The sequence below is a fragment of the Triticum aestivum genome, chromosome 2A (genome assembly GCF_018294505.1).
Source record: "Triticum aestivum cultivar Chinese Spring chromosome 2A, IWGSC CS RefSeq v2.1, whole genome shotgun sequence".
In the NCBI taxonomy this organism is placed as follows: Eukaryota; Viridiplantae; Streptophyta; class Magnoliopsida; order Poales; family Poaceae; genus Triticum; species Triticum aestivum.
The window spans coordinates 544,612,743-544,684,831 of NC_057797.1; the positions used below are offsets into that span (position 1 = coordinate 544,612,743).

Sequence of the window (72,089 nt, forward strand, 5' to 3'; positions counted from 1 at the left end):
GCATATCAATCAAAGTATCCCAAATTTCCTTTGCATTCTCAAGACGGCTGATTTTGTTGAATTCTTCGGGGCACAATCCGTTGAAGAGGATATCACAAGCTTGAGCGTTGTATTGCAGCATCTTCAACTCTTCCGCGGTAGCTTCACGGTTCGGTTCTTTCCCATCAAAGAATTCACCTTGCAAGCCAATACACACAATAGCCCAAACGGCGGGGTTATGTCCAAGAATATGCATTTTCATCTTATGCTTCCAACTAGCAAAATTAGTGCCATCAAAGTAAGGACCTCTACGGTGATAATTTCCCTCGCTAGACGCCATACTCTCCTAGGTTGTGAAACCAAGGCTATGACCACCAAAAGCTATGGAAATCAAAGCAAATGGAGACCAAAGCTCTGATACCACTTGTAGGATCGAAAGTATGTCTAGAGGGGGGGTGATTAGACTACTTGACCAAATAAAAATCTAGCCTTTTCCCAATTTTAGTTCTTGGCAGATTTTAGCTATCTTAGCACAAGTCAAGCAATCTCCACACAATTCAAGCAAGCATGCAAAAGAGTATATGAGCAGCGGAAAGTAAAGCATGCAACTTGCAAGAATGTAAAGGGAAGGGTTTGGAGGATTCAAACGCAATTGGAGACACGGATGTTTTTGTCGTGGTTCCGATAGGTGGTGCTATCGTACATCCACGTTGATGGAGACTTCAACCCACGGAGGGTAACGGTTGCGCGAGTCCACGGAGGGCTCCACCCACGAAGGGTCCACGAAGAAGCAACCTTGTCTATTCCATCACGGCCGTCGCCCACGAAGGACTTGCCTCACTAGCGGTAGATCTTCACGAAGTAGGCGATCTCCTTGCCCTTACAAACTCCTTGGTTCAACTCCACAATCTTGTCGGAGGCTCCCAAGTGACACCTAGCCAATCTAGGAGACACCACTCTCCAAGAAGTAACAAATGGTGTGTTGATGATGAACTCCTTGCTCTTGTGCTTCAAATGATAGTCTCCCCAACACTCAACTCTCTCTCACAGGATTTGGATTTGGTGGAAAGAAGATTTGAGTGGAAAGCAACTTGGGGAAGGCTAGAGATCAAGATTCATATGGTTGGAATGGAATATCTTGACCTCAACACAAGTGTAGGTGGTTCTCTCTCAGAAAATGTGTATTGGAAGTGTAGGTATGTTCTGATGGCTCTCTCCATGAATGAAGAGTGGGTGGAGGGGTATATATAGCCTCCACACAAAATCTAACCGTTACACACAATTTGCCAAACTCGGTGGGACCGAATGGTTAAACTCGGTCGGACCGATTCAGCAAACCTAGTGACCGTTAGGATTTTCGGTGGGACTGAGATGCAACTCGGTAGGACCGATATGGTTAGGGTTAGGGCATAACGTAATCTCGGTGTGACCGATTACACAAACTCGGTGGGACCGATTTTGGTAATAAGCTAACCAGAGAGTTGGTCAGGTAAACTCGGTGGGACCGATTCGCTCATCTCGGTGAGACCGAAATGTTACAAAAGGGAAACAGAGAGTTTACATTGCAATCTCGGTGGGACCGATCGCTCATCTCGGTAAGACTGAAACATTACGAAGGGAAACAGAGAGATTACAATCCCATCTCGTGAGACGATCCTATCGGTGAGACCGATTTGCTAGGGTTTGTGGCAGTGGCTATGACATTTGAAAATTGGTGGTGCCGGATAGAAAGAATCGGTGGGGCCGAGTTTGACTTTTGGTTGAGGTCATATGTGGATGTGGGAAGGTAGTTGAGGATTTTGGAGCATATCACTAAGCATTTTGAGCAAGCAAGCAATTAAGCAACACCTCATCCCTCCTTGATAGTATTGGCTTTTTCTATAGACTCAATGTGATCTTGGATCACTAAAATATAAAATGTAGAGTCTTGAGCTTCAAGCTTGAGCCAAACTTTTTGTCCTTAGAATTTTAAGGGATCCACTTTCCTCATCCATGCCATGTCATTTATTGAGATTTTCCTGAAATATTAATCTTGGAATAATGTTAGCTCAGTGAGCTACATGTTGTTAGGAATTACCAAAACCACCCAGGGATAGTTGTACTTTCAATTTTCTACATGATGATAGAAGGTTTGCTATGTTGCTTCGGTGGCTCTGAATGGAATGTTGGAGGCTTTGATTAAACTAGGGTTTGAAACAACAGCTATATTTGGTTATATCAGTGGCTCCGAGTGAAAATGGTTCGATGGCACCGAATGAAGTTGATTAAGTTGGTATAGTAGAAATTCTTCAAGGAGTTTTGGAGTTGATCTTTATGCACATGGATCAAAGAGCTTATTGTCATATCCTCATTCCCTTTTGATAGTATCGACATGCCTATGGACTCAATGTGATCTTGCACTAAAATAAAATGAAGAATTATTTTCACTCCTATGTTATTCATAGAAAGAACTTCTCCTATAATGTACTTGAAGTACAATTAGTACTTCGAGATATATTGGCACAAATTATCCTTAGGGACTAAAGATGCACTTTCATTAGGGCCGATAGCGGGCATGGGAGCATAGGCAGGATTAGGACATCGGGCTAGGGACCGCCAACCTAGGTTAATACATTGTGTCAATTATGTTGCGTTTCACCCAAAAAACATGTATGTTGTGCTCTGTTGTCAAATTTTATCTTGTTGAACAGGCTAAAATGTTACACAATCAATCAAAATATTCTCATAATCATATCATTTATCATTTTTATTTATAACACATCAAATATGGATAATAGATATATTCTCTAGAAATAAAGTTGTCTTAAAGAATCTCAAGATAATGTAAAATAGTAATCGTACCCAAAAAATATATCATTTGGGAACCTCCAGGCCAAAAAAACGTTCACAAATGCCCTATATATGGTACCCCAAAAGAAGTATATTTCGCCCAAAATTTTGCTAAAAGTGCTGCGTATAAAAAGGGAAACGTTTAAAAACGGCGCACCGTATGAATCTTCCGTCGGACGCGCGCCACGCTGGCGTCGTGCGCCCATGCGAAGCCACCCCCGCGCGAGACGCGTGTATTCTGGTGGACCCACGCGAACCGCCCCTTCCTTATCTTATCCTTTTGCACTCCATCCCCTACCTTCAGCCATTCCCCTCGTCGTGTCGTGTTTCTTCTCTTCCTTCCATCTCCTCCACTTCCCATCCCCTTTCTTCTTCCCTGCGGCAAAATACGACCAGGAGGGGCACCAAAAAGCTCGCCGTCGACGCGCCCTGGCCGCTCCAAGCAACCTTGCGGCAACTGCGAAGTGAACGCCATGGCTGGCTTCGAGCGCTCTTCTCCACGGCCGTCGCAGCCGGACGCGCTAGTAGCCATGGCTGGCTTTCGTTTTCCTGTCGTGAGAGCTGCATCCTAGGTGACGATGGCGATGCTGGAACCGTTCCAGTGATGAGCGAAAACCGGCAAGGCAAAGATACAAGAGGTGCTGGAACCCACTGATTGGAAAGCTGCAACTGGCACATGATATGCTAGAAGCAGTGTTCCCTGGAGCTGGAACCATCATCCATTTTTGCTGGAATCAGCAGCCACCGGTGGTGAAGACAACGAGGTACGGTGCTACTACCAGGGAGTTTTTTTGCTGGAACCAGATCCTGGAGATGCTGGAACCATCTTCTTTTTTTGCTGCAACCAGGCAGCTGCCGGGGTAAAGACGATGAGGTACGGTGCTACTACCATAAAAAATTGCTGGAACCGGGCGGAGAAAAAGTTGCATCCGCTATCGATTGGTGATGTAATGGGACGGTGTCGAGATGTTTTGCTGGAACCGGCAAAAAAAATTGCTGGAACACGTAAGAATTTTTGCTGAAAGGATACAGGAGAAATTTGCAGCGGGCGGTGCAACTTTGGGTGTTTTTGTTGGATTTGATTTTTTTGCTGCAACCAGCATGTGATTTTGCTACTACTGACAAACTAATGGAGTTTTGTGTGTTTGCTTTTTTTTGTTAAGGACACGGAGCGGAGGCGGTGGCTCAGGGATGTTGCAACCACGGTGGCATGCGCTGGAACCGGTCGGCAGGCGAGCTGCATTTATCAATGAAACATGGGCGTCTGTCGGCGGCGAGCAGCGGCAGAGAGCACAGTAGCGGCTGTCGACGGCGACAAACGGGGGAGGGCAACCGGGCGCTACGTTGCGCGACGCGGCGATGACGGGGCGGCCGCCATGGCCTGCGATGTTTCTTCAGATTTGAAACGCGAACACGGATGAGAAGGAAGAAGACGACCTTGATGAACGAGCATCCAACGGCTCAGGGTGGGCCAATCGGGTGGCTGGGGCGTGACCGGCCGAAACTTTCGGCCAGCGCGTATTAGTCGCCGTATAAAAAACGCCTTAACGGGAAGCCAACCACCCGCAAAATCTCCCCCCCATGACCGTCGCAACCCCACGCCGATTCTAATAGATTGTTGTCACCGCATGCTGCAACCGCGACTTCATTGGCCATCCCTTAGCCCTGTTGCCACCTGAGAGCTTTTTTTTAGGGAAGGCCATCATGGCTAGCTTTATTGCAAATTAAAGAGGTAAAACATCATCCACAAGTCTGGAGACAAGACAGCCGGGAGGCTCGTCCGTCCAGCTACTAGAAATCTTATTACAAAAACTATGTTTAGCTAGCACATGCGTCGCATCATTACATGAACGAAAGCAATGATTAAAATTGACCTTCCCAATAGACGTAGCCGCATCCACACACTCCGCAAAAATTGCCGCTGCAGTGTCCCACCATCTTGTTTGTCCAGTGCAAGAATCAATCACCATGAGGGAATCAGACTCTGCTTCAACTCGAGAAAAACCCAAGGTATTGGCAAATACCAGTCCATCACGCATAGCCAACGCTTCAGTGGTCACCACATCCGCTGCAAACTGAATATAGTGACATTGGGCAGCCAGAAAGTTTCCTTTGTGATCCCTAATAACCGCCGCCGTAGCTCCAGTTCCATCGTCCAAATGGAAAGACTCATCCACATTGACTTTCACAAAGTTCGGCTCTGGTTTTCTCCATGTTCGCTCCTGTATAGACCGATTCCTACTATTTATCTGATGGTAGTTATTTGCTATAGCTAGGACAGAGAATGGCCATGCGTTAACTCATGCCTAACCCACCATAGATACCAAACTCCAACAACCAGCACCTGTTTCACATCAAGACTAGGTTTAAGAGGTAGTGTCGTGTCCTCCGCCAACAGTAGATGTTCAAAAATGATAGATCCCGAGCGGTCAACTGTTATAGCTTCTTCGATTATATCCAGAATACCTAGTTTCTGCCGTAGATCATGAGCATGTGTGCATTCGAAGAATAGATGGCATACATCTTCCGCAGCCTGGTGATAGATCGGGCACGACCCATTAGAGCCTACATGTCTATTTGTGAGTATTGCTTTCAAATGGATTATTCCGTGGAGAGCATGCCAACAGAAAATCTGTACCTTACGAGGGACTTGCAGTTTCCAAACTCTACTCCAGATTTCCAGTGAAGTTGAGCCAGACGGACCTGCCAAAACTTCTGCATGTTGTCGGTAAGTCTGACACCATTGTATGTGATAAGTTGATCGGACTGAAAAGACCCCTCTCCGATCAGGATTCCAGGCAATGAAGTCCTCAAAAGCTGCAGTATTCAAGGGAATTTGCAAAATCCTTCGGACATCCAGCGATTCATCCCATGCACCGGTGTAAGGGTCAATGACCAAGTTGAAGGAATAAAGATCCCTGAAGCCCATTCCCCCTTCATTCTTCGGATAACAGAGTTTCCACCAAGTGTACCAATGCATTCTTTTATGATCTTCGTCATCACCCCACCAGAATTGAGCTATCAAATCAGTTATCTCCTTACAAATCCCCTTCAGTAGGCTGAATACTAACATGGCAAAGACAGGGATTGCTTGAGCTACAGATTTAATAAGTATTTCCTTACCACCTATGGATAGTTGCTTCTCCATCCATCCATTCAATCTTTCTTTTATTCTTTCATAGAAGTATCTGAAGCAGTCACTCCTATCTGCTCCTACCATTGCCGGCAACCCAAGATATTTGTCAAACAAAGCTTCAGTATCAATATGTAGTAGTTGACAAACCTCAGTTTTTGTTACCACAGGGGTGTTAGGGCTGAAGTACACACTAGATTTTGATAGGCTCACCAATTGTCCCGAACTCTGACAGTAGGTATCCAGAACATGTTGTAAGGAAGCTGCATTTAGGACATCTGTGTTCATGAGAATGAGAGAATCATCAGCAAATAAAAGATGTGATACTGATGGTGCATTTCTGCACACTCTTATTCCCTCTATGCCACTAGCTTCTTCTTCAAACTCCAATAGACTGGAAAGACCTTCTGCACACAATAGGAACAAATATGGGGATAGGGGGTCACCCTGACGAATGCCTCTCGTAGGTGTGAAAGACCCTGTTTCATGAGAACTAAATCTTACTCTGTAGCTGACCGAGCTTACACATGACATCATCATCTCAATAAATTGGCCGTGGAAGCCCAAGGCAGACATCATATCACGAAGAAAGGACCACTCCACCCTGTCATATGCTTTATGCATATCTAACTTGACTGCACATAACCCTGTTCGGCCAGCTCTTTTATTCTTGATCTTGTGTATACATTCATATGCAATTAGAATATTGTCAGTGATCATCCTCCCAGGAACAAAGGCACTTTGCGTTGGCGAAATAATATCAGGTAGAATAATTTTCAGACGGAAAGCTAGCATTTTGGACACAATTTTATATAGGACATTGCAAAGACTAATTGGGCGAAATTGAGTTACCAGCTCTGGAGTATCCATCTTCGGGATCATAACAATCATTGTCTCATTCCATTCAGGTGGGATCTTCCTAGAATTAATAGCTAGCAGGACTTCTTGTGTAATATCATCTCCCAGAATATGCCAATATTTTTTGAAAAAAAATGGCATGAAGCCCATCGGGGCCTGGGCCTTAAGATCACCAATGCTAAACACAGCCTTCCTCACATCATCAACCGTGTACTGGCGTAGTAGAAAGTCGTTCATCGGAAAGGTTACTTTGCGCTGAACTTTCTGAAGTATGCTAGAGTCTATGTGCTGCACTTCGGAAGTGAACAGGTGAGAGAAATAATTCTGAATATGTGAGCTCAAGTCCGGAATACCTTCCATCCAGTCCCCCCCTTCATCTTTGAGCCTTTTTATAAAGTTATTCTTCCTATGTGCCGACGCGAAAGCTTGGAAGAAGCCCGTATTCCAGTCTCCACTAGTCAACCAAGTGGCCCTTGAACGTTGCATAACTTGTATTTCTTCTAGCTCGAGGAGGTATTCAATTAGTTCAGCAATTTCTTTTATTCTTTCTTCACTTTCATCATTCAGCGGACCAGCCATAACCTTCTCTAATTCTCTTTGAGCTTTGCGCAACCTTTTCTTAGGTTTCTTCAGTACTCTTTGGTCCCAGTCATGGAAGGTATCATGCATCTTATTTAGTTTCTATGATATGGAGTTCAAGCCTCCGTCTACTCCAGCTGCATTCCATGCCTCCATGACGATATTATTAAAATTTTCCTCTCTTAACCACCTTGCTTCAAATCTCTTCGGATGCGCTGCAGTAAAATTATAATATTCAGTATTTACCAATAGAGGTCGTCCAATAGGGAGTTTCTCATATTGCACTTGATAGTAATCAGTGACCTCATTCCGCGTGATACCCACGAATCTGATCAGTTTCTTCATCACATTCAACTCCACTCTAACTCTAACAAATTCTCTTGCAAAACCAACCGACAGTGTAGTTTGTATCTCAGTCACCTTGCCCATCTTCCTACACATCCCTTTGATGACCGCTGGAATTAGATAGTTATCTGGTAGTTTCAGAATTCTTGCCCAAACTATTATCTTATTTAGAACAACATATCTTAGGTTCTGAAACCCATCATATTCTTCGATCAGTAGGCCTTGATCTCGAAATAACCAAGGACCCATATTCATAGCAGTGTTCCAATCTCCTAAGCACCCGAATTGGACCGTGAACAGGTTGTCCTCAATATTGTGCCACCGTGGCTCTTTCGTCGGGTTCCATGCCGATCTCATGTCAGCATACAGGGCAAACGGACTAAATCCCTTCGCTATATGTACCTTAGGAATCGCCAACCCCTTAGCTGCAACCTGTTCTTCCTGGAATTCTTCTTCCCAAACAAACTGATCCTCCTCATCCTCCTGGAGTTCAAGCCGCCCCAGCAAATCCTCGATAGGTTCAGAGCACTGCCTCGATCCCCCTGCTTCCGCCTGAGAACCCATCATGTGAACCACTCCAAAACCCTAACTTTTCTTGCGGATGAGAACGAGACACTCGCCCCCTCGCCTCCCCGTTGGATAAAGTTCCAGGCGGGGAGATGGGTTGGGAGGGGATTGATAACTCTCGGCGGTACCGCCGCAGGGATAGATAGACTTCTTGGCGGGTGCGCCGCCGGAGGAACTCAAAACCCTAGTTTAGGGGAGATAGACTCCTTGCTCTATCTCCCTTGGATCCGTCACCGCCACCGCCCTTGCAGTGGTTTTGCTGCAAAACCGCCACCGCCCACCGCCATCGATTAGTCGCCGCCACGACCGCCGAGTCAATGGGCATGGCGCCATCGTATTTGACTCCCCCCTCCAGCCCCTCGAGGATCCCAATGCTGTCCCGGCGACAATCTCAGCCTCAACGACCTCCACCGGCTAAAAATGTGTTTCCTTTCTTCACATCCCATGTTTCAATTGTTTTTCCAATTTTTGGGTACTAACTCCTCCAGAAAAGAAGAAACATTTCTGGAGCAAACAATTTTTTTTGCCTTTTGTTGGAGATGCTCTAAAATCACCTTTGGGAAATTGAGATGCCCAGCGGAACTGGAATCAGAATGCAAGAAGCATGTCTGGCTTCTGATGTTGTTTTTTACAACAGTCTGGCTACTGATGTCACTTTAGATCTGTGTATAGTTTCTCTATTCTTCCATTGCATTCATTGCGCAAAAGGTAGACAGCGTTTTGGTTTCATTTTCCTTTCATTGCCGAACGTTCTGGTGGATTCAGTAACTGCAAATTTTACTTCATTAATCAAAAATTATGGCCATGTCATGTTTTTGGCATGAATCAGCTCTTGCTTAGTCCAGATCTCACATCAAACATTGTCTGCAGGAAATCTCCTGTACAAGGTGAAACAAAGAGAGAGCCATTGTAAGATGAGTTTCTTCAGAAATTAAAATTTGCTGCAACTCAACATTCAGAATGAGTAAGAGGAACCCAAGCAAAGGATTTAACTAAGCTAATGTTCCCTCAGACAAATGCCTCAACATTTGTAGAAATGAGAGTTATTTTGCTTGGGTTCTACAAAATAACTCTCATTCTGAATGAGTAAGAGGAACCCAAGCAAAGTAAGAGGAACATTCTGAAGGATTTGCTGCAACAATTGTATTCCTCATCATGCCAGCAACACAATCTCTACAAAATAACTTGAAAAGAGAAACCCAAGCAAAGGATATAACTAAGCTAATGTTCCCTCAGACAAATGCCTCAATTGTCCACACGGTTTAATAGAATGGATTACATCAGACTCGTCATCTGTTTTCATCATCACAGAGACAGCACACAGGCGAATAAAAAAAGCGGCTACATGACAAAAAAGGGGATAAAGAAGGGTGTTCTCTCAGACAAATGCCTCGTATTGTCCCCATGGTTTAAGGAATGGATTGTATCGGACATCTAATCAGTTTTGATCATCACCAAGAACAAACAACAAACAATATTAGAAAATGAGTAAATGTAAACGGGGGTATAGTAACAGGAAGCTCCGGGTATGGGAGCAGCCCGTGTCGCAAAAACCCGTTTCCTTCTCGCTCTCTGCCAATCTAACGAGAAACAAGGCCATTGAAAGAGACCAAGCATCAGATACCTCATGGCATTCGTCCTACCATACAAATCAAATCACAGATCCTATATAAGCAAATCAAAGAAAGATGGGGATTTTCCAACACTAAATCAGAGAAGAAAGTGCAATCTCAGTCGAAAGATGGTGATTGTTGTTGAGATAATCACAGAGGAACTCAGCATAATTAAACAATTACATCACCGATTGCAACCAATCGAACAAGATTAAGTATGCCAAGCAAGAAGTGTAATCACAAAAAACGGCTCTGTGTACCGACTGAATCACAGCCACAAGTTCCTACCAAATGTGAAATGTCCAAAAACTCACTGTTGGCACAATGTAGCATCTCCGGTCAAGGCTTGTGGCTACAGGAGACGTGGCATCGGGCCCAAGAAAATAAATTCGAAAGCACACAGCCGAATCAAGCAGGTGCAAATGGGCATTTTCATCCCAGAGCAAACCACATCGGTTATGATACAGGGAAAGACACTTGCAGCGGTAGAGAAGAAGCTAATGTTTACAGTGTGATGCAGCACTTTCTGGTCCGAGCTCTTCAATGTAGTTCTACGTGGGATTCTTGAAATCGTCCCAAGGGTGTCTGTATATCAACGCTCACTGAGAAAAAAAAAACTCCTCAAGATCACATCCACAATCTCACAAACATAGAAAAACTTTGGGACAGAGTGACTTGGTTTTCTTCCACAACAAGAATAAAAAATCTCTTCGCGTGATATGCCGACGGAAAGGGCCCAGAAAATCATCGAGTAATCAGATCCAGGTGAGTTGAAAGCCGACTGGGTTTTCAATCTAGCAAGATGGCAGGATGATTTGCCCATTGGCTGGAATGGTGAGTTACAACATCCAGACAAGAAGCTGATCTTGCAAAAAACATCACACAAAACATAAAAATAGATCGCTCCAACAGATTTTTCTGCAATAGGGAAACCTTGCCCAAGAGAAATCTAGCACACCGTCCTGTTTTGTGCGATGGATCCACCATATGGAAGTGGAAGTCATTAATAAGGTACATCGACAGGGATGGGGTCGAACTGTGAAAACACTGGCACCGAAGGAAATTTTGGGCTATCGCTCCTTGTAATTAATAGTCACTGCACTGGAATTATTTGACTAACATTAGATTTTAATTGGCATCTGTTATGCAAGTAATTTGTCCTGTTAATGTTTTTTGATTTATGTAATGAAAGCTAAAGGTAACAGATAAAACGCATCCATAGCCAATGAACAAGATGCCTCAAAGTTAGAACAGGAAGACACATGAGCGACCAAATCACCAAAAAAAGATATTAACATTTATCGACAACATCAAAGTTATGTATGGACAAGTTGAATGCACAAACCATCTCGAACAATGGTCTGTGCCAGAATCTTAGCCCAAAGATTCATCTGGGCAACGTACAGCGCTGAATTACGCTATTAAGAAGCGCACCAGAGACTCTAATTTATTGCCTTCAAAGAATGCAGATCGAATTCAATCTAAAAACAAAACTAAAAAAAGACAACAAACCGAAGAGGGAGATCGCATTAGACTCACGAAAACTTGGGTGTAATCGACACAGTATCGATTCAGAGTTTGATGGTAAGTTGAAAAGATCATCATCGTCTAATGCCGCGATCTAGATGCTCCGTAGTGAAGAGAAATCGCGAAGAAATAGGCAATCAACTAATCGGCAAAGAGAAGAAACGGAAGGCAAAAGAAGGGGAAGGGGAACCCAACTGGCGGCGGAGGATAGATGAGGGTTTGGACTTTGGACGATGCCAGGTGCTGTTATATATAGGGGTGGCAACGAGGGAGGGCTGCCCTAGCCATCCTGAATTGGCATAATTGCCCCTGTGCTTTTTTTTTGAAGGGTGCCCCTGTGCTTTTTTCTTTCTGCGTTCAATTGCCCCTGTGCTTCGCTCGCTGCAGAAAACGATACGCTGCCCTGTGGGCTGAGGGCTTTTGGGCTTGAATACCTGCAGTTTATCCGGCCCACAGAAGCCTGCGTATCTTTTTTGATAAGAGGCCTACGTCCCCGCGTTAAATTAATGACGCCTAGCCGAGGACATCGAATCCAAAATCATTACTTAAGGAGTACTCGTCGCAAAGAACGTTCCACTTTCCAGGTCGCGACAAGCGGCGTACATGCAACGCGCCACTTGTCGCAACCCGGGAGTTTTTCCTTTTTTCTAGATCCGTTTATTCAAAACGTTTTATCTTTTAAACCGTGCGTCCAAATCTTGAACCAGTTTCGCCATTGAATTCCTTGCGTTGAGATCTTCAAAACTAGATCTCATGTTGATAAGTTTTGATGGACTTTTTTTCACGAAAAAAACCGAACGGGAGCGTGGTTTTTTCCCTTTCCGAAAAAGGCATGTTCGTGCCTCTCGCGAAATCACACCCGTGCCTCTCGTGAAAGTAAAACCGTGACTCTCGTGGAAGAAAAAAACAGAAAATGCGTTTTTTTCGTTTCCTAGAGGCACGGCCGTGACTCTCGCGAAAGCATAACCGTGCCTCTCGCAGAAACAAAACTGTGACTCTCGCGAAAGAAAAAAAAACAGAAACACGTTTTTTTTTTCTTTTCTGAGAGGCACGGCCGTGACTCTCGCGAAAGCACAACCGTGCCTCTCGCGGAAGCAAAACCATGACTCCCGCGAAAGAAAGAAAAACAGAAAACACGTTTTGTTTTTCCCTTTCCGAGGGCCACGGCTGTGACTCTCGCGAAAGCACAACCGTGCCTCTCGCGGAAGCAAAACCATGAATCTCGCGAAGGAAAAAAACAGAAAACACGTTTTATTTTTCCTTTTCGAGAGGCACGGCCGTGACTCTCGCGAAAGCACAATCGTGCCTCTCGCGGAAGCAAAACCGTGACTCTCGCGAAAGAAAAAAAACAGAAAACGCGTTATTTTCCTGTTTCCGAAAGGCGCGGCCGTGACTCTCGCTAAAGCACAACCGTGCCTCTCGCGGAAAAAAAACCATGACTTTCGCGAAAGAAAAAACACGTTTTTTCGTGAAAAAGAAAAAAATCAAAAAAATTGATCGAAAAGTTAAGAAAGACCGGAAGGAAACCAAAACGTCGAAAAAACACCAGGAAAAAACATTTTAAAAAGGCGAAAACGCGTGCAGAAAAAAAATTCGGAGAGAGTGTCCAGAACGCGACACGTGGCGAATGGCTGAGAGCGCGCCAAGTGGCGCTGATCGTTGCGAGGCTCCCGAAGGAGCGCTCGATAACTAGTTGCTCCCCACCGAGTCCAAACAACGATACAACATAACGCTACAAAGAGAAGCGAAAATAAAAACTCCGACAGGATACAAGGATGTGTAGGAGTAGTAACACGACTCAAATAGGTAAGTAAACGAGACACTGAAGGCCTCAGATATGCTCGAAGCGCCAATGCTGCGAATGGAGCTGGCTCAAAAGGAGATCAGCCGACAGAGGGGCTATAGCACTGCCATCGCCTGGGCGCACGGCGGCCAGTGCTAAACCCGGGCATGGGCAGCCCGGCCCGACGACCCGGCCCGAGCCCGGCCCGAAAAACCCGGGCCGGGCCGGGCCGGGCTTGACGTTCGGGCCGGGCTCGGGCCTAGTTTTGCAGCCCGGAAGATAGTTCGGGCCGGGCTCGGGCTTCATTTTTTATGTATTTCGGGCCGGGCTTTCGGGCTTCGGGCCGGGCTTACACGTGCGTACACTAAAAAACAACATTCGGGCCGGGCTTTCGGGCTTCGGGCTTGACTTCGGGCCGGGCTTGGGCTTGAAAACAGGGAGTATTTCGGGCTTCGGGCCGGGCTCGGGCTTGGGAAATGACGGTCGGGCTTTTATAAGCCCGGCCCGAAACCCGGCCCGGCCCGACGTTTGCCCGGGTTTAGCCAGTGCCATCCTGTTCCATCATAAGAAGGAGCCCCCAGCTCCTCGCCCTGGCTTGAAGGGCGCCGCACCGTCGGACGATGGAATGCTCACCACCCTAGAGCGCGAACGAAGACTGGCGCCAGAGCACCAAAGGGAGGTCTTCGAGCACAACCACCTCACCGAACCACACTCCTCATGAGAGCACCACCGTCGATGCATGGATTCGACACACGCAGAAAAGAAGACGTCGTCTACAAAGCTCACACTGATAACCAGTAGCAGAGGACCTTGCTCACTTGACGAAGCCTTCAAGAAGGACACGACGACACATTGCTGCCACCGCCTGGTCTGGAACCTGCCATACCAAGGGTTTTCACCCAGAGCCGATGGTAAATGGGGCCACCCATGATCATTCTATCCATTTTTAAGGACAAGTATTTCCGGACGAAGGGAGTAATAGATAAGTTTAAAAAATCTGAAACTTTTTTGTGGATGTTCATATTAGTGTAGTAAGTGTGCTTGACAATTTTCATGCCATATGGGATAGCAGTGCTTCGTCGGTGAAAAAAAATTAAGTGTAATATTTGGAAGTAAATTTGGCGTTTGACTTGTTGTTTTTGCACAGGTCAAAATGCTTAGGTTTTCCCCCTAAAACAAATATGTATGTACCATTTGGGTACGGCAATGAACACATCTTTTTTTAAAAGAAATAGCGTTTTAAAAATACATTTTTGGCATGCAGGAGCATGTGCTCCCTAGAGCCAAAATGGATTTCTGACTCTCATTCCTCCTTCGTTAAAGTGGTGCATTGGTTGTGCAACACATGTCGTAAGAGCAACTCCAATGGGGCGACCCATTTTGTCTGCGGCCGTCTGTTTAGATCAGCGCGGACACAAAAGGCGGCCCAAGGCGTCGACTCAAACGGACGCGTGTCTGTTTTTCGTTCGTGGGCGACCCATTCCCGGCCCATTTTTGAGCTGGATTTGAGCCGGCCCACCAAGGCCCAATTAAACCCGTCGATCTTCAACCTAACCCGAAATTTGACAGCAAAATCTCCCATGACCACACTCCGGACTTCCAGCGTCTCACATCTAACCCCAAGTAAGATGTCGCCTGATCTTCCTCTCGGTGGTAGACAATGCCAATCAAAATCGGCCCCTCCCAATAACGTATTAAGGAATTGAGGTGCGAAATTGCCTCTTCCTGTTTCAGAAAGAGCAATAAAATCTAGCCTCTGTTAGATCGAAGCCTCTGCTAGAAATCGTCTTTTATCCAAGTCCCTCAGACCTCTGCTATTCCAAAAAAATCCTATCATAACTCATCATGAAATTTTTTGGTCATCCGGTTCCTAGCACTTCTACGCACTGCCGATGTGGGGTAGATATTGCGTTGCCACTTGCGTTTAGGTTTGGGTATATCCTCCACCCGGTCCTCACAACCGGTGTCAGGGAGACCCTCGGGAAGATCTGATGACCCACAAGTATAGGGGGTCTATCGTAGTCCTTTCTGTTGGGGAACGTAGCAGAAATTCAAAATTTTCCTACGTGTCACCAAGATCTATCTATGGAGAGACTAGCAACGAGGGGAAGGAGAGTGCATCTACATACCCTTGTAGATCGCTAAGCGGAAGCGTTCAAGTGAACGGGGTTGATGGAGTCGTACTCGTCGTGATTCAAATCACCGATGATCCTAGTGCCGAACGGACGGCACCTCCGCGTTCAACACACGTACAGCTCGACGATGTCTCCCACGCCTTGATACAGCAAGGAGAGAGGGAGAGGTTGAGGAAGACTCCATCCAGCAGCAGCACAACGGCGTGGTGGTGATGGAGGAGCGTGGCAATCCTGCAGGGCTTCGCCAAGCACCTACGGGAGAGGAGGAGGTGTCACGGGTGGGAGGGAGGCGCCAAGGGCTCAGGTATGGATGCCCTCCCTCCCCTCCACTATATATAGGGGTAGGGGAGAAGGGGGAGGCGCAGCCTTGCCCCTTCCTCCAAGGAAGGGGTGCGGCTAAGAGGGGGGGAGGAGTCCATCCTCCCCAAGGCACCTTGGAGGTGCCTTCCCCCTTTAGGACTCTCCCCTTTTTCCTATATCTTGGCGCATGGGCCTCTAGGGGCTGGTGCCCTTGGCCCATGTAGGCCAAGGCGCACCCCCTACAGCCCATGTGGCCCCCCGGGGCAGGTGGCCCCACCCGGTGGGCCCCGGGGACCCTTCCGATGGTCCCGGTACAATACCGATGACCCCGAAACTTGTCCCGATGGCCGAAACAGGACTTCCTATATATAAATCTTTACCTCCGGACCATTCCGGAACTCCTCGTGACGTCCGGAATCTCATCCGGGACTCCGAACAACATTCGGTAACCACATATAAGCTTCCTTTATAACCCTAGCGTCATCGAACCTTAAGTGTGTAGACCCTACGGGTTCGGGAGACATGTAGTCATGACCGAGATGTTATCCGGTCAATAACCAACAGCGGGATCTGGATACCCATGTTGGCTCCCACATGTTCCACGATGATCTCATCGGATGAACCACGATGTCAAGGACTCAATCGATCCCGTATACAATTCCCTTTGTCTAGCGGTATGGTACTTGCCCGAGATTCGATCGTCGGTATATACCGATACCTTGTTCAATCTCGTTACCGGCAAGTCTCTTTACTCGTTCCGTAACACATCATCCCGTGATCAACCCCTTGGTCACATTGTGCACATTATGATGATGTCCTACCGAGTGGGCCCAGAGATACCTCTCCGTTTACACGGAGTGACAAAATCCCAATCTCGATTCGTGCCAACCCAACAGACACTTTCAGAGATACCCGTAGTGTACCTTTATAGCCACCCAGTTACGTTGTGACGTTTGGCACACCCAAAGCACTCCTACGGTATCCGGGAGTTGCACAATCTCATGGTCTAAGGAAATGATACTTGACATTAGAAAAGCTTTAGCATACGAACTACATGATCTTGTGCTAGGCTTAGGATTGGGTCTTGTCCATCACATCATTCTCCTAATGATGTGATCCCGTTATCAACGACATCCAATGTCCATGGTCAGGAAACCGTAACCATCTATTGATTAACGAGCTAGTTAACTAGAGGCTTACTAGAGACATGGTGTTGTCTATGTATCCACACATGTATCTGAGTTTCCTATCAATACAATTCTAGCATGGATAATAAACGATTATCATGAACAAGGAAATATAATAATAATCAATTTATTATTGCCTCTAGGGCATATTTCCAACAGTCTCCCACTTGCACTAGAGTCAATAATCTAGTTCACATTGATATGTGATTAACACTCAAGGTCACATCCCCATGTGACTAACACCCAAAGAGTTTACTAGAGTCAATAATCTAGTTCACATTTACCATGTGATTAACACTCGATGAGTTCTAGGTTTGATCATGTTATGCTTGTGAGAGAGGTTATAGTCAACGGGTCTGAACCTTTCAGATCCGTGTGTGCTTTACAAATCTCTATGTCATCTCCTAGATGCAGCTACCACGTTCTATTTGGAGCTATTCCAAATAACTGTTCTACTTGGAGCTATTCTAAATTGTTGCTCCATTATACGTATCCGGTATCTCTACTCAGAGCTATCCGGATAGGTGTTAAGCTTGCATCGACGTAACCCTTTACGACGAACTCTTTTACCACCTCCATAATTGAGAAAATTCCTTAGTCCACTAGTTACTAAGGATAACTTTGACCGCTGTCCTGTGATCCATTCTTGGATCACTCTTGTACCCCTTGACTGACTCATGGCAAGGCACACTTCAGGTGCGGTACACAGCATAGCATACTGTAGAGCCTATGTCTTAAGCATAGGAGACGACCTTCGTTCCTTTCTCTCTATTCTGCCATGGTCGAGCTTTAAGTCTTAACTTCATACCTTACAACTCAGACAAGAACTCCTTCTTTGACTGATCCATCTTGAACACCTTCAAGATCACGTCAAGGTATGTGCTCATTTGAAAGTATTATTAAGCATTTTGATCTATCCTTATAGATCTTGATGCTCAATGTTCAAGTAGCTTAATCCAGGTTTTCTATTGAAAAACACTTTCCAAATAACCCTATATGCTTTCCAGAAATTCTATGTCATTTCCGATCATTAATATGTCAACAACATATACTCATCAGAAATTCTATAGTGCTCCCACTCACTTCTTTGGAAATACAAGTTTCTCATAAACTTTGTATACACCAAAATCTTTGATCATCTCATCAAAGCGCACATTCCAACTCCGAGATGCTCACTCCAGTCCTCAGAAGGATTGCTGGAGCTTTGCATACTTATTAGCATATTTCAGGATAGACAAAACCTTCCGGTTGTATCACATACAACCTTTCCTCAAGAATCGTCGAGGAAACAATGTTTTGACATCCTATCTGCAAGATTTCATAAATAATGCAGTAATTGCTAATATAATTCCAACAAACTCTTAGCATCGCTACGAGTGAGAAAGTCTCATCGTAGTAAACTCCTTGAACTTGTCGAAAAACATCTTAACGACAAGTCGAGCTTTCTCAATGGTGACACTTACCATCATTGTCTGTCTTCCTTTCAAAATCCTTATGTACCTAACAGCCTTACGACCATCAAGTAGTTCTTCCAAAGTCTACACTTTGTTTTCATACATGGATCCTCTCTCGGGTTTTATGGTTTCTAACCATTTGTCGGAATTTGGGCCCACCATCGCTTCTCCATAGCTCGTAGGTTCATTGTTGTCTAGCAACATGACCTTCAAGACAGGATTATTGTACCACTCTGAAGTAGTACGTATCCTTGTCACCCTACGAGGTTCGGTAGTGACTTGATCCGAAACTTCATGATCACTATCATAAGCTTCCACTTCAATTGGTGTAGGTGCCACAGGAACAACTTCCTGTGCCCTGCTACACACTTGTTGAAGTGACGGTTCAATAACCTCATCAAGTCTCCACCATCCTCCCACTCAATTCTTTCGAGAGAAACTTTTCCTCGAGAAAGGACCCGATTCTAGAAACAATCCCTTATTGCTTTCGAATCTGAGACAGGAGGTATACCCAACTGTTTTGGGTGTCCTATGAAGATGCATTTATCCGCTTTGGGTTCGAGCTTATCAACCTGAAACCTTTTCACATAAGCGTCGCAGCCCCAAACTTTCAAGAAACGGCAACTTAGGTTTCTCCAAACCATAGTTCATACGGTGTCGTCTCAACGAAATTATGTGGTGCCCTATTTAAAGTGAATGTGGTTGTCTCTAATGCCTAACCCATGAACGATAGTGGTAACTCGATAAGAGACATCATGGTATGCACCATATCCAATAGGGTGCAACTATGACGTTTGGACACACCATCACACTATGGTGTTCCAGGCTGTATCAGTTGTGAAACAATTTCCACAATGTCTTAATTCTGTGCCAAACTCGTAATTCAGATATTCATCTCTATGATCATATCATAGATATTTTATCCTCTTGTCACAATGATCTTTCAACTTCACCCTGAAATTACTTGAACCTTTCAATAATTCAGACTCATGATTCATCAAGTAAATGTACTCAACATCCACTCAAATTATCTGTGAAGTAAGAACATAACAATATCCACTACATGCCTCAGCACTCATTGGACTGTACACATCAAAATGTATTACTTCCAACAAGTTGCTATCTTGTTCCATCTTACTGAAAACGAGGCTTTTCAGTCATCTTGCCCATGTGGTATGATTTGCATGTCCCAAGTGATTCAAAATCAAGTGAGTCAAAACGGTCCATTTGCATGGAGTTTCTTCATGCATATACACAAATAGACATGGTTTGCATGTCTCAAACTTTTCAAAAACGAGTGAGCCCAAAGATCCATCAATATGGAGCTTCTTCATGCGTTTTATACCGATATGACTTACGTGGCAGTGCCACAAGTAGGTGGTACTATCATTATTATCTTTTGGCATGAACATGTGTATCACTACGATCGAGATTTAATAAACCATTCATTTTAGGTGTAAGACCATTGAAGGTATTATTCAAATAAACAGAGTAACCATTATTCTCCTTAAATGAATAACCGTATTGCGATAGACATAATCCAATCATGTCTATGCTCAACGCAAACACCAAATAACAATTATTTAGGTTTAACACCAATCTGTTTGGTAGAGGGAGCGTGCGATGCTTGATCATATCAAGCTTGGAAAAACTTCCAACACATATCGTCAGCTCACCTTTAGCAAGTCTCCGTTTATTCCGTAGCCTTTTGTTTCGAGTTACTAACACTTAGCAACCGAACCGGTATCTAATACCCTGGTGCTACTAGGAGTACTAGCAAAGTACACATTAACACAATGTATATCCAATATACTTCTATCGACCTTGCCAGCCTTCTTATCTACCAAGTATCTAGGGTAATTCTGCTCTAGTGGTTGTTCCCCTTATTACAGAAGCACTTAGTCTCGGGTTTGGGTTTTACCTTGGGTTTCTTCACTAGAGAAGCAGCTGATTTGCCGTTTCATGAAGTATCCCTTCTTGCCCTTGCCCTTCTTGTGGTTTCACCAACCATCAACAATTGATGCTCCTTCTTGATTTCTACTTTCGCGGTGTCAAACATCGCGAATACCTCAAGGATCATCATATCTATCCCTGATATGTTATAGTTCATCACGAAGCTCTAACAGCTTGGTGGCAATGACTTTGGAGAACCATCACTGTCTTATCTGGAAGATCAACTCCCACTCGATTCAAATGATTGTTGTACTCAGACAATCTGAGCACAAGCTCAACAATTGAGCTTTTCTCCTTAGTTTGCAGGTTAAGAAAGTCATCGGAGGTCTTATACCTCTTGACATGGGCACGAGCCTGAAATCCCAATTTCAGCCCTCAAAACATCTCATATGTTTCGCGATGTTTCAAAAACGTCTTTGGTGCCTCAACTCTAAACCGTTTAACTGAACTATCACTTAGTTATCAAAACGTGTATGTCAGATGTTCGCAACAACCACAGACAACGTTCGAGGTTCAGCACACTGAGCAGTGCATTAAGGACATAAGCTTTCTACTATCCGCATAATTGCTACTATCAACTTTCAACTATATTTTCTCTAGGAACATATCTAAACAGTAGAACTATAGCGTGAGCTACGACATAATTTGCAAAAACCTTTTGACTATGTTCAGGATAATTAAGTTCATCTTATGAACTCCCACTCAGATAGACATCCCTCTAGTCATCTGAGTGATTACATGATCCGAGTCAAACTAGGCCGTGTCCGATCATCACGTGAGACGGACTAGTCATCATCGGTGAACATCTTCATGTTGATCGTATCTTCTATACGACTCATGTTCGACCTTTCGGTCTCCGTGTTCCGAGGCCATGTCTGTACATGCTAGGCTCGTCAAGTTAACCCTAAGTGTTTCGCGTGTGTAAATCTGTCTTACACCCATTGTATGTGAACGTTAGAATCTAACACCCGATCATCATGTGGTGCTTCGAAACATGAACTGTCGCAACGGTGCACAGTTAGGGGAGAACACTTCTTGAAATTGTTGTAAGGGATCATCTTATTTACTACCGTCGTTCTAAGCAAATAAGATGTATAAACATGATAAACATCACATGCAATCAAATAGTGACATGATATGGCCATCATCACTTTGCTCCTTTTGATCTCCATCTTCGGGGCTCCATGATCATCATCGTCACCGGCATGACACCATGATCTCCATCATCATGATCTCCATCATCGTGTCTTCATGAAGTTGCCTTGCCAACTATTACTTCTACTACTATGGCTAACGGTTAGCAATAAAGTAAAGTAATTACATGACATTTAAGTTGACACGCAGGTCACAAATAAATAAAGACAACTCCTATGGCTCCTGCCGGTTGTCATACTCATCGACATGCAAGTCGTGATTCCTATTACAAGAACATGATCAATCTCATACATCACATATATCATTCATCACATCCTTTGGCCATATCACATCACATAGCATACCCTGCAAAAACAAGTTAGACGTCCTCTAATTGTTGTTTGCATGTTTTACGTGGCTGCTATGGGTTTCTAGCAAGAACGTTTCTTACCTACGCATGAACCACAACGTGATATGCCAATTGCTATTTACCCTTCATAAGGACCCTTTTCATCGAATCCGATCCGACTAAAGTGGGAGAGACAGACACCCGCCAGCCACCTTATGCAACTAGTGCATGTTTGTCGGTGGAACCGGTCTCACGTAAGCGTACGTGTAAGGTTGGTCCGGGACTCTTCATCCCACGATGCCGCCGAATCAAGATAAGACTAGTAACGGCAAGCATATTGAACAATATCAACACCCACAACTACTTTGTGTTCTACTCGTGCAAAGAATCTACGCAATAGACCTAGCTCATGATGCCACTGTTGGGGAACGTAGCAGAAATTCAAAATTTTCCTACGTGTCACCAAGATCTATCTATGGAGAGACTAGCAACGAGGGGAAGGAGAGTGCATCTACATACCCTTGTAGATCGCTAAGCGGAAGCGTTCAAGTGAACGGGGTTGATGGAGTCGTACTCGTCGTGATTCAAATCACCGATGATCCTAGTGCCGAACGGACGGCACCTCCGCGTTCAACACACGTACAGCTCGACGATGTCTCCCACGCCTTGATCCAGCAAGGAGAGAGGGAGAGGTTGAGGAAGACTCCATCCAGAAGCAGCACAACGGCGTGGTGGTGATGGAGGAGTGTGGCAATCCTGCAGGGCTTCGCCAAGCACCTACGGGAGAGGAGGAGGTGTCACGGGAGGGAGGGAGGCGCCAAGGGCTCAGGTATGGATGCCCTCCCTCCCCTCCACTATATATAGGGGCAGGGGAGAAGGGGGAGGCGCAGCCTTGCCCCTTCCTCCAAGGAAGGGGTGCGGCTAAGAGGGGGGGAGGAGTCCATCCTCCCCAAGGCACCTTGGAGGTGCCTTCCCCCTTTAGGACTCTCCCCTTTTTCCTATATCTTGGCGCATGGGCCTCTAGGGGCTGGTGCCCTTGGCCCATGTAGGCCAAGGCGCACCCCCTACAGCCCATGTGGCCCCCCGGGGCAGGTGGCCCCACCCGGTGGGCCCCGGGGACCCTTCCGGTGGTCCCGGTACAATACCGATGACCCCGAAACTTGTCCCGATGGCCGAAACAGGACTTCCTATATATAAATCTTTACCTCCGGACCATTCCGGAACTCCTCGTGACGTCCGGGATCTCATCCGGGACTCCGAACAACATTCGGTAACCACATATAAGCTTCCTTTATAACCCTAGCGTCATCGAACCTTAAGTGTGTAGACCCTACGGGTTCGGGAGACATGTAGTCATGACCGAGATGTTCTCCGGTCAATAACCAACAGAGGGATCTGGATACCCATGTTGGCTCCCACATGTTCCACGATGATCTCATCGGATGAACCACGATGTCAAGGACTCAATCGATCCCGTATACAATTCCCTTTGTCTAGCGGTATGGTACTTGCCCGAGATTCGATCGTCGGTATACCGATACCTTGTTCAATCTCGTTACCGGCAAGTCTCTTTACTCGTTCCGTAACACATCATCCCGTGATCAACCCCTTGGTCACATTGTGCACATTATGATGATGTCCTACCGAGTGGGCCCAGAGATACCTCTCCGTTTACACGGAGTGACAAAATCCCAATCTCGATTCGTGCCAACCCAACAGACACTTTCAGAGATACCCGTAGTGTACCTTTATAGCCACCCAGTTACGTTGTGACGTTTGGCACACCCAAAGCACTCCTACGGTATCCGGGAGTTGCACAATCTCATGGTCTAAGGAAATGATACTTGACATTAGAAAAGCTTTAGCATACGAACTACATGATCTTGTGCTAGGCTTAGGATTGGGTCTTGTCCATCACATCATTCTCCTAATGATGTGATCCTGTTATCAATGACATCCAATGTCCATGGTCAGGAAACCGTAACCATCTATTGATTAACGAGCTAGTTAACTAGAGGCTTACTAGGGACATGGTGTTGTCTATGTATCCACACATGTATCTGAGTTTCCTATCAATACAATTCTAGCATGGATAATAAATGATTATCATGAACAAGGAAATATAATAATAATCAATTTATTATTGCCTCTAGGGCATATTTCCAACAAAACAAAAGGTATATGTGATATACATGTAATTGATGTGTACCTTACTAGTGCCCGTAGTGGCTCCTGGGTGAAACGAGTAGGAAAATTTTTGTGAAACGAGTAGGAAAATTTTTGTTGCTAGATGAACTCCTAGATGATCTTGGTGAAACGAGTAGGAAAATTTTTGTTTTCTGCAACGTTCCCCAACAGTGGTATCAGAGCTAGGTCTATGCGTAGTTCTTCTTGCGCGAGTAGAACACAATTTGTTGTGGGTGTAGATTTGTCAACTTTCTTGCCGTTACTAGTCCTTTCTTGCTTCAGCGGTATTGTGGGATGAAGCGGCCCGGACCAACCTTACACGTACGCTTACGTGAGACTGGTTCCACCGACTAACATGCACTAGTTGCATAAGGTGGCTGGCGGGTGTCTGTCTCTCCTACTTTAGTTGGAGCGGAATCGATGAACAGGGTCCTTATGAAGGGTAAATAGAAGTTGACAAATCACGTTGTGGCTTTAACGTAGGTAAGAAAACGTTCTTGCTAGAACCCTAATTCAGCCACGTAAAACTTGCAACAACAATTAGAGGACGTCTAACTTGTTTTTGCAGCAAGTGGTTTGTGATATGATATGGCCAAAGTTGTGATGAATGATGAATGATCTATATGTGATGTATGAGATGTTCATGCTATTGTAATAGGATTCACGACTTGCATGTCGATGAGTATGACAACCGGCAGGAGCCATAGGAGTTGTCTTTATTCTTTTATATGACCTGCGTGTCATCAAGAAACGCCATGTAAATTACTTTACTTTATTGCTAAACGCGTTAGCCATAGTAGTAGAAGTAATAGTTGGTGAGCAACTTCATGGAGACACGATGATGGAGATCATGGTGTCAAGCCGGTGACAAGATGATCATGGAGCCCCAAGATGGAGATCAAAGGAGCTATGTGATATTGGCCATATCATGTCACGTTTATTATTTGATTGCATGTGATGTTTATCATGTTTTGCATCTTGTTTACTTAGAACGACGGTAGTAAATAAGATGATCCCTCACAATAATTTCAAGAAGTGTTCCCCCTAACTGTGCACCGTTGCGACAGTTCGCTGTTTCAAAACACCACGTGATGATCGGGTGTTTTATTCAGACGTTCACATACAACGGGTGTAAGACAGATTTACACATGCAAACACTTAGGTTGACTTGACGAGCCTAGCATGTACAGACATGGCCTCGAAACACAGAAGACCGAAAGGTCGAGCATGAGTCGTATAGAAGATACGATCAACATGAAGATGTTCACCGATGTTGACTAGTCCGTCTCACGTGATGATCGGACACGGTCTAGTTTAACTCGGATCATGTAATACTTAGATGACTAGAGGGATGTCTAATCTAAGTGGGAGTTCACTAATAATTTGATTAGTTGAACTTAATTATCATGAACTTAGTCTAAAATCTTTGCAATATGTCTTGTAGATCAAATGGCCAACGTAGTCCTCAACTTCAACGCGTTCCTAGAGAAAACTAAGCTGAAAGACGATGGCAGCAACTATACGGACTGGGTCCGAAACCTGAGGATCATCCCCATAGCTGCCAAGAAAGATTATGTCCTACAAGCACCGCTTGGTGATGCACCCGTTCTCCCTGTAGAACAAGACGTTATGAACGCTTGGCAGGCACGTTTCGATGACTACTCCCTCGTTCAGTGCGGCATGCTTTACAGCCTAGAGCCGGGGCTCCAAAAATGTTTTGAGAGACATGGAGCATATGAGATGTTCGAAGAGCTGAAAATGGTTTTCCAAGCTCATGCCCGGGTCGAGAGATATGAAGTCTCCGACAAATTCTTTAGCTGTAAGATGGAGGAAAACAGTTCTGTCAGTGAGCACATACTCACTATGTCTGGGTTGCATAACCGCTTGACTCAGCTGGGAGTTAATCTCCCGGTTGATGCGGTCATTGACAGAATCCTCCAGTCGCTTCCACCAAGCTACAAGAGCTTTGTGATGAACTTCAATATGCAGGGGATGGAAAAGACCATTCCTGAAGTATTTGCTATGCTGAAATCAGCAGAGGTAGAAGTCAGGAAGGAACATCAAGTGTTGATGGTCAATAAAACCACTAAGTTCAAGAAAGGCAAGGGTAAAAAGAACTTCAAGAAGGACGGCAAGGAGGTTGCCGCGCCCGGCAAGCAAGCTGCCGGGAAGAAGCCAAAGAATGGACCCAAGCCCGAGACTGAGTGCTTTTATTGCAAGGGAAGCGGTCACTGGAAGCGGAACTGCCCTAAGTACTTAGCGGATAAGAAGGCCGGCAAAACATGTTGGGGAACGTAGCAGAAATTCAAAAAAATTCCTACGTATCACCAAGATCTATCTATGGAGAGACCAGCAACGAGTAGAAAGGAGAGTGCATCTACATACCCTTGTAGATCGCTAAGCGGAAGCGTTCAAGTGAACGGGGTTGATGGAGTCGTACTCGTCGTGATTCAGATCACCGATGATCCTAGTGCCGAACGGACGGCACCTCCGCGTTCAACACACGTACAGCTCGACGATCACTCCCACGCCTTGATCCAGCAAGGAGAGAGGGAGAGGTTGAGGAAGACTCCATCCAGCAGCAGCACAATGGCGTGGTGGTGATGGAGGAGCGTGGCAATCCTGCAGGGCTTCGCCAAGCACCTACGGGAGAGGAGGAGGTGTCACGGGAGGGAGGGAGGTGCCAAGGGCTCAGGTATGGATGCCCTCCCTCCCCTCCACTATATATAGGGGCAGGGGAGAGGGGGGAGGCGCAGCCTTGCCCCTTCCTCCAAGAAAGGGGTGCGGCTAAGGAGGGGGGAGGAGTCCATCCTCCCCAAGGCACCTCGGAGGTGCCTTCCCCCTTGAGGACTCTTCCCTCTAGGGTTCCCTAGGCGCATGGGCCTCTTGGGGCTGGTGCCCTTGGCCCATGTAGGCCAAGGCGCACCCCCTACAGCCCATGTGGCCCCCCGGGGCAGGTGGCCCCACCCGGTGGGCCCCCGGGACCCTTCCGGTGGTCCCGGTACAATACCGATGACCCCGAAACTTGTCCCGATGGCCGAAACAGGACTTCCTATATATAAATCTTTACCTCCGGACCATTCCGGAACTCCTCGTGACATCCGGGATCTCATCCGGGACTCCGAACAACATTCGGTAACCACATACAAACTTCCTTTATAACCCTAGCGTCATCGAACCTTAAGTGTGTAGACCCTACGGGTTCGGGAGACATGTAGTCATGACCGAGATGTTCTCCGGTCAATAACCAACAGAGGGATCTGGATACCCATGTTGGCTCCCACATGTTCCACGATGATCTCATCGGATGAACCACGATGTCAAGGACTCAATCGATCCCGTATACAATTCCCTTTGTCTAGCGGTATGGTACTTGCCCGAGATTCGATCGTCGGTATACCGATACCTTGTTCAATCTCGTTACCGGCAAGTCTCTTTACTCGTTCCGTAACACATCATCCCGTGATCAACCCCTTGGTCACATTGTGCACATTATGATGATGTCCTACCGAGTGGGCCCAGAGATACCTCTCCGTTTACACGGAGTGACAAAATCCCAATCTCGATTCGTGCCAACCAACAGACACTTTCAGAGATACCCGTAGTGTACCTTTATAGCCACCCAGTTACGTTGTGACGTTTGGCACACCCAAAGCACTCCTACGGTATCCGGGAGTTGCACAATCTCATGGTCTAAGGAAATGATACTTGACATTAGAAAAGCTTTAGCATACGAACTACATGATCTTGTGCTAGGCTTAGGATTGGGTCTTGTCCATCACATCATTCTCCTAATGATGTGATCCCGTTATCAACGACATCCAATGTCCATGGTCAGGAAACCGTAACCATCTATTGATTAACGAGCTAGTCAACTAGAGGCTTACTAGGGACATGGTGTTGTCTATGTATCCACACATGTATCTGAGTTTCCTATCAATACAATTCTAGCATGGATAATAAACGATTATCATGAACAAGGAAATATAATAATAATCAATTTATTATTGCCTCTAGGGCATATTTCCAACACTTTCGATAAGTAAGAGTGTCGAAGCCAACGAGAAGCAGAAGGAAATGATAAGCGGTTTTCAGCAAGGTATTCTCTGCAAGTACTGAAATAAGTGGTAACAGATAGGTTTGTGATAAGATAAATTGTAACGAGCAACAAGTAACAAAAGTAAATAAATTGCAGCAAGGTGGCCCAATCCTTTTTGTAGCAAAGGACAAGCCGTAACAAACTCTTATAATAGGAAAAGCACTCCCGAGGACACATGGGAATATCGTCAAGCTAGTTTTCATTACGTTCATATGATTCGTGTTTGATACTTTGATAATTTGATATGTGGGTGGACCGGTGCTTGGGTGTTGTTCTTACTTGAACAAGCATCCCACTTATGATTAACCTCTATTGCAAGCATCCGCAACTACAACAAAAGTATTAAGGTAAACCTAACCATAACATGAAACATATGGATCCAAATCAGCCCCTTACGAAGCAACGCATAAACTAGGGTTTAAGCTTATGTCACTCTAGCAACACATCATCTATTTATTACTTCTCAATGCCTTCCTCTAGGCCCAAATGATGGTGAAGTGTTATGTAGTCGACGCTCACATAACACAACTAGAGGCTAGACAACATACATCTTATCAAAATATCAAACGAATACCAAATTCACATGACTACTAATAGCAAGACTTCTCCCTTGTCCTCAGGAACAAACGTAATTACTCACAAAGCATATTTATGTTCATAATCAGAGGGGTAATAATATGCATGTAGGATCTGAACATATGATCTTCCACCAAATAAACCAACTAGCATCAACTACAAGGAGTAATCAACACTACTAGCAACCTACTAGCACCAATCCCGGACTTTGAGACAAGAATTGGATACAAGAGATGAACTAGGGTTTGGAGATGAGATGGTGCTGGTGAAGATGTTGATGGAGATTGCCCTCTCCCGATGAGAGGAGCGTTGGTGATGATGATGGTGATGATTTCCCCCTCTCGGAGGGAAGTATCCCCAGTAGAACATCTCTGCCGGAGCTCTAGATTGGTTCCGCCAAGGTTCCGCCTCATGGCAGCGGAGTCTCGTCCCAAAAAGTTCCTTCTGGTTTTTTTTCTCATCGAAAGACTTCATATAGCAGAAGATGGATGTCAGAGACCCACCAGGGGGCCCACGAGGTAGGGGGCGTGCCCTAGGAGGGGGGCGCCCCCCCCACCCTCGTGAGCAGGGTGTGGGCCCCTGGCCTTCATCTTTGGCGAGGAATTTTCTTTATTTATTTTAAGATGTTCCGTGGAGTTTTAGGACTTTTGGAGTTGCGCAGAATAGGTCTCTAATATTTGCTCCTTTTCCAGCCCAGAATTCCAGCTGCTGGCATTCTCCCTCCTTATGTAAACCTTGTAAAATAAGATAGAATAGCCATAAGTATTGTGACATAAAGTGAAATAACAGTCCATAATGCAATAAATATCGATATAAAAGCATGATGCAAAATGGACGTATCAACTCCCCCAAGCTTAGACCTCGCTTGTCCTCAAGCGAAAAGCCGATAACAATAAATATGTCCTCATGTTTAGAGGTAGAGGCGTCGATAAAAATAAAATACGGACATGAAGGCATCATGATTATTCTCATAACAACAACATATATAGATTTTGTCATATGATTACTTATGTTCAAGTGATGATCTATTCACGATGCAAAAGTATAAATCATAAACCTTATTGGGCTCCGACAAACTATAATCTCAGTCATTGAAGCAATTGCAATTTATCATAACATCGGAAAGAGTCTATGCCAGAGCTAAAAAGCAAGTCCACATACTCAACTATCATCTAGTCCTTCATAATTGCTAACACTCACGCAATACTTGTGGTTACGGAGTTTTAATCGGACACAGAGAAAGATAGGGGCTTATAGTTTTGCCCCACAACCTTTTACCTCAAGGGTAATGTCAATAATAATAATTCATGCTCCCCTATATCCAATTATATATATATATATATATATATATATATATATATCATGTTCTTTCCAACATGCTGAGCTTGCCAAAGGATAAAATGAAAAAGGAAAGGTGAAGATCACCGTGACTCTTGCATAAGGTAGAAGATAATAATAAAAGATAGGCCCTTCGCAGAGGGAAGCAGAGGTTGCCATGCGCTTTTATGGTTGGATGCACAAAATCTCAATGCGAAATAACGTCACTTTATATTGCCCCTTGTGATATGAACCTTTATTATGCAGTCTGTCGCTTTTATTACTTCCACATCACAAGATCGTATAAAGCTTATTTCTCCCACACCAATCAATCATACATATTTAGAGCAATTTTTATTGCTTTGCACCGATGACAACTTACTTGAAGGATCTTACTCAATCCATAGGTAGATATGGTGGACTCTCATGGCAAAACTGGTTTAAGGGTATTTGGAAGCACAAGTAGTATTTATACTTGGTGCTGAGAATTTGGCTAGCATGAGGGGAAAGGCAAGCTCAACAAGTTAGAGGATCCATGACAACATACTTTATCTCAAATATAAGAAAGACATAACTCATTACGTTGTCTTCCTTGTCCAACATCAACCCTTTAGCATGTCATATTTTAATGAGTGCTCCCAATCATAAAAGATGTCAATGATAATATGTCTATATGTGAAAACCTCTCTTTCCTTATTACTTCCTATTAATTGCAACAATGACCAAAGCTATGTCTGCTAACTCCCAACAACTTTTAATCATCATACTCTTTCTATGTGAAGCCATTACTCTCAATAAGATCAATATGAACTTTTTGTTTCTTTTTCTTCTTTTCTTCTTTCTTTTATTCACCCAAGATCATGGCAAAATAATCAAGCCCTTGACTCAACACTAATCTTTATTATATATAGCTCACGGACTCGATTACAAAGAGAGATCATAAAGCAAAACTCAAAACTAGATCATGCCATAAACTTTATTCTACTAGATCAAGATACTTCTAATAGGATCGAACTAAGAAAAACGATAAAAATAGGAGTTGTGATGGTGATACGATACCGAGGCACCTCCCCCAATCTTGGCAGTTGCCAAGGGGAGTGCCCATACCCATGTGATTATATCTCCTTTGTCGGTGAAGAAGGTGGAGGTGACGGATAATCGCACATCGAGCATAAGAGGTCCTCCAGCTTGCGAATAATGCCCTTGAGTGCGACAATATGCTCCTTCAACAAAATATTTTCTTGTGTGAGATACTTGTTTTGTATACGAGCTAACTCAATCATCTTGAAAGCTTCGATCTCAGTTGGGGTAAGAAGGTTATGATCAAGTTGAAGGATGTCTTTTGCTGCCGGAGCTTGATCCTCCGTGGCCTTCTTGATCCTTTCATCCTTGTTGACCCTCGTGGGCTCTTCCCTCTTTAGATCTATCTTCATTAGCCAAGCATCGTTGTCACCATTGTTGGAGGAGGGAGACGACATGATGCCTAGCCTGGAAAACCCTGACAGAAAACAGCTCGAAACAAGAACAGAGGAGATTTGCGTGATACGGGAGTCAAAACCTTCGGGAGGTTATATAATGAATTTTTACCGACCAAAATACGCATCGTGCAAGATAACGGAGTCTGGAAGGCACACGAGGTGCTCACGAGGTAGGGGGGCGCGCCCACCACCCTCGTGGGGCCCCCGTGTCCTTCCCGGACTGCTACTTATTTTTCTATTTTTCTAAATATTCCAAAACGGAGAAATGTTGCCTTAAAAATTGTTTTGGAGTCGGTTTACTTACCATACCACATACCTATTCCTTTTCGGAGTCTGAAACGTTCCGGAAAGTGTCCCTTATGTATTCCTCCGGGGTTACGGTTCCAATAATATTGGTTTCAACATTTATGAGATTACCTGAGATATAATGTTTGATTCTTTGACCGTTTACCACCTTCAGATTTGTGCCTTCGAAGTTGTTGATCTTTATGGCACTGGAACGATAGACCTCTTCGATAACATAGGGGCCTTCCCATTTAGAGAGAAGTTTTCCTGCAAAAAATCTTAAACGAGAGTTGTATAGCAATACATAATCACCTACATTAAACTCACGCTTTTGTATCCTTTTGTCATGCCATCTTTTAACTTTTTCTTTAAACAACTTGGCATTTTCATAAGCTTGGGTTCTCCATTCATCAAGTGAGCTAATATCAAATAACATCTTCTCACCGGCAAGTTTAAAATCATAGTTGAGCTCTTTAATAGCCCAATATGCCTTATGTTCTAGTTCGAGAGGTAAGTGACATGCTTTTTCATAAACCATTTTATACGGAGACATACCCATAGGATTTTTTGTATGAAGTTCTATAAGCCCATAATGCATCATCAAGTTTTCTAGACCAATTCTTTCTAGACCTATTAACATTCTTTTGCAAATTTAATTTGAGCTCTCTATTGCTCAACTCTACTTGACCACTAGACTGTGGGTGATAAGGAGATGCAATTCTATGATTAACATCATACTTAGCAAGCATTTTACGGAAAGCACCATGAATAAAGTGTGAACCACCACCAGTCATTAAATATCTATGGACTCCAAACCTCGGAAAAATAACTTCCTTAAGCATTTTAATAGAAGTGTTATGATCAGCACTACTAGTTGGAATAGCTTCTACCCACTTAGTAACGTAATCAACAACAACTAAAATATGTGTGTATCCATTAGAGGCAGGAAAAGGTCCCATATAATCAAAGCCCCAAACATCAAACGGTTCAATAACAAGAGAATAATTCATAGGCATTTCTTGACGTCTACTAATATTACCAATTCTTTGACATTCATCACAAGACAAGACAAACTTACGTGCATCCTTGAAGAGAGTAGGCCAATAAAAACCAGATTGCAATACCTTATGTGTAGTTCTATCTCCAGCGTGGTGTCCTCCATAAGCCTCAGAATGACACTTGCGTAGGATCTGTTCCTGTTCATGCTCAGGTACACAACATCTAATAACACCATCTACTCCTTCTTTATAAAGATGTGGGTCATCCCAAAAGTAATGTGTCAAGTCATAGAAAAACTTTTTCTTTTGCTGCTATGTGAAGCTAGGTGGTATAAACTTAGCAACAATATAATTAGCATAATCAGCATACCATGGAGTACTATGAGAAGTACTTATAACATTTAATTGTTCATCAGGAAAGCTATCATTAATAGGTAGTGGGTCATCAAGAACATTCTCTAAACTAGACAAGTTGTCTGCAACGGGGTTCTCAGCTCCCTTTCTATCAACAATATGCAAATCAAATTCTTGTAGCAAGAGAACCCATCTAATAAGTCTAGGTGAGGGAGTCCTGGATTAGGGGGTGTCCGGATAGCCGGACTATACCTTCGGCCGGACTCCTGGACTATGAAGATACAAGATTGAAGACTTCGTCCCGTGTCCGGAAGGGACTTTCCTTGGTGTGGAAGGCGAGCTTGGCGATACGGATATGTAGATCTCCTACCATTGTAACCGACTTTGTGTAACCCTAGCCCTCTCCGGTGTCTATATAAACCGGAGGGTTTTAATCCGTAGGAACAACAATCATACCATAGGCTAGCTTCTAGGGTTTAGCCTCTTTGATCTCGTGGTAGATCTACTCTTGTACTACCCATATCATCAATATCAATCAAGCAGGACGTAGGGTTTTACCTCCATCAAGAGGGCCCGAACCTGGGTAAAACATTGTGTCCCCTGCCTCCTGTTACCATCCGCCCTAGACGCACAGTTCGGGACCCCCTACCCGAGATCCGCCGGTTTTGACACCGACATTGGTGCTTTCATTGAGAGTTCCTCTGTGTCGTCACTTTTAGGCCCGATGGCTTCTCCATCATCAATAGCGATGCGATCCAGGGTGAGACTTTTCTCCCCGGACAGATCTTCGTATTCGGCGGCTTTGCACTGCGGGCCAATTCGCTTGGTCATCTGGAGCAGATCGAAAGCTACGCCCCTGGCCATCAGGTCAGATTTGGAAGTTTGAACTACACGGCCGACATCCGCGGAGACTTGATCTTCAACGGATTCGAGCCACAGCCGAGCGCGCCGCACTGTCACGATGGGCATGATCTAGCTCTGCTGCCGAACAGTGCCCTGGAGGCCGCACCTGTGTCCACTCCGACCCCTAGCTCGGAGCCAATCGCACCAATCGAGGATGGGTGGTTAGACACCGCCTCGGGGGCTGCAATCTCTATAGCGATCAAGCCGAACACCAGCCTTGTCCTCTGCGAAGCCCATGACTCCAAGGTGTCGAACTCCTCTCCGGACTCCGAGCCCTCCGCGCCCCTACCGATCGAATCCGATTGGGCGCCGATCATGGAGTTTACCGCCGCAGACATCTTTTAGCACCCGCCCTTCGGTGACATTCTGAATTCACTCAGGTCTCTCTCTTTGTCAGGAGAGTCCCGGCCGGACTATGACCGGCAGGATTGGAATGTGGACGACGAAGAAATTCGATGCCCACCCACCACCCACTTCGTAACCACTGTCGATAATTTAAACGACGTGCTCGACTTCGACTTCGAAGACATCGACGGTATGGATGACGATGTAGGAGATGAACATGAACTAACGCCTATAAGGTACTGGACAACCACCTCATCTCATGATGTATACATGGTGGACACACCCAAAGGAAGCGACGACGAGGAACACAGGGATGCAACGAGGGATCGTTCACTCGAAAAGCAATCAAAGCGGCGACGTAAGCGCCGCTCCAAGCCCCGCCTCGACAGAGACAGCAGCCATACAGACCCAACCATAGAGCAGGACGAGCCGGCGGACGACGAACATGCCTTCGAGCAACCGTTCGAACAGAGCAACTTGGATAAAAAAACCGAACACCCCGTCCCCAGCGAAAACAACAGTCCGGACGACCTTACGCCGGATAAACTCATGGAGCAGAAGAACCTCCACAAAAGGCTCGTCGCCACTGCGCATAGCCTGAAAAAGCAGAAGCGGAAGCTCAAAACTGCGGAAGATGTACTCAGAATCAGATGGAGCAAAGTACGCAACACCGCAGACAAATATGGCGGCAGTCACCGCACAAAAAGCTATCCAAAGCGAAAGCTACTGCCTGAATTTGACGAGGAGGCCTTAGAGCCCCCGCAGTCAAAAAATAGGAAAGGCACCCGGTCGGATAGACGACCGCATGGCCAGCATGGAGCGGCAAGCGGCGCCGCACACAAGCCGGCACGTGATCCACCAAAGGATCCGCATCAAAAAGACGGCCCAGCCAGATCTATCTACGGGTCAAGAAAGCAAGCTCTAGTAAGCAATGCAACACAACAAATATCCGAACATCACGGCACACCCAAATATAGGGGTGCCGCACCCCCCCTATGTTTCACTGATGAGGTGCTGGACCATGAATTTCCAGCGGGATTCAAGCCCGTAAACATAGAGGCATACGACGGAACAACAGACCCTGGGGTGTGGATCGAGGATTATATCCTCCACATACACATGGCCAGAGGAGATGACCTCCACGCCATAAAATACTTACCCCTCAAGCTTAAAGGGCCAGCTTAGCATTGGCTCAAAAGCCTTCCCGAAAACACCATTGGAAGTTGGGAAGAGCTTGAGGATGCTTTCCGGGCAAATTTTCAAGGGACCTATGTCCGCCCTCCAGATGCAGACGATCTCAGTCACATAACTCAACAGCTTGGAGAGTCAGCCCGGAAATTCTGGAACATATTTCTTACTAAAAAGAATCAGATAGTCGACTGTCCGGACGCCGAAGCCCTAGCAGCTTTTAAGCATAACATTCGAGACGAATGGCTCGCCAGACACCTCGGCCAAGAAAAGCCAAGAACAATGGCCGCATTAACAAGCCTCATGACCCGCTTTTGCGCAGGAGAGGACAGCTGGTTGGCAAGATGTAGCACCAGCAACCCAAGTACATCCGAAGTTAGGGATGGAAACGGAAAACCCCGACGCAGCAAGGACCAGCGCCGGAATAAGGGAAACAGCCCAAAGAGCACGTCGGTCAACACCGGATTCAAAAGCTCGCGGCAGAATCAGAGAAAGCCGCCCCTCAAGGATAACATGGACGAGCTATCCAACTTAAACAAAATCTTGGACAAGATATGTCAAATACACAGTACTCCCGGGAAGCCTGCGAACCATACCCACAGAGATTGTTGGGTTTTCAAGCAAGCCGGCAAACTCAACGCTGAACACAAGGGGCTCGACACACCAAGTGAGGACGACGACGAACCCCACAAGCAGAGCACCAGGAAACAAAAGGATTTCCCACAAGAAGTCAAAACAGTAAACTTACTTCACGTGACGAACAGAATGGCGCCACCAGAGATACGCGCCATACGGCCTATCCCAAAGGAGTCTCGCCAATGGTTGTTAAAACCAATCACCTTCGACCATCAGGATTACTCTAGAAGTATCCGGAACGCAGGCTGGACTGCCTTGGTATTAGATCCAATAATCGACGGACTCCACTTTACAAATGTCCTGATGGACGGCAGTAGTGGTCTAAACCTGTTATACCAGGACACAATCCGCAACATGGGGATAGACCCAACAAAAATTCGCCATAGCAAAACCTCCTTTCAAGGGGTAACGCCAGGCCCGGATGCCCGCTGCATGGGTTCTCTCCGGCTAGAAGTTATGTTCGGCTCCCCTGATAACTTCCATCGCGAACAGCTAACTTTCCACATCGCTCAATTCTCAAGTAGCTATCAAGCACTGCTGGGACGCGAAGATTTCGCCCGCTTTAACGCAATACCGCATTATGCATCTCTTACGCTTAAGATGCCCGGTTCACGAGGCATCATCTTATTAAAGGGAAAACATTGAGTGTTCCTCTTGCGCGGAAGACAGTGTGGCTGCCTTGACAGCCCCACAATAAAGCGGCTTCACCAGCCAAAGCACCTAAACAGGTCGTCAAGACCACAGACACGGCTAGACGAGTCCGGCATAAACATACAATTGATAAAGGCTTAATAGCCGTATACCCCTGTACTAGGGGCTCCGCGCATATAAAACAAGAGACAATAAAGCTCAATTTTACCTATTTCGATTTATACTTTGTTTATTTAGTATAACTCATGTTCGGCACGATCTTTCTTCAACTAAGTTCCTCTCTTTTACAGATGAACATCATGCTACGCCCGTCCAGGATACGACACAACGGAGACACAGGCGCAGACGTGCAGCAGGGACCCGTTCCAAGGATTCTTTTCAGATTAAGACCCTGCGTAAACCTTTTTTACTGTCTCTTGTTGATACACATCCCCTGGTTTCTTGGTATAACCAAGGAGGAGGCTGGCGTTTTGGCATGTGGCCACGTCAGAGTTTTGCGCGTACCTGGACACTAGGGGCTTATTACTAAGGGCGTTATCCCGCCCGCCCTCATAAAGACCGAATACCTTAGGGAGTGTTCGGTGTCGCGAGTTTGGCCTTATATGCATCATCTCCGAATCCTGTCTTTGGTCAAATGTTGGGTTTGCTCGGCTCCTGTGTTTTACTACCTTATGTTCCGCTCTATCGGCTAAGGCGGCACCAGGAGAACTACTGCAATTGTGCCCCGGTTCGGCCAGGCGAGCACCTCAGTAGAGAAAGCCGAAAACTGACTGTCATGATATAGCGTGAGACTGGTCAACCACTCAATGACTTACCGGAATCTTTAGGATTCCTCCGCATTAACGAAGGCCGCTTCCCGGCCAGGCACATACGCGCCCCGAGTTCGGGCGAGCGCAGGCGCCACCAGGGGCTATATAAGTAGCCACACTGTCAAACTCCTATGGCTAAGTGAAAGTGATAAAGCATCATAGTCCGATTGCCTAGTTCGCTGCGCTATCACCTCCTTTGTAGGACCAAGACGTTGGATCAAGTGTGAAAATGCGCCTTCTGCGAACACCCCCGCATTATGTGTGGGGGGGCTGAAGCCGACGACTGCCATCTTTCAGATTATATATACATATATGTTAAACGGCCGCACATGAGGTATTATAATACTTGCAGGCACAAGTATAAAAAGCTTCTACAATTTATCAAAATATTGTTTTACAATAATATATCCTATTCGAATATAGTATCCTTCGAGCACTGCGTCTCTATTAAACGAGCGCCTTGCAGAACTTCCTGAAAATAGTGCTCGGCAGGTACTCGGCTTCCATCCGAGTCTGGGGATGCAACAACGGTGGCCTCCATTTCCGCCCAGTATGTCTTGACATGGGCAAGAGCCACCCGCGCACCCTCTATGCACGCTGACCTCTTCATCGCATTGATATGCGGCGCCGCACCAAGGAACTGCTGCACCAAGTTGAAATAACTTTTCGGCTCTGGCCTCTCTGGCCACAAATGACTCATGACATACTTCATGGCGAGTCCGGACAACCTATTTAGCTTGGCCCATTCGTCCAAACGATCGGCTAATGACAGTGGACGCTCTGGATTGTGGAACTGCGACCAAAAGAGCTTTTCCACTTCGCGATGTTCTTGATCTCGGAAGTGTTCGGCCACATCTGCGTCACTCGCTGCCAAATCCAGATAGATGTCCGTCGTACTCCACATCCGGTCTAACGGAGCATGTTTAGGATCACAGAACTTCCTCCGCAGCATAAATGGCTTTCCAGCCGCGATCTCTCCGGCCTGACGCAGCTCCTCCTTCATAGCTCTCATCGCAGAGCGAGCATCCTTGGCATCAGCAACGGCCTTCTCCAGGTCCATTTGTTCCGCCTGATCTTCTTTTCAAGAAGCTTGCAACAGTCAGCAGCGCTCTTCAGCTTCACAGCCATCTCGGCCATTTCCTTCTTGCTTCAGCAGTGAGCAGCCTGTTCGGCTTTCAGCTCTTCAATTGCCTTTCCGGCAGCCGCATCACTTTTCCTGGCTTGCTCCTTGGCTTGGGCAAGTTCCGCCCAAAGATTCTCCATGGCAGCAGCACCATCTGCATCAAGCACACACATTGTAAGATACTGGCATAAAGCTCCTCTTACCAGGTGCCGCCGGAGTAATTACATACCTTGTGCCTCGTCAAGCCGCTTGTTGACAAGCGCGATGTCAGCATCTGCCATGTCAAGTTGCTGCTTTAGCTCGGCAAATTCATCAGTCCGGCTGGCCACCCGACACTTCGCCACCTACGTATGAAGGCGGCATATTAGACCTGGGATTATGATCTTCTGTGCACCGTCACTTTTGACAACGCACAGATTCTCAGGGGCTACTATCTACACAGGGTGCATCTTATTTATGCGCAACTGTCCAAAAAGGGTACATTATTTTGCGTACCTCAAAACCTGTCAGTAAACTCCTGACGGCCTCGTGCAATCTGCTCTCCGCGGATGAAATCCTCTCAATCACCGTACCCATCAATGCATGGTGCTCCTCTGAGATAGATGCTCGCCCTAGCAGATCCTTCAGCTCCTCCGACCGCGCACCAGACGGTGCCGGACTCGTCCGATGGCCCTTTTCGAAGGCCGGATGCGGAGGGCTTTGGGGGGCTATATGACTACCTTCCGGCCCTGCCGGATTCGGAGAAACCCTCCGCGACGATACCTCAGGGTCGCCCGCCTCGCAAGGCGGTACAACAGGGGGAGGCGTTCCACTCTCCATCATCTCCGGAAGAAGATCCCCCGAAGACAAGCTCCGCTGAGAAGGGCTAAGGTCCGAGATACAAGGTAAATTTTTGATTACTATTCTCAGATATAACGCAAGGATTTCTCTCATTTCTTGAAAAGAAAAACTCCTCTCTACTTACGGCTCGGTGGAGGGCTGATCCCCTTGAGGGCATAATTCAGCCGAAGTATCCCCCGGCGCAGGATCCTCTGACGAAGATTTCTTCCCCCGCTTTGAGGCCATGGTCTCCGGGTCGTTAGAGGCGGTCCTCTTCTTCCCCTGAGGAGAGGAATTTTCGATTCCTCCCTTCCGTACAACCTTCTTCGAGAAGGCTGTAGCTTCCTTGTCCCCTCCCTCGCTTTCCTCTGAAGGCACAACCTCCAACATCCTGACTAGCATGGGATCCGGCGTGGTCTCGGGGAGGGGGGCCGGACACCTGATTAGCTTTGCTTTCGCTATCCACTCCTGTTTAAAGGACATCTCTTTTAGGGGCAATTTTATGATAAATATACGGATAGCGAGTCCGGGCACAAGGCTACTTACTTGAGTATCCGGGCGATTGCAGCTCAGGCCTGCGTCCTCGGTCAAGTCCAGACACATTGCTTGTGATCCTAAGAACAATTTGTACATTTCCACGGGCGTTGCGCCCATGAAATGCTGGAGAGCTCGTGGTCCCTCCGGATTGAACTCCCACAGGCGAAGGGGGCGACGTTTGCCGGGCAAGGCTCGGCGGATCAACATGACCTGCGTCACCACAACCAGGCTAATGTCTCTTTCTAAGAGATCTCGAATGTGGCCCTGCAACAAGGGCACGTCCTTGGATGGCCCCCAGTCCAATCCTTTATTGATCCATGACACTAGCTGTGGTGGGGGACCCGAGCGAAAGGCAGGTGGCGCCACCCACTTGGTGCTCCTGGGAGCGGTGATATAAAACCACTCTCGTTGCCATAAGCTGGACTCCTCTTGAAAAGAGCCCTCGGGCCATGGAGCACCAGCATTCTTGCTTATAAAAGCACCTCCGCACTCTACGTGCCGTCCCTCGATCATCTTCGGCTCTACTTTGAAGGTCTTGAGCCATAGTCCGAAGTGAGGAGTAATACGGAGGAAGGCTTCACACACGATGATGAATGAGGAAATATGGAGGATGGACTTCGGGGCTAAGTCGTGAAATTCCAGCCCATAACAAAACATGAGCCCCCTCACGAAGGGATTCGTCGGGAAGCCTAGCCCCCGAAGGAAGTGGGACATAAACACCACACTCTCACCAGGCTTGGGAGTGGGAATGACCTGCCCTTGAGCAGGCAGCCTATGCCAGATTTCGCCGGTCAAGAACCTGGCCTCTCTCAACTTCAGCACGTCCTCCTCTGTCCATCGGCCTCGAAGGTTGGAACCGGACATTGTCGAAGGTCCGAAGCGCCTGAAATCTGGAGCCTTGGGTGTTGGAACTCGAGGCGAAGGGCGAACTCGTTTGAGATTGAAAGAAAGGAGTAAGGCCTTGGTCTCTTTATAAGAGGTTGAATACCAAGGGCCCTCCCCGTGACCGTTTGGGACTCGCCTTTGATCGAGAAAACATACCAATGGGTACGACTGGGTTACCCATGCCCGTATTGATGAGAATTCCGGAATAAGGGGACACGATCTCTGCTTTGACAAGACGTGCCAAGGAAACCGCCTCGCTAAATGCGCTGAGGTGGGATAGTGAAACGATTCGAATAAAGACTTGGCAGTTGTGTGATGTCATCCTACGGAATACGTCAGCATATTAGATTTATGTAAATATTATTCTCTCTATGGAAATATGTGGAAACTTATTTTGCAGAGCCGGACACTACCTTTGTGTTCAAAATCTTCTATGAAGTACTTGGAGGAGGAACCCGCCTTGCAATGCCGAAGACAATCTGCGCGCCGAACTCGTCGTCATTGAAGCCTGGTTCAGGGGCTACTGAGGGAGTCCTGGATTAGGGGGTGTCCGGATAGCCAGACTATACCTTCGGCCGGACTCCTGGACTATGAAGATACAAGATTGAAGACTTCGTCCCGTGTTCGGAAGGGACTTTCCTTGGCGTGGAAGGCAAGCTTGGCGATACGGATATTTAGATCTCCTACCATTGTAACCGACTCTGTGTAACCCTAGCCCTCTCCGATGTCTATATAAACCGGAGGGTTTTAGTCCGTAGGAACAACAATAATACCATAGGCTAGCTTCTAGGGTTTAGCCTCTTTGATCTTGTGGTAGATCTACTCTTGTACTACCCATATCATCAATATCAATCAAGCAGGACATAGGGTTTTACCTCCATCAAGAGGGCCCAAACCTGGGTAAAACATTGTGTCCCCTGCCTCCTGTTACCATCCAGCCTAGACGCACAGTTCGGGACCCCCTACCCGAGATCCGCCGGTTTTGACACCGACACTAGGTTTAGCATCTTTCTTTTCCATAAGGTATTTAATAGCAGCATGATTAGTGTGAATAGTTACTTTAGAATCAACAATATAAGGTCTGAACTTATCAAAAGCAAATACAACTACTAAAAGCTCTTTTCCAGTAGTAGCATAATTTCTTTGAGCATTGTCTAGAGTCTTACTAGCATAATGAATAACATTTAATTTCTTATCAACTCTTTGCCCTAGAACAACACCTACAACATAATGCATCACACATAATTTCAAAGGGTAAATTCCAATCAGGTGGCTGAACAATAGGTGCAGAGACTAATGCTTTCTTAAGTATTTCAAATGCTTCTACACAATCATCATCAAAGACAGATGGTATATCTTTTTTGCAATAAATTAGTGAGAGGCCGAGAAATTTTTGAGAAGTCCTTAATGAACCTCCTGTAAAATCCGGCGTGACCAAGGAAACTTCTTATACCTTTGATGTCCTTGGGACATGGCATCTTTTCAATAGCATCGACCTTGGCTTTATCAACTTCAATACCTCTTTCTGAAACTTTATGCCCCAAGACAATACCTTCATTAACCATAAAGCGACACTTTTCCCAATTCAAGACAAGATTAGTTTCTTCACATCTCTGCAAAACTTGATCAAGATTGCTCAAGCAATCATCAAAAGAGGAACCATAGACGGAAAAATCATCCATGAAAACCTCACAAATCTTTTCTCAAAAGCCAGAGAATATAGCCATCATGCATCTTTAAAAGGTAGCAGGTGCATTACATAAACCAAAAGGCATACGTCTATAAGCAAAAGTACCAAAAGGGCATGTAAAAGTAGTCTTTGATTGATCTCTAGCCGACACAAGTATTTGAGAGAAACCAGAATAACCATCTAGAAAGTAATAGTGTGTATGTTTGCATAATATTTCTAGCATTTGATCAATAAAAGGTAAGGGGTAATGATCTTTCTTAGTAGCTTTATTTAATTTGCGGAAATTAATTACCATCCTATAACCTGTGATAATTCTTTGTGGAATCAATTCATCTTTATCATTAGGAACAACAGTAACACCTCCCTTCTTAGGGACACAATGGATAGGACTTACCCATTGACTATCAATAACAGGATAAATTATACCTGCCTCCAGAAGCTTGAGTATTTCTTTTCTTACCACTTCTTTCATTTTAGGATTCAGACATCGTTGAGGATCACGAACTGGTTTGGCATCTGCTTCCAAATTTATTTTATGTTGGCATAGAGTGGGACTAATGTCCTTAAGATCATCAAGAGTATATGCAATAGCAGCATGATGCTTCTTTAGAATTTTCAATAATCTTTCTTCTTCATGCTCTGAAAGGTTAGCACTAATAATAACAAGATATATCTTCTTTTCATCAAGATAAGCATATTTAAGATTATCAGGCAAAGGTTTAAGCTCAAACACGGGATCACCCTTGGGTGGAGGAGGATCCCCTAAAATTTCAACAGGCAAGTTGTGTTGTAGAATAGGTTCCTGTTTAAAGAATACTTCATCTATTTCCCTTCTTTCATTCATGAAGATATCATTTTCATGGTCTAGCAAATAGTGTTCTAAAGGATCACTAGGAGGTACGGCAATAAAAGCAAGGCCAATAATTTCATCCTTACTAGGTAATTCTTCCTCACGATGTTGTTTACTAAATTTAGAGAAATTAAACTCATGAACCATATCATCCAAGCCAATAGTAACAACATTCTTTTCGCAATCTATCCTAGCATTAACACTGTTCAAGAAGGGTCTACCAAATATAATGGGACAAAAGCTATCTTGCGGAGAAGTAAGAACAAGAAAATCAGCAGGATATTTAGTTTTCCCACACAAGACTTCAACATCTCTAACAATTCCAATTGATGAAATAGTATCTCTATTGGCAAGTTTAATTGTGACATCAATACCTTCTAACTCAGTAGGTGCAATTTCATTCTTAATTTCCTCGTATAAAGTATGCGGTATAAGACTAGCACTCGCACCCATATCACATAAGCCATGATAACAATGATCTCCTATTTTAACAGAAATAAGAGGCACGCCTACCACATGTCTATGTTTATCTTAGCACAAGGTTTAGCAATTCTAGCAGTTGTTGGGAACGTAGTAATTTCAAAAAATTTCCTACGCACACGCAAGATCATGGTGATTGATAGCAACGAGAGGGGAGAGTGTTGTCCACGTACCCTCGTAGACCGAAAGCGGAATCGTTAGCACAACGCAGTTGATGTAGTCGTATGTCTTCACGATCCGATCGATCAAGTACCAAACGCACGGCACCTCCGAGTTCAGCACACGTTCAGCTCGATGACGTCCCTCTAACTCCGATCCAGCCGAGTGTTGAGGGAGAGTTTCGTCAGCACGACGGCGTGGTGATGATGTTGATGTTCTACCAACACAGGGCTTCGCCTAAGCACCGCTACTGTATTATCGAGGTGGACTATGGTGGAGGGGGGCACCGCACACGGCTAAGAGACGATCAACTTGATCAACTTGTGTGTCTAGAGGTGCCCCCTGCCCCTGTATATAAAGGAGCGAGGGGGGAGGCGGCTGGCCTAGGAGGAGGGTGCGCCAAGGGGGGAGTCCTACTCCCACCGGGAGTAGGACTCCTCCTTTCCTTGTTGGAGTAGGAGTGAAGGAAAGAGGAGGAGAGGGAGAAGGAAAAGGGGGCTGCACCCCTTGTCCAATTCGGACCAGAGGGGGGGGGGCGCAGGCCTCCTTCCTTTTGGCCTATCTCCTCTATTCCCGTATGGCCCAATAAGGCCCATATACTCCCCGGCGAATTCCCGTAACTCTCCGGTACTCCGAAAAATACCCGAATCACTCGGAACCTTTCCGAAGTCCGAATATAGTCGTCCAATATATCGATCTTTACGTCTCGACCATTTCGAGACTCCTCGTCATGTCCCCGATCTCATCCGGGACTCCGAACTCCTTCGGTACATCAAAACATATAAACTCATAATATAACTGTCATCGTAGCGTTAAGCGTGCGGACCCTACGGGTTCGAGAACTATGTAGACATGACCGAGACACGTCTCCGGTCAATAACCAATAGCGGAACCTGGATGCTCATATTGGCTCCTACATATTCTACGAAGATCTTTATCGGTCAGACCGCATAACAACATACGTTGTTCCCTTTGTCATCGGTATGTTACTTTCCCGAGATTCGATCGTCGGCATCTCAATACCTAGTTCAATCTCGTTACCGGCAAGTCTCTTTACTCGTTCCGTAATACATCATCTCGCAACTAACTCATTAGTTGCAATGCTTGCAAGGCTTAGGTGATGTGCATTACCGAGAGGGCCCAGAGATACCTCTCCGACAATCGGAGTGACAAATCCTAATCTCGAAATACGCCAACCCAACAAGTACCTTCGGAGACACCTGTAGAGCACCTTTATAATCACCCAGTTACGTTGTGACGTTTGGTAGCACACAAAGTGTTCCTCCGGTAAACGGGAGTTGCATAATCTCATAGTCATAGGAACATGTATAAGTCATGAAGAAAGCAATAGCAACAAACTAAACGATCAAGTGCTAAGCTAACGGAATGGGTCAAGTCAATCACATCATTCTCCTAATGATGTGATCCCGTTAATCAAATGACAACTCATGTCTATGGTTAGGAAACATAACCATCTTTGATCAACGAGCTAGTCAAGTAGAGGCATACTAGTGACACTCTGTTTGTCTATGTATTCACACATGTATTATGTTTCCGGTTAATACAATTCTAGCATGAATAATAAACATTTATCATGATATAAGGAAATAAATAATAACTTTATTATTGCCTCTAGGGCATATTTCCTTCAGTCTCCCACTTGCACTAGAGTCAATAATCTAGTTCACATCGCCATGTGATTTAATACCAATAGTTCACATCACCATGTGATTAACACCCATAGTTCACATCGACATGTGACCAACACCCAAAGGGTTTACTAGAGTCAATAATCTAGTTCACATCGCTATGTGATTAACACCCAAAGAGTACTAAGGTGTGATCATGTTTTGCTTGTGAGAGAAGTTTAGTCAACGGGTCTGCCACATTCAGATCCGTACGTATTTTGCAAATTTCTATGTCAACAATGCTCTGCACGGAGCTACTCTAGCTAATTGCTCCCACTTTCAATATGTATCCAGATTGAGACTTAGAGTCATCTGGATCAGTGTCAAAACTTGCATCGACGTAACCCTTTACGACGAACCTTTTGTCACCTCCATAATCGAGAAACATATCCTTATTCCACTAAGGATAATTTTGACCAATGTCCAGTGATCTACTCCTAGATCACTATTGTACTCCCTTGCCAAACTCAGGGCAGGGTATACAATAGGTCTGGTACACAGCATGGCATACTTTATAGAACCTATGGCTGAGGCATAGGGAATGACTTTCATTCTCTCTCTATCTTCTGCCGTGGTCGGGTTTTGAGTCTTACTCAACTTCACACCTTGTAACACAGCAAGAACTCCTTTTTGACTGTTCCATTTTGAACTACTTCAAAATCTTGTCAAGGTATGTACTCATTGAAAAACTTATCAAGCGTCTTGATCTATCTCTATAGATCTTGATGCTCAATATGTAAGCAGCTTCACCGAGGTCTTTCTTTGAAAAACTCCTTTCAAACATTCCTTTATGCTTTGCAGAATAATTCTACATTATCTCCGATCAACAATATGTCATTCACATATACTTATCAGAAATGCTGTAATGCTCCCACTCACTTTCTTGTAAATACAGGCTTCACCGCAAGTCTCTATAAAACTATATGCTTTGATCAACTTATCAAAGCGTATATTCCAACTCCGAGATGCTTGCACCAGTCCATAGATGGATCGCTGGAGCTTGCATATTTTGTTAGTACCTTTAGGATTGACAAAACCTTCTGGTTGCATCATATACAACTCTTCTTTAATAAATCCATTAAGGAATGCAGTTTTGTTTATCCACTTGCCAGATTTCATAAAATGCGGCAATTGCTAACATGATTCGGACAGACTTAAGCATAGATACGAGTGAGAAACTCTCATCGTAGTCAACACCTTGAACTTTTCGAAAACCTTTTTGCGATAATTCTAGCTTTGTAGATAGTAACACTACTATCAGCGTCCGTCTTCCTCTTGAAGATCCATTTAATCTCAATGGCTCGCCGATCAATGGGCAAGTCAATCAAAGTCCATACTTTGTTCTCATACATGGATCTCATCTCAGATTTAATGGCTTCAAGCCATTTCGCGGAATCTGGGCTCATCATCGCTTCCTCATAGTTCGTAGGCTCGTCATGGTCAAGTACATGACCTCTAGAACAGGATTACCGTACCACTCTGGTGCGGATATCACTCTGGTTTACCTACGAGGTTCGGTAGTAACTTGATCTGAAGTTACATGATCATCATCATTAGCTTCCTCACTAATTGGTGTAGTAGTCACAGGAACAGATTTCTGTGATGAACTACTTTCCAATAAGGGAGCAGGTACAGTTACCTCATCAAGTTCTACTTTCCTCCCACTCACTTCTTTTGAGAGAAACTCCTTCTCTAGAAAGGATCCATTCTCAGCAACGGATATCTTGCCTTCGGATCTGTGATAGAAGGTGTACCCAACATTTTCTTTTGGGTATCCTATGAAGACGCACTTCTCCGATTTGGGTTTGAGCTTATCAGGTTGAAACTTTTTCACATAAGCATTGCAACCTCAAACTTTAAGAAACGACGGCTTAGGTTTCTTGCCAAACCATAGTTCATACGGTGTCATCTCAACGGATTTAGATGGTGCCCTATTTAACGTGAATGTAGTTGTCTCTAATGCATAACCCCAAAATGATAGCGGTAAATCAGTAAGAGACGTCATAGATCGCACCATATCTAATAAAGCACGGTTACGACGTTCGGACACACCATTACACTGTGGTGTTCCAGGTGGCGTGAGTAGTGAAACTATTTCACATTGTTTTAACTGAGGGCCAAACTCGTAACTCAAATATTTTACTTCTGCGATCATATCGTAGAAACTTTTATTTTGTTACGATGATTCTCCACTTCACTCTAAAATTCTTTGAACTTTTCAAATGTTTCAGACTTGTGTTTCATCAAGTAGATATACTCATATCTGCTCAAATCATCTGTGAAGATGAGAAAATAATGATACCTGCCGCGAGCTTCAATATTCATCGGACCACATACATCAGTATGCATGATTTCCAACAAATCTGTTGCTTGCTGCATTGTTCAGGAGAACGGAGTCTTAGTCATCTTGCCCATGAGGCATGGTTCGCAAGCATCAACTGATTCATAATCAAGTGATTCCAAAAGTCCATCAGCATGGAGTTTCTTCATGTGCTTTATACCAATATGACCTAAATGGCAGTGCCACAAATAAGTTGCACTATCATTATTAACTTTGCATCTTTTGGTTTCAATATTATGAATATGTGTATCACTACGATCGAGATCCAACGAACCATTTTCATTGGGTGTGTAACAATATAAGGTTTTATTCATGTAAACAGAACAACAATTTATTCTCTTACTTAAATGAATAATCGTACTACAATAAACATGATCAAATCATATTCATGCTCAACGCAAACACCAAATAACACTTATTTAGGTTCAACACTAATCCCGAAAGTATAGGGAGTGTGCGATGATGATCATATCAATCTTGGAACTATTTCCAACACACATCGTCACTTCACCCTTAACTAGTTTATGTTCATTCTGCAACTCCCGTTTCGAGTTACTACTCTTAGCAACTAAACCAGTATCAAATACTGAGGGGTTGTTATGAACACTAGTAAAATACACATCAATAATCTGTATATCAAATATACCTTTGTTCACTTTGCCATCCTTCTTATCCGCCAAATACTTGGGGCAGTTCCGCTTCCAGTGACCAGTCCCTTTGCAGTAGAAGCACTTAGTCTCAGGCTTAGGACCAGACTTGGGCTTCTTCACTTGAGCAGCAACTTGCTTGCCGTTTTTCTTGAAGTTCCCCTTCTTCCCTTTGCCCTTTTCTTGAAACTAGTGGTCTTGTCTACCATCAACACTTGATATTTTTCTTGATTTCTACCTTCGTTGATTTCAGCATTACGAAGAGCTTGGGAATCGTTTCCGTTATCCCTTGCATATCATAGTTCATCACGAAGTTCTACTAACTTGGTGATGGTGACTAGAGAATTCTGTCAATCACTATCTTATCTGGAAGATTAACTCCCACTTGATTCAAGCGATTGTAGTACCCAGACAATCTGAGCACATGCTCATTGCTTGAGCTATTCTCCTCCATCTTTTAGCTATAGAACTTGTTGGAGACTTCATATCTCTCAACTGGGGTATTTGCTTGAAATATTAACTTCAACTCCTGGAACATCTCATATGGTCCATGACGTTAAAAACGTCTTTGAAGTCTCGATTCTAAGCCGTTTAAGCATGGTGCACTAAACTATCAAGTAGTCATCATATTGAGCTAGCCAAACGTTCATAACGTCTGCATTTGCTCCTGCAATAGGTCCGTCACCTAGCGGTGCATTAAGGACATAATTCTTCTGTGCAGCAATGAGGATAATCCTCAGATCACGGATCCAATCCGCATCATTGCTACTAACATCTTTCAACTTAATTTTCTCTAGGAACATATCAAAAATAAAACAGGGGACCTAAACGCGAGATATTGATCTACAACATAGATATGCTAATACTACCAGGACTAAGTTCATGATAAATTAAAGTTCAATTAATCATATTACTTAAGAACTCCCATTTAGACAGACATCCCTCTAATCTTCTAAGTGATCACGTGATCCATATCAACTGAACCATGTCCGATCATCACGTGAGATGGAGTAGTTTCAATGGTGAACATCACTATGTTGATCATATCTACTATATGATTCACGCTCGACCTTTCGGTCTTCGTGTTCCGAGGCCATATCTGTTATATGCTAGGCTCGTCAAGTTTAACTTGAGTATTCCACGTGTGCAACTGTTTTGCACCCGTTGTATTTGAACGTAGAGCCTATCACACCCGATCATCACGTGGTGTCTCAGCACGAAGAACTTTCGCAACGATGCATACTCAGGGAGAACACTTGTACCTTGATAATTAGTGAGATATCATCCTATAAAGCTACCGTCGAACTAAGCAAAATAAGATGTATAAAAAGACAAACATCACATGCAATCAAAATATGTGACATGATATGGCCATCATCATTTTGTGCCTTTGATCTCCATCTCCAAAGCATCGTCATGAACTCCATCGTCACTGGCATGACACCATGATCTCCATCATCTTGATCTATATCAATGTGTAGTCACATGGTTATCTCGCCAACAATTGCTCTTGCAACTATTGCTATCGCATAGCGATAAAGTAAAGCAATTATTTGGCGCTTGCATCTTATGCAATAGAGAGATAACCATAAGGCTTTTGCCAGTTGCCGATAACTTCAACAGAACATGATCATCTCACACAACAACTTATATCTCATCACGTCTTGACCATATCACATCACAACATGCCCTGCAAAAACAAGTTAGATGTCCTCTACTTTGTTGTTGCAAGTTTTACGTGGCTGCTACGGGCTGAGCAAGAACCGTTCTTACCTACGCATCGAAACCACAATGATAGTTTGTCAAGTTGGTGCTGTTTTAACCTTCGCAAGGACCGGGCGTAGCCACACTCGGTTCAACTAAAGTTGGACAAACTGACACCCGCTAGTCACCTGTGTGCAAAGCACGTCGGTAGAACCAGTCTCGCGTAAGCATACGCGTAATGTTGGTCTGGGCCGCTTCATCCAACAATACCGCTGAACCAAAGTGTGACATGCTGGTAAGCAGTATGACTTATATCACCCACAACTCACTTGTGTTCTACTCGTGCATATTACATCAACGCATAAAACCTGCCTCAGATGCCACTATTGGGGAACGTAGTAATTTCAAAAAAATTCCTACGGACACACAAGATCATGGTGATGCATAGCAACGAGAGGGGAGAGTGTTGTCCACGTACCCTCGTAGACCGAAAGCGGAAGCGTTAGCACAACGCGGTTGATGTAGTCGTATGTCTTCACGATCCGACCGATCAAGTACCGAACGCACGACACCTCCGAGTTCAGCACACGTTCAGCTCGATGACGTCCCTCTAACTCCGATCCAGCCGAGTGTTGAGGGAGAGTTTCGTCAGCACGACGGCGTGGTGATGATGTTGATGTTCTACCGACGCAGGGCTTCGCCTAAGCACCACTACAATATTATCGAGGTGGACTATGGTGGAGGGGGGGGGGGGCACCGCACACGGCTAAGAGACGATCAACTTGATCAACTTGTGTGTCTAGAGGTACCCCCTGCCCCTGTATATAAAGGAGCAAGGGGGGAGGCGGCCGGCCTAGGAGGAGGGCGCACCAAGGGGGGAGTCCTACTCCCACCGGGAGTAGGACTCCTACTTTCCTTGTTGGAGTATCAGTGAAGGAAAGAGGAGGAGAGGGAGAAGGAAAAGGGGGCTGCACCCCTTGTCCAATTTGGACCAGAGGGGGGGCGCAGGCCTCCTTCCTTTTGGCCTATCTCCTCTATTCCCGTATGGCCCAATAAGGCACATATACTCCCCGGTGAATTCCCGTAACTCTCCGGTACTCCGAAAAATACCCGAATCACTCGGAACCTTTCTGAAGTCCGAATATAGTCGTCCAATATATGGATCTTTACGTCTCAACCATTTCGAGACTCCTCGTCATGTCCCCAATCTCATCCAGGACTCCGAACTCCTTCCGTACATCAAAACATATAAAATCATAATATAACTGTCATCGTAGCGTTACGCATGCGGACTCTACGGGTTCGAGAACTATGTAGACATGACCGAGACACGTCTCCGGTCAATAACCAATAGTGGAACCTGGATGCTCATATTGGCTCCTACATATTCAACGAAGATCTTTATCGGTCAGACCGCATAACAACATACGTTGTTCCCTTTGTCATCGGTATGTTACTTGCCCGAGATTCGATCATCGGCATCTCAATACCTAGTTCAATCTCATTACCGGCAAGTCTCTTTACTCGTTCCGTAATACATCATCTCGCAACTAACTCATTAGTTGCAATGCTTGCAAGGCTCAGGTGATGTGCATTACCGAGAGGGCCCAGAGATACCTCTCCGACAATAGGAGTGACAAATCCTAATCTTGAAATACGCCAACCCAAGAAGTACCTACGGAGAAACCTTTAGAGCACCTTTATAATCACCCTATTATGTTGTGACGTTTGGTAGCACACAAAGTGTTCCTCCGATAAACGGGAGTTGCATAATCTCATAGTCATAGGAACATGTATAAGTCATGAAGAAAGCAATAGCAACAAACTAAGTGATCAAGTGCTAAGCTAACAGAATGGGTCAAGTCAATCACATCATTCTCCTAATGATGTGATCCCGTTAATCAAATGACAACTCATGTCTATGGTTAGGAAACATAACCATCTTTGATCAACGAGCTAGTCAAGTAGAGGCATACTAGTGACACTTTGTTTGTCTATGTATTCACACATGTATTATGTTTCCGGTTAATACAATTCTAGCATGAATAATAAACATTTATCATGATATAAGGAAATAAATAATAACTTTATTATTGCCTCTAGGGCATATTTCCTAGAGCAGTTTCACCTTCGAACTGAATAACATGCCCATCAGTATTATCAGACAAGAGATCTTTAACAATAGCAATATTAGGTTCTACTTTAACTTGCTCAGGGGGTGTATAAGTTCTAATATTGCTTTTACGAACAACAGTTGAAGCTTTAGCATGATCCTTTACTCATACAGGGAAAGGTGGTTTCTCAACATAAGAAGTAGGAACAATAGGATCATTACAAGTGACCGTCTTTTCTTCAACTTTAATAGGTGCAGCTACTTTAATTCTATGGAAGGATGATATTTAAACCACTTCTCCTTAGGGAGATCAACATAAGTAGAAAAAGATTCACAGAAAGAAGCTACTATCTCAGAGTCAAGTCCATATTTAGTGCTAAACTTACGGAAAATATCGGTATCCATAAAAGATTTAACACAATCAAACTTAGGTGTCATACCTAACTCCTTACCTTCGTCGAGGTCCCAATCTTCAGAGTTGCGTTTAATTCTATCCAATAAATTCCATCTGAATTCAATAGTCTTCATCATAAAAGAGCCAGCACAAGAAGTATCGGGCATGGTTTGATTATTATGAGAAAGCCGAGCATAAAAACTTTGCATAATTATTTCTCTCGAGAGCTCATGATTGGGGCATGAATATAACATTGATTTAAGCCTCCCCCAAGATTGAGCGATGCTTTCTCCTTCGCGAGGCCAGAAATTATATATATAATTGCGATCACGATGAACAAAATGCATAGGGTAATACTTTTAATGAAATTCCAATTTCAATCTTTTATAGTTCCATGATCTCATATCATCACATAGCCTATACCATATCAATGTGTCTCCCTTCAAAGATAAAAGGAAGACCTTCTTCTTAGCAACATCATCGGGTACACTTGCAAGCTTAAATAATCCACAAACTTCATCCACATATATGAAGTGCTCATCAGGATGCTTTGTTCCATCTCCTGTAAAAGGGTTAGCTAGCAGTTTTTCCATTATACCCGAAGGAAATTCAAAAGGAGTTTCATTTTCAATAGGTTCAGCAGGTTGAGGAGCAAATCTTTGCTCTACTGGTCGGGGTGAAGATACCCCGAACAAGCCCCTCAGAGAATTACTTTCCATAGTAACAAGTGACAGTAAATTTCAGCACACTATATAAATTTTTCCTTACCAAATTCCACCTACCAAAGGCGCTACACTCCCCGGCAACGACGCCAGAAAAGAGTCTTGATGACCCACAAGTATAGGGGATATATCGTAGTCCTTTCGATAAGTAAGAGTGTCGAACCCAACGAGGAGCAGCAGGAAATGATAAGCGGTTTTCAGCAAGGTATTCTCTGCAAGTATTGAAATAAGTGGTAACAGATAGTTTTGTGATAAGATAAATTGTAATGAGCAAGAAGTAACAAAAGTAAATAAAGTGCAGCAAGGTGGCCCAATCCTTTTTGTAGCAAAGGACAAGCCGGAACAAACTCTTATAATAGGAAAAGCGCTCCCGAGGACACATGGGAATATCGTCAAGCTAGTTTTCATCACATTCATATGATTCGCGTTCGATACTTTGATAATTTGATATGTGGGTGGACCGGTGCTTGGGTGCTGTTCTTACTTGAACAAGCATCCCACTTATGATTAACCTCTATTGCAAGCATCCGCAACTACAACAAAAGTATTAAGGTAAACCTAACCATAGCATGAAACATATGGATCCAAATCAGCCCCTTACAAAGCAACTCATAAACTAGGGTTTAAGCTTCTGTCACTCTAGCAACCCATCATCTATTTATTACTTCCCAATGCCTTCCTCTAGGCCCAAATGATAGTGAAGTGTTATGTAGTCGACGTTCACATAACACCACTAGAGGCTAGACAACATACATCTTATCAAAATATCAAACGAATACCAAATTCACATGACTACTAATAGCAAGACTTCTCCCTTGTCCTCAGGAACAAACGTAATTACTCACAAAGCATATTCATGTTCATAATCAGAGGGGTAATAATATGCATATAGGTTCTGAACATATGATCTTCCACCAAATAAACCAACTAGCATCAACTACAAGGAGTAATCAACACTACTAGCAACCTACTAGCACCAATCCCGGACTTTGAGACAAGAATTGGATACAAGAGATGAACTAGGGTTTGGAGATGAGATGGTGCTGGTGAAGATGTTGATGGAGATTGCCCTCTCCCGATGAGAGGAGCGTTGGTGATGATGATGGTGATGATTTCCCCCTCCCGGAGGGAAGTATCCCCGGCAGAACAGCTATGCCGGAGCTCTAGATTGGTTCCGCCAAGGTTCCGCCTTGTGGCGGCGGAGTCTCGTCCCGAAAAGTTTCTTCTGGTTTTTTTCTCATCGAAAGACTTCATATAGCAGAAGATGGACATTGGAGACCCACCAGGGGGCCCACGAGGTAGGGGGGCGCGCCCTAGGAGGGGGGCGCCCCCCACCCTCGTGAGCAGGGTGTGGGCCCCCTGGCCTTCATCTTTGGCGAGGATTTTTCTTTATTTATTTTAAGATGTTCCAAGGAGTTTCAGGACTTTTGGAGTTGCGCAGAATAGGTCTCTAATATTTTCTCCTTTTCCAGCCCAGAATTCCAATTGCCGGCATTCTCCCTCCTTATGTAAACCATGTAAAATAAGAGAGAATAGCCATAAGTATTGTGACATAAAGTGAAATAACAGTACATAATGCAATAAATATAGATATAAAAGCATGATGCAAAATGGACGTATCAAGATCCTCTATAGGTTCGTTATCCCCAATCGTTAAAGAACCATCCTCCTCCCCTGTCTCAAGGGGAGGAGGGGCAATATCTACACAAAGAGAATCTAACACCTTGACTCCCAACTGAGCAATATCAGAATCGTTCATAGGTTTAACCGCTGCTAGATTGCGAATCATGTCTAAAGCACGATCCACTTCAAGATCCAAGATATCATTAACTGAATGCGAGATTTCATTATCATTACTACAAGTGAAACACCTAACTGATTTGCATTATGAATAATCTCAACATCAGAAAAATGCAGAATAGAGTTGGAGGTGTTGACCGACATACCAGTTGTGACCTCCATATCATGAAGCTTGGCCGCCCGCCTGGCGCACCTCAGCTGCATGTCATCAACCTCCGGCTGGTCTTGGAGGCGACAGCTCATCCACCGCCTCTGAGACACAGGATCTGGGATACCTCCAAAAGCTATGACCTCCTAGAAGCCTAGATAGGGGTCAAGCCTCCCGCCTCACCCCCACCGCTCGGAAGACGAGAAGCCCCCGACCCCGACATCAGCGCTGGTACTGACAGTCGCACAGAGGAAGGGAGATCAGAGGCCGCCTGCCCCCCCCCCTCGCTGGGACGAGCTGCCAGGGCGACGGGTGATGCGCCAAGCCAAGACGGCATCGGTAGTCCCGACCCCTGTGGCGGATCAAGGGGTAGCCTGCCCTCAGCGCCAAACGGTGCCGCAGGAGATGTCGGCGTAGCCACCACAGGAGAGGAAAGACCAAAGGCCTCTTGCCCCGGTCTCCCTTTCACCGCCGACACGACGGCAGTGGGCAGTGGAGATACCTCCCCTACGGTCCTCGACTGAGGTGAAGCAACAGGAGAAGAGGGGGAAGAGGGGGCCGCCTGCCCACGATCCCCCCTCTCTCGGCAGAGCCGTCAAACCTTGCAAAGTCTAAGGGTGGTAGCGTGCCCTCTAGCACGTCCCCAGACTCCACCCGATCACTCTAGAGCCTCGGAGGAGCGGATGCAGGCTCAAATGATCCGAATCTCAAAGTGCGCATAGGCGCCGAAAAAGAAGGGGCCACCCCAGACCCAGGCGCCTGCGAGGTGGAACTCGGCCCATTGGCCAACTGATGCTCAACCTCATCCCCTCGTGATTCCGTGTTACCCGAACCATCATCCTTATCCTGCATATCCACATCTGTCCCTGCCATAGCCTCCGCAAAAAGATCCGAGTCCTCAAACTCGATCTCAAGGTTGAAAACCTCGCCCTTGTAAGTCCACTTGACCACGTCAGGTACAAACTCAATATCAAGGATACTCACCAGTAAGCGTGCCACTCCATTAGCTCTGGTGAAAGCCATATCGGCCTTCTCAGTTTTCCTGACCAGCATTCCCAAGCTAGCAGCAACTCGGGCATCATGAAGCGGCTTGGAAGGAGCCCCAGAGAATCGCAACCAAACCTGAGTGAGGGCTTGCCCTGCGGCTCAACTCGTTTCCACTCATGGAACTCGAGGATGCACTCAGTACCAGAGACTCCGCATAACCCAAAACTGAGCATGCACTCCAAGTCCTCCGAGGTCGGAGAGTCAACCTTATATGTGTTATCCTCGAGGCGACTAAGTTCCCACACAAAGTCATCTGGTATTAACTCAGAAAGCCTGTGAATAATCAGTGCCTCAGACACAACACACTTAGTTACCTTTACAATCCTTGTAGTTGTACTCTGTGGTTCGTCAGGTATATCCCTCACACTGGGATACTCAAAAAACATCAGTTCAGAACAGTAGACTTCATAAATGGTGATACTCAGCATCTGATCTCGCAGAATAGGGCATTCCCCCGAGTCATGCACCGACTTAAGACAAGTATCACAAAGCTCAGTCTCACACTCAGCAATAAAGTGACCTCTCTCGCCACAACGGTAGCACAACATCATTTCCTTTTTACGAGCCCACTTGGAGGCTCTCTCCTCCTCCGCCTTGTGAATAGCCTCGGCAGCCTCCGTCTCTATGGACTCCGTCAGCGGCACGTCCACAGATGCGAGAGCAGTTACCACCTCCATGTTGGGGAACGTTGCAGAAAATTAAAAATTTTCCTACGGTTTCACCAAGATCCATCTATGAGTTCATCTAAGCAACGAGTCAAGGGGAAGAGTTTTCATCTACATACCACTTGTAGATCGAGTGCGGAAGCATTCAAGGGGATGGTGATGACGGAGTCGTACTCGTCGTGATTCGGATCACCGATGACCAAGTGCTGAACGGACAACACCTCCGCGTTCAACACACGTATGGGACGATGGACGTCTCCTCCGTCTTGATCCAGCAAGGAGGAAGGAGAGGTTGAGGAAGGCAGCTCCAACGGCAGCACGACGGCATGGTGTTGTTGGTGCAGCAGTACTCCGACAGGGCTTCGCCAAGCACGTACGGAGGAGGAGAGGTGTTGGGGAGGGGAGGGGCTGCGACTTGGCTTGTGTGTTGTTGCAGCCCTCCCCTCACCCCTCTATATATAGGAGGAGAGGGGCAAGGGGGCCAGTCCTCTAGGGGAAACCCTAGAGGGGGGCGGCGGCCAAAGGGAGAGGGAGAGGGGTGGCTTGCCCCCCAAGCTAGGGGGGCGCCCCCTTTAGGGTTTCCCCTCCCCTTGTCCTAGCCGCATGGGCCTAGGTGGGGAGGCATGCCCAGCCCACTAGGGGCTGGCTCCCTCTCCCACACAGCCCATGTGGCCCCCCGGGACAGGTGGCCCCACCCGGTGGACCCCCGGAACCCTTCCGGTGGCCCCGGTACAATACCGGTATGCCACCGAAACTTTCCGGTGTCCGTTTAACCACTTTCCTTAGATAAATCTTTACCTCCGGACCATTCCGGAACTCCTCGTGACGTCCGGGATCTCATCCGGGATTCCGAACAACATTCGACAATCACATACTTGTCTTCCTGATAACCCTAGCGTCACCGAACCTTAAGTGTGTAGACCTTACGGGTTCGGGAGACATGCAGACATGACCGAGACGACCTCAGGTCAATAACCAACAGCGGGATCTGGATACCCATGTTGGCTCCCACATGCTCCTCGATGTTGTCATCGGATGAACCACGATGTCAAGGATTCGATCAAACCCCGTATGCAATTCCCTTTGTCAATCGGCACGTTACATGCCCGAGACTCGATCGTCGGTATCCCAATACCTCGTTCAGTCTCGTTACCGGCAAGTCACTTTACTCGTACCGCAATGCATGATCCCGTGATCAAACACTTGATCACCTTGAGCTCATTATGATGATGCATTACCGAGTGGGCCCAGAGATACCTCTCCGTCATACGGAGTGACAAATCCCAGTCTCGATCCGTGTCAACCCAACAGACACTTTCGGAGATACCTGTAATGCACCTTTATAGTCACCCAGTTACGTTGTGCCGTTTGGTACACCCAAAGCACTCTTACGGTATCCGGGAGTTACACGATCTCATGGTCTAAGGAAGAGATACTTGACACTGGAAAAGCTCTAGCAAACGAACTAACCGACCTTTGTGCTATGCTTAGGATTGGGTCTTGTCCATCACATCATTCTCCTAATGATGTGATCCCGTTATCAATGACATCCAATGTCCATAGCCAGGAAACCATGACTATCTGTTGATCACAACGAGCTAGTCAACTAGAGGCTCACTAGGGATATATTGTGGTCTATGTATTCACACGTGTATTACGATTTCCGGATAATACAGTTATAGCATGAATAAAAGACTATTATCATGAACAAAGAAATATAATAATAACACTTTTATTATTGCCTCTAGGGCATATTTCCAACAGTCTCCCACTTGCACTAGAGTCAATAATCTAGTTACATTGTGATGAATCGAACACCCATAGAGTTCTGGTGCTGATCATGTTTTGCTCGCGAGAGAGGTTTAGTCAACGGATCTGCGACATTCAGATCCGTATGTACTTTGCAAATTTCTATGTCTCCATCTTGAACATTTTCATGGATGGAGTTGAAACGACGCTTGATATGCCTGGTCTTCTTGTGAAACCTGGGCTCCTTGGCAAGGGCAATATCTCCAGTGTTGTCACAGAAGAGTTTGATCGGCCCCGACACATTGGGTATGACTCCTAGGTCGGTGATGAACTCCTTCACCCAAATAGCTTCATGCGCTACCTCCGAGGATGCCATGTACTCCGCTTCACATGTAGATCCCGCCACCACGCTCTGCTTGCAGCTGCACCAGCTTACTGCTCCACCATTCAACATATACACGTATCCGGTTTGTGACTTAGAGTCATCCAGATCTGTGTCGAAGCTAGCGTCGACGTAACCCTTTACGACGAGCTCTTCGTCACCTCCATAAACGAGAAACATGTCCTTTGTCCTTTTCAGGTACTTCAGGATATTCTTGACCGTTGTCCAGTGTTCCTTGCCGGGATTACTTTGGTACCTACCTACCAAACTTATGGCAAGGTTTACATTAGGTCTGGTACACAACATGGCATACATAATAGATCCTATGGCTGAAGCATAGGGGATGACACTCATCTCTTCTATATCTTTTGCCATGGTCGGGCATTGAGCCGAGCTCAATCTCACACCTTGCAATACAGGCAAGAACCCTTTCTTGGACTGATCCATTTTGAACTTCTTCAAAATCTTATCAAGGTATGTGCTTTGTGAAAGACCTATGAGGCGTCTCGATCTATTTCTATAGATCTTGATGCCTAATATATAAGTAGCTTCTCCAAGGTCCTTCATTGAAAAACACTTATTCAAGTAGGCCTTAATGCTGTCCAAGAATTCTATATCATTTCCCATCAGGAGTATGTCATCTACATATAATATGAGAAATGCTACAGAGCTCCCACTCACTTTCTTGTAAACGCAGGCTTCTCCATAAGTCTGCATAAACCCAAACGCTTTGATCATCTCATCAAAGCGAATGTTCCAACTCCGAGATGCTTGCACCAGCCCATAAATGGATCGCTGGAGCTTGCATACTTTGTTAGCATTCTTAGGATCGACAAAACCCTCCGGCTGCATCATATACAGTTCTTCCTTAAGATGCCCGTTAAGGAATGCCGTTTTGACGTCCATCTGCCATATCTCATAATCATAGTATGCGGCAATTACTAACATGATTCGGACGGACTTAAGCTTCGCTACGGGAGAGAAAGTCTCATCGTAGTCAATCCCTTGAACTTGCCGATAACCCTTAGCGACAAGTCGAGCTTTATAGATGGTGACATTACCATCCCCGTCCGTCTTCTTCTTAAAGATCCATTTGTTTTCTATCGCTCGCCAATCATCGGGCAAGTCAGTCAAAGTCCATACTTTGTTTTCATACATGGATTCTATCTCAGATTTCATGGCTTCTAGCCATTTGTTGGAATCTGGGCCCGCCATTGCTTCTTCATAGTTTGAAGGTTCACCGTTGTCTAACAACATGATTTCCAGGACAGGGTTGCCGTACCACTCTGGTGCGGAACGTGTCCTTGTGGACCTACGAAGTTCAGTAGCAACTTGATCCGAAGTACCTTGATCATCATCATTATTTTCCTCTCCAGTCGGTGTAGGCACCACAGGAACATTTTCCTGAGCTGCACTACTTTCCGGTTCAAGAGGTAGTACTTCATCGAGTTCTACTTTCCTCCCACTTACTTCTTTCGAGAGAAACTCTTTTTCCAGAAAGGATCCGTTCTTGGCAACAAAGATCTTGCCCTCGGATCTTAAGTAGAAGGTATACCCAATGGTTTCCTTAGGGTATCCTATGAAGACGCATTTTTCCAACTTGGGTTCGAGCTTTTCAGGTTGAAGTTTCTTGACATAAGCATCGCATCCCCAAACTTTTAGAAACGACAGCTTAGGTTCCTTCCCACACCATAATTCATACGGTGTCGTCTCAACGGATTTAGACGGTGCCCTATTTAAAGTGAATGTAGCTGTCTCTAGAGCGTATCCCCAAAATGATAGTGGTAAATCGGTAAGAGACATCATAGATCGCACCATATCTAATAGAGTGCGATTACGATGTTCGGACACACCGTTACGCTGAGGTGTTCCAGGCGGCGTGAGTTGTGAAAAGATTCCACATTTCCTTAAGTGTGTACCAAATTCGTGACTCAAGTATTCTCCTCCACGATCTGATCGTAGGAATTTTATCTTTCGGTCACGTTGATTCTCTACCTCATTCTGAAATTCCTTGAACTTTTCAAAGGTCTCAGACTTGTGTTTCATTAAGTAGATATACCCATATCTACTCAAGTCATCAGTGAGAGTGAGAACATAACGATATCCTCCGCGAGCCTCAACACTCATTGGACCGCACACATCGGTATGTATGATTTCCAATAAGTTGGTTGCTCGCTCCATTGTTCCGGAGAACGGAGTCTTGGTCATCTTGATCATGAGGCATGGTTCGCATTTGTCAAATGATTCATAATCGAGAGACTCTAAAAGTCCATTAGCATGGAGCTTCTTCATGCACTTGACACCAATGTGACCAAGGCGGCAGTGCCACAAGTATGTGGGACTATCGTTATCAACTTTACATCTTTTGGTATTCACACTATGAATATGTGTAGTATTACGCTCGAGATTCATTAAGAATAAACCATTGACCATCGGAGCATGACCATAAAACATATCTCTCATATAAATCGAACAACCATTATTCTCAGACTTAAATGAGTAGCCATCTCGTATTAAACGAGATCCAGATACAATGTTCATGCTCAAACTTGGTACTAAATAACAATTATTAAGGTTCAAAACTAATCCCGTGGGTAAATGTAGAGGTAGCGTGCCGACGGCGATCACATCGACTCTGGAACCATTCCCGACGTGCATCGTCACCTCGTCCTTCGCCAGTCTCCGCTTATTCCGCAGCCCCTGCTGTGAGTTTCAAATATGAGCAACAGCACCGGTATCAAATACCCAGGAGTTACTACGAGTACTGGTAAGGTACACATCAATTACATGTATATCAAATATACCTTTAGTGTTGCCGGCCTTCTTATCCGCTAAGTATTTGGGGCAGTTCCGCTTCCAGTGACCCTTTCCCTTGCAATAAAAGCACTCAGTCTCAGGCTTGGGTCCATTCTTTGACTTCTTCCCGGCAACTGGCTTACCGGGCGCGGCAACCTCCTTGCCGTACTTCTTGAAGTTCTTCTTACCCTTGCCCTTCTTGAACTTAGTGGTCTTATTGACCATCAACACTTGATGTTCTTTCTTGATTTCAACCTCTGCTGACTTCAGCATAGAAAATACTTCAGGAATGGTCTTTACCATCCCCTGCATATTGTAGTTCATCACAAAGCTCTTGTAGCTTGGTGGGAGCGACTGAAGGATTCTGTCAATGACTGCCTCATTAGGGAGGTTAATATTCAGCTGGGTCATACGGTTGTGCAACCCAGACATCTTGAGTATGTGCTCACTGACAGAACTATTTTCCTCCATCTTACAACTATAGAACTTGTCGGAGATGTCATATCTCTCGACCCGGGCGTGAGCTTGGAAAACTAGTTTCAGCTCCTCGAACATCTCATATGCTCTGTGATGCTCAAAACGCTTTTGGAGCCCCGGTTCTAAGCTGTAAAGCATGCCGCACTGAACGAGGGAGTAATCATCAGCACGAGACTGCCAAGCATTCATAATGTCTTGGTTCTCTAGGACGGGAGCGTCACCTAGCGGTCCTTCTAGGACATATTGTTTCCTGGCAGCTATGAGGATGATCCTCAGGTTCCGGACCCAGTCAATATAGTTGCTGCCATCATCTTTCAGCTTGGTTTTCTCTAGGAACGCGTTGAAGTTCAAGTTGACATGAGCGTTGGCCATTTGATCTACGAGACATATTTGCAAAAGGTTTTAGACTAAGTTCATGATAATTAAGTTCATCTAATCAAATTATTGAATGAACTCCCACTTAGATTAGACATCCCTCTAGTCATCTAAGTGTTACACGATCCGAGTCGACTAGGCCGTGTCCGATCATCACGTGAGACGGACTAGTCATCGTCGGTGAACATTCTCATGTTGATCGTATCTTCCATACGACTCGTGTTCGACCTTTCGGTCTCCGTGTTCCGAGGCCATGTCTGTACATGCTAGGCTCGTCAAGTTAACCCTAAGTGTTTTTGCATGTGTAAAACTGTCTTACACCCGTTGTATGTGAACGTAAGGATCTATCACACCCGATCATCACGTGGTGCTTCGAAACGACGAACTTTAGCAACGGTGCACAGTTAGGGGGAACACTTTCTTGAAATTGTTATAAGGGATCATCTTATTTACTACCGTCGTTCTAAGTAAACAAGATGCATAAACATAATAAACATCACATGCAATTATATAAAGTAGTGACATGATATGGCCAATATCATATAGCTCCTTTGATCTTCATCTTCGGGGCTCCATGATCATCTTGTCACCGGCATGACACCATGATCTCCATCATCGTGTCTTCATGAAGTTGTCACGCCAACGACTACTTCTACTTCTATGACTAACGCGTTTAGCAATAAAGTAAAGTAGTTTACATGGCGTTCTTCAATGACACGCAGGTCATACAAAATAAAGACAACTCCTATGGCTCCTGCCGGTTGTCATACTCATCGACATGCAAGTCGTGATTCCTATTACAAGAACATGATCTCATACATCACAATATATCATTCATCATTCATCACAACTTCTGGCCATATCACATCACATGATAAATCGCTGCAAAAACAAGTTAGACGTCCTCTAATTGTTGTTGCATCTTTTACGTGGCTGCAATTGGGTTCTAGCAAGAACGTTTTCTTACCTACGAATAACCACAACGTGATCTTGTCAACTTCTATTTACCCTTCATAAGGACCCTTTTCATCGAATCCGCTCCAACTAAAGTGGGAGAGACAGACACCCGCCAGCCACCTTATGCAACTAGTGCATGTCAGTCGGTGGAACCGGTCTCACGTAAGCGTACGTGTAAGGTTGGTCCAGGCCGCTTCATCCCACAATACCGCTGAAGCAAGATGAGACTAGTAGCGGCAAGCAAGTTGAAAAGATCCACGCCCACAACAAAATTGTGTTCTACTCGTGCAATAGAGAACTACGCATAGACCTAGCTCATGATGCCACTGTTGGGGAACGTTGCAGAAAATTAAAATTTTTCCTATGGTTTCACCAAGATCCATCTATGAGTTCATCTAAGCAAAGAGTCAAGGGGAAGAGTTTTCATCTACATACCACTTGTAGATCGAGTGCGGAAGCGTTCAAGGGGATGGTGATGACGGAGTCGTACTCGTCGTGATTCGGATCACCGATGACCAAGTGCTGAACGGACAGCACCTCCGCATTCAACACACGTACGGGACGATGGACGTCTCCTCCGTCTTGATCCAGCAAGGAGGAAGGAGAGGTTGAGGAAGGCAGCTCCAACGGCAGCACGACGGCGTGGTGTTGTTGGTGCAGCAGTACTCCGACAGGGCTTCGCCAAGCACGTACGGAGGAGGAGAGGTGTTGGGGAGGGGAGGGGCTGCGCCTTGGCTTGTCTGTTGTTGCAGCCCTCCCCTCACCCCTCTATATATAGGAGGAGAGGGGCAAGGGGGCCGGTCCTCTAGGGGAAACCCTAGAGGGGGGCGGCGGCCAAAGGGAGAGGGAGAGGGGTGGCTTGCCCCCCAAGCTAGGGGGGCGCCCCCTTTAGGGTTTCCCCTCCCCTTGTCCTAGCCGCATGGGCCTAGGTGGGGAGGCGCGCCCAGCCCACTAGGGGCTGGCTCCCTCTCCCACACAGCCCATGTGCCCCCCCCGGACGGGTGGCCCCACCCGGTGGACCCCCGGAACCCTTCCGGTGGCCCCGGTACAATACCGGTATGCCACCGAAACTTTCCGGTGTCCGTTTAACCACTTTCCTTATATAAATCTTTACCTCCGGACCATTCCGGAACTCCTTGTGACGTCCGGGATCTCATCCGGGATTCCGAACAACATTCGGCAATCACATACTTGTCTTCCTGATAACCCTAGCGTCACCGAACCTTAAGTGTGTAGACCCTACGGGTTCAGGAGACATGCAGACATGACTGAGACGACCTCAGGTCAATAACCAACAGCGGGATCTGGATACCCATGTTGGCTCCCACATGCTCCTCGATGTTGTCACCGGATGAACCACGATGTCGAGGATTCGATCAAACCCCGTATGCAATTCCCTTTGTCAATCGGCACGTTACATGCCCGAGACTCGATCGTCGGTATCCCAATACCTCATTCAGTCTCGTTACCGGCAAGTCACTTTACTCGTACCGCAATGCATGATCCCGTGATCAAACACTTGATCACCTTGAGCTCATTATGATGATGCATTACCGAGTGGGCCCAGAGATACCTCTCCGTCATACGAAGTGACAAATCCCAGTCTCGATCCGTGTCAACCCAACAGACACTTTCGGAGATACCTGTAATGCACCTTTATAGTCACCCAGTTACATTGTGATGTTTGGTACACCCAAAGCACTCTTACGGTATCCGGGAGTTACACGATCTCATGGTCTAAGGAAGAGATACTTGACATTGGAAAAGCTCTAGCAAACGAACTAACCGACCTTTGTGCTATGCTTAGGATTGGGTCTTGTCCATCACATCATTCTCCTAATGATGTGATCCCGTTATCAACGACATCCAATGTCCATAGCCAGGAAACCATGACTATCTGTTGATCACAACGAGCTAGTCAACTAGAGGCTCACTAGGGACATATTGTGGTCTATGTATTCACACGTGTATTACGATTTCCGGATAATACAGTTATAGCATGAATAAAAGACTATTATCATGAACAAAGAAATATAATAATAACACTTTTATTATTGCCTCTAGGGCATATTTCCAACACTCCATAGCCTGCCCGGATAGATCCATCTCCTAACCGGTAGCATCGGCCACCAGATCCACCACGACCGGAGGTGGGGGCTGGCGGTAACAGTTCCTACCACCGCGACCACCGCGACCCCCACGGTGCCCTAGGTAACCACTTCGCTGCCTGTAGTCGGGGCCAGATGCCCCCTCGACAAAACCTCCTGGCGGACCATAGAAAGGCCGCTCGTCTGACCCATCACCCTGCCATGCGTAGCCACGCCCGCTACCCGTAGACGATGAACCACGATGTTGTCTAGCCCCATAAGCATTGAAACCATCATCACCCCACTTCCCTCGGGGCGGGCCATTACCACCATGATTAGACGACGCCCGAGCCGTGGTCACACCTCCCTCTCCCGCAATAGGTAACGCAGGTGGGGTCTGAACAGGCACCGCACGCTTCTGAGGCGGTCTCGCCACATAATGCGGCGGAGGTGCAACCTGAGGTGGCAACCCCGGCACCGTAGCAAGCATGGGTGGCCTTTGTGGAGTAGCGCCGCGCCCCATAGGCGTAGGCGTCGGCGGCCTCGGCGGAGTAGCGCCGCGCCCCACTGGCACAGGCGTCGGCGGCCTCGGCTGAGCCGCACCGCGCCTTGCGGCCACCGGCAGAGTTGCCGCCAGCGCCGGAGGCCAGAGACCCTAAGCATTACGCCCAGCGGCCGGCACTGCCCCCACCTGCGCAGGACGCAGCCCTGGCGTGGTGCCACGACCGGCCACAACCGTGGGTCGCGGCCCCTGAGGCGCTCCACGACCGGCTGGCAGCACCGGCCGCTAGCCAGGTGTAGCGCCACCACAACGGGTCGCCGGTGCCGCCCTGGCGATCAGCTGGTTATTGGGGCCGCCAGCCGCCGCATCCCCCCGTCCTGCCATCAGTGGAGGGATCCGAGTAGCTCTCCCCGGACCACAGCGAAGGAATCCCGAAGAACCCCCACGGTGCCGCGACCTAGGGCACAGCAACGACGGCAACAATACGCACGACGACACCCGATCGCACGTACGCATGCAGGAGGTATTTCCTTCGTCGCTCGTGGAGTCTGTGGAGTCCGGGTTAGCCTGGGCCACATACCCAGCTAACTCCGGCCCACTCTGCGTTGCCACACGATGGGCCTCACACCCATCAGCAGGCCTCCCCAGCTCCATCACAGACCAATCGAGCCCACCTAGGCCCAAGAGCGAATTCAAATGCTTTGCCCTGTCGGCTCGGATCTTGATCGGTCCTCTGGTCACCGGCGCTGGTGCCGCCGCCGCCGCCGGCCTCGATTTCCTTCTTGTGACAACTTTCCATGCCCCGGCCTCGAGAAAATTAGACAAGGTAGGTTTAGGGAGACATACCTTCGGAAGTGGTCCTCGCCATGGTCGGATTGCCGTTGCCGACGTACGCCGGTGAACTACCTGGTGGAAAATCTCAACCGCGTCCACACGTCCCTGCCGGGCCGGGTTATCCATGGGGATCGCCAAGTCCACTAGGTTCGCCACATCTTGCTCCGAGTAACCTACGCGAAGAGCCTCGCAGATTGCATCAGATGGCGTCGGAGAACTCACCGGTGACAGGTCGCCGCCGGAGTCCCCGTCCTCGTCTTCCTCGTCGCTGACGTCGCCGCATAGGGCCCATAAGCGGCCTCCTACCAGTTGCCCTCCGATGGGCGCGGACCCTCCCGGCGTCGCCTGCGGCGTCATCCGCGTCGCCATCGCCCTTTCATAAACAAACAGACAGATATTGTTGACCAAGTCGGTCCTATGTTTCAAACATACCTATTGTGTCTGGCCTTAACCCTCTTTAAACCAACCTGAGTGCCGCATACAGCAAAAGCATCACTCTACCATTGATCAACTCCCTCCGTCTTATAATGTAAGATATTTTTTGATACTTACATTATGGGACGAAGGGAGTAGTTTAGAAAACATTAATAGAAAGCACAAGTATCATATACTTAAACTAATGTTGATTCACATAAAAGGGGGATGGTAACAATATCATGGTCCAAACCAGATTACCCATCAAAAATAAAACCCAAATTCTAAAAAGTGCATGCGTGCTATTTGACTGAAACGAGCACACCCTGCAAGAGCCGTCGGATGCATCGCGATCGCATGCGATCGCGGCCAGGTGGAACCTGGCTGGTATGAGACGTCGCGCATGGTGGGGCCCGCCATTACCTGTGTCTTCTCCACCTCTCGTAATGACACTCTCCCCCATTCGGTGGTGTGGGCGGTTTCTCCTTCCTCCTCGCCCAAATTGACGAAATCGACGATGCGCCTGCCCAAATCCGCCTCGCCGCAGTTCAAATCGGTGCTCTCAGGAGTGGTTAGGCGTCGCGGGGTGGTCGGCGCTTCGAGTTGCTCTCCCGCGCGGCTCGTCGGCCGTTGGGGAGCTGCTCTCGCAAGCGAGATCGGCGGGCCGCGTAGAGCGTTAGTTATGGCGAAGGAGACGAAGCGAGACGGGAGTCGTTCTGTGCGGGCGGTGGCGAAGGAAGGAGGCGGTTCATCGACGTGAAGGTAAATCCCGCTCTGGGTCTCTCCGTTGCTGGTGGTGCGAAGTTTTACTAGGGATTCGTCATGCGTTTTTCCGACCTGGCCAGCGTTTTTCACTTCGCGCTAGTTCTAGTCATTCATGGATGTATGTTCGCCCCCACGGCTGGTTAGTGCGATTTTCGTGGTCGAAAATAGGTTTTGGAGGTATGCGTGCCCCCGCTGCAGATTGCGGAGGAATTTTCCTCGACTTTTTTTTCCAGCAGGCAAATTTATGCCAAACGTCAGGCAAGTTTATGCCAAACGTCAGGCAAGTTTGGCCCTTTTTTGTTGGTTCGGGTAGGAGTCCGTGTTTTTATTAGGTACCACGCAAGTTGATGTTCACTATCAGGAAAGTTAGGTAAAAACATCAGGCAAGTTTATTTATCCACTAGTCCTTTGTGTAGCAGGCAAGTCTTGGGCAGGTTTGGGTTTGGGCAAGTTTTTGGTGTCAGGAACTTGCCTGCTACCCAAACTTGCCTGCTACCAAAAAATGTTTGCTATCAGGTAGGCTGTGGGACGTGCTTATGCTAATTGTTAGTAGTCTTTTTTGTCCCTTATTGGCGTTCAATTTTCATGTAGGTTTTTACAGAAAACAAATACGATGCTGAAATGAGCATTGCAACATGTGAAGAGTTAAATCCTTTGCTAATTTTCTGTTATTTTTTTCAGGCAAACATGGCTGGCCCGTCAAGCAAAAAGCGTGATCAACTGGAGTCAACATCATCGCAGCATGATAGGGTCCCATCTCCTGCATCTGAAGTCCGAGTGGAGGTTTAACCGGGCCCCACCCCACCCCCCATACATCGCTCTACCCCTTTTTTCATAAGCGCATCTTAGTGTTTATCTTTCTTGCTTTTTTGGCAGGCACCTGTATCAGAAGAGCAAGCTATTAACCGAACAATTGTTTACGAGCGGAAGCGGCAAAAGCGTGTAGTAAACCGAGGGAAGCGGTCTCCTAGCACTAGCAGTAATGAGGATGCTCCATTCGGAGGTGTGAATGAGGGGGATGTTTCTCGAGAGCAACAACCAAAGAAGAAGCGCCGTAAAGTTGCTGACACTGAGGTATTATTGAATCCTTGTAAACTACACTTCAAATCCCTTAATCAGAAAGTTTTTTATGTCCCAAAAGCAGATGCGATGTTCTTTTCCTGTTTGCTATATAATGGTTGCTTATGTGCCAACCCACACAAAAAATGGATTATAATCATGTTTTAATAGGCAAAAGAAAGGAGGGGATGAGGCAACTCATGTGCCCAACCCACACATAAGTTGCCCCCCACCTGTCCCTGGATCATGTTTCCCCTAGCATAGCACACACCCAGAGGTGAGGGGGGGGGGAACTCATGTGCCGAACCTACGCACAAGTCATTTTCTTGTTGCATTTTTATGCCAGTTTTCATATTGAACTATTCAAGGTAATTTCATATCTATACAACCTTTCTTAGGGTCCCAGGAACAGGTCATCACTTGCAAGGCTTTTCAAGTTAAACAAGGACCTTGTTGATGACCAAAAGATTGTTATCAGAGACATAGAGTTTGGTGGCTTGTTGGATATAAAAGCCACTAGCATGCCAGGGGATCTCAGTCAAAGGATCATGAAACACTATGACCCAGAGATGTCTCAAATAGTTATACCTGACAGGGGCAAGATCCCAGTTGATGTAGAAAGTGTTCGCAGGATATGGGGCTTGCCAAACAAAGGGAGGAAAGTCTGCTTCGAAATGAATCCCAATGTCATAAGGGAATTCAACAGCATCTACAAGATTGAGGGCAAAAACTCTCCTACGCTGACATCGTGGTGCAAAATGATTGAAAATATGAACGGGGCTGCTAATGATGATTTTCTCCGTGCTTGGCTGGCAGTTGCCTTTTCTTGTTTCCTCGCTCCAACAACAAGCTTGAGCATTTCGCCAAGGTGTTTCCCCGCTATCTTGAACACAAATGTCATCAAAGACTCGAAGATATGCGACTTTGTTGTTGATCAACTAAGGCTAGCATTCATGGGGTTTGGGGAGAAGAAGAAAGCGGTTTGCTGCTGTGTCTTCCACCTAGTAGTAAGTACAAATACAATATTTAACAATTTTTTGTTTGTTCATTCTTTTTTTCCTAATTCAAATACACTATGGGAATGAAATTTGATGCTTATTTAATCCAAAACAATGCAGATACTATACCTTGATTCATTGGAGGTAGATGAGCCAATTCCTAGCACGCTGCCCAGGGCGGCCATTTGGAATGATGATCTCATAACCAAACTCATGAAGAAAGACAAGAAAGGGCCAGGCGTGTATGGAAAGTTGCGTGTAAGTTTTCCCCTCTGCTAAACATAAAGGAATAGCATGATAGCATGACAAACAACCTTTTTCAAATAGACACTAATGAAGTTGCCGTTAATTGGATAAGGAGAGGAGGGGTGTCTATTTTTTGGTCTCCTTTTATGAGTGTTTGCAAATTTACGTTATGTTCCGGCAATTGATGGTACAAACACCAGCGACTCCCACTTGTTTTCCGTTGTTTAGGGTTTTTCCAGCAGGCAAAAAGAGGCTGCCAGACAGGCAAGTTATGTGCCCCACATACACATAAGTTGCCCCAATTTGTGTTTCTATTTTTTATAGCACCAAGGGAAACTTACTGTTCTTCATCCCTCTTCCTAGTCATATCCACACATGGGTGTGATGTTAGCTTGTGATTCAAAAATCAGGGAAAATGATGCTAGAAACACCGGCCACTCTCTCTGTGTTGTTAGTTTTCTATCAAACCAACTACATTTATTCGAAAACTAGCTGAATCAAACCTTTTTTAGGTGTTGTTTTTACCCTTCCCCCATACAGTCACATACACTTTCTGTTTTATTTTGTACTCACAACCTACAAACCACTAGAATTTCCATGTTTTCATGACAACTCCCATAACTTGAGTTCTGGCAATTGATGGTACAAACACCAGCAACTCCCACTTGTTTCTGTTTGTTTTAGTGTTTTTTCTAGCAAGCAAAAAGAGGTAGCCAGGCAGGCAAGTTATGTGCCCCACATACACATAAGTTGCCCCAATTTATGTTTCTATTTTTTATAGCACCAAAGGGAAACTTATTGTTATTCATCCTTCTCCCTAGCCATATCGAGATATGGGGTGTGAAGTTAGTTTTTGTGATTCAAAAATCAGGCAGACGATGCTAGAATCATCAGTAACTGTCTCTGTGTTGTTAGTTTTCTATCAAGCCAACTACATTTATCACACCCCTCCCCCGTATAGTCGCGGACACTTTTCTATTTTTTACAAAACATGCTTCTGTTGCAGCTCAAGACAGAATTTTCCCGGTGCGCAAAAGACGGCTTGTTTGGCAGCATGGATCACATCACAAAATTTGTTGCAGCCA

General features: G+C 45.8%; 5 non-coding genes across 5 annotated transcripts; all 5 read right to left on the bottom strand.

Moving 5' to 3' along the window:
• Positions 1-9,517: 9,517 nt before the first annotated feature.
• On the bottom strand, positions 9,518-9,604 carry LOC123038550 (small nucleolar RNA SNOR75). Its single transcript, XR_006417932.1, has one exon. It is a non-coding gene; the product is annotated as a small nucleolar RNA SNOR75 (small nucleolar RNA).
• A 59-nt stretch (positions 9,605-9,663) lies between these two features.
• LOC123038551 (small nucleolar RNA SNOR75) lies at positions 9,664-9,750 on the bottom strand. Its single transcript, XR_006417933.1, has one exon. It is a non-coding gene; the product is annotated as a small nucleolar RNA SNOR75 (small nucleolar RNA).
• Positions 9,751-9,780: 30 nt separating this feature from the next.
• LOC123038512 (small nucleolar RNA F1/F2/snoR5a) lies at positions 9,781-9,926 on the bottom strand. The gene has a single exon (XR_006417897.1). It is a non-coding gene; the product is annotated as a small nucleolar RNA F1/F2/snoR5a (small nucleolar RNA).
• Positions 9,927-10,013: 87 nt separating this feature from the next.
• On the bottom strand, positions 10,014-10,099 carry LOC123038421 (small nucleolar RNA Z196/R39/R59 family). Its single transcript, XR_006417868.1, has one exon. It is a non-coding gene; the product is annotated as a small nucleolar RNA Z196/R39/R59 family (small nucleolar RNA).
• Positions 10,100-10,132: 33 nt separating this feature from the next.
• LOC123038538 (small nucleolar RNA snoR2/U65) lies at positions 10,133-10,279 on the bottom strand. The gene has a single exon (XR_006417921.1). It is a non-coding gene; the product is annotated as a small nucleolar RNA snoR2/U65 (small nucleolar RNA).
• Between the last annotated feature and the right edge of the window lie 61,810 nt (positions 10,280-72,089).